The following is a 72,089-nucleotide window of genomic DNA, read 5'->3' on the forward strand; positions in this document are numbered from 1 at the left end:
CCAACAAACCAAACCAAACCTGATTCTAAGTTTCGGGTGAGAAGTCATGACCGTTTTACTAATCTCATGCCATAAGAGTAATTTGGTCTTTTTGTTATGTTGTGGGTATGACCTGACTTGGTCTAGGTAAGAATTGGGCTTAGTTTGTGTTCAACCGAGATTGATTGACTAGAACCAAATTTGGTTGTCTTAAGAGATTACACATCTGATATATATATATATATATATATATATATATATACTTGTATGCATACATTCAAATATGGTTTGATCCTACTTGGTCTGGGCTCACACCGAGACCAAGTGTGTTGGTTTCGAACCAACCCAACATAATTCTCTAACTTTCTCTCTTTCTTATCTAAACTAACTTGGTTTGGGTTCTGCCCAACCAGGTGGGTTCAGTTTATAACTACATTCTACATTCTCTAGATAAGCAAATTAGATCTAGACCCAATTTGGTACCAACTGGACTAGAACCAATCTCAGTCTAGTACAAATTAGACCAGACCCAATCATAGTCCCAACTGGTTCAAACTGGACCGGATGTAGTCTCAGTTTGGTATCAAATTGCACCAGATCTAGTTTAATTTGGTACCAAACTGGATCAAATCCAATTCAGTTTATGTTTGGTCCAAATTGGACCTAAGACAAAGGGTCAAGTCTCTATTTCATCAGATCCATCAAACTGGACTCAAACTCAGTTTTGTCTGGGTCTGGTTCATAACAAAAAACTGAGAGAGAGACTATGTTTATCTCATTTTCTCCTTTTTTTCTTTCTGAATAGACTTGGTTTGTGTCATAACTAGACTGAGTCGATAGGACCTCAGTCCAACCTCACTCGGTCTAGGTTCACACCCTAACTGATTCTGTTGGGTATATATCTAAGAACGATCGAGATAGTTGTTCCTTCTCCTCCCTTTTATCAGAGCCAACCACCATGGCTGAGACAGAGGGTGCCCACCCTCTGTCTCGTCCGTGGTCAACAACCAGGGTGGTTGTCGACGACTGAGACATAGGCACCACCCTTTGGCCCTTCTATCTGCAACCCAGTGGTTACCAGTGATTCTACCCAGAAACGTCAACAACCAGTGGTTGTCGGGTTTCTTTTTCTTTTTCTTATTCAACGGATACTGGCAACCAATGCTTGCCAGTTTCCTTCTTCTACTAAGGACGTCTGCAACTACTGGTTGACAATTTGTTCCCCTTCTCCCTAGTTCAACTAACACCAGCAACCCCATGGTTATAAATGTTTCTTTCTTTTCCCCCCTATTCGACTGACGTCAGCAACCCATGGTTGCCAGTGTCATTTTTCATTTTTTTCATATAGAAAAATAGGTGAAGGTAGAGGTTTACCTGTCAAATCGAATCCCTATTGGTGCTCCCTCTCTCGATCTCCTTCAAGCTCCCTCTCTTTCCCTCTAAAATCTTGGTGGAATTGAGGGAGCTTGTGGGGTTTCTTAAATAAAACCCACCTAAATAGTGGGTGTAATACCCAAAAATTTTCTACAGTATTAAACAAATAAATAATAAAAATAAAATATCCAGAATCCTGTCAATAAACTCTCTAGTGGGGGTCGATTCAGTCCCTAGAGAAAAAAATGTAATAGAAATGCCTAAGATTTATGCCAACCGTGTATGATGGATTTCTAAAAAAAAAAAAGGTTTTCGAATTCAATTGGCAGATATGTAATCAATTTTTTTGTAAAATAAGTAAGTGTGCTAAACTTAATTCTCTCATTCATGATATATGCTGTCAATATAGAAAAATTGCAATTATGCAATGCTTGTTGTGAAAAAAAAGATGTAAATGCATAAAATTAGGAAAAATATCGAAAACTTTTCTAAGGAAATAGTTTTCTGGAAGGCAAATTGATTTTTCAGTTAATGACCGTAGAAATGAAATTTGTCTATAAGAAAAAATGTATTGTTATGAGCTGAGATTTTTGAAATGGTGTATGACATGTTATTGAGAATTTATGAAAAAATCAATTTGAGTAGCCTATTTTTGCTCACCTGAATGCATATTTTCTGTTATTATGTATATCTGGTCTGACATTTGTCCGATAAATCATTTGTATCTCTCTCGTTCAAAGAAGTTTTATGAATAATTTACTGCATTGGAAAGCTAACAAAATTTCATACAATCTATAACATTTTGGGCTCTCTTTTTGAATTATGCACAAAATAGTGATAGTCATAACATAAAAGTATAAATGAACACTAAACCGGTCATATCTCTTTCATACGAAAAAACTTTTTATGAACGATTTATTGCATCGAAAAGCTGACAAATTTTTTTATACTCTTTCAAAAGTTTAGTTCTATCCACAGACTGTACATGGTTCTGTGATAGTCATAACAACAAGACAGTTTGGGGGGTCCAACAGATCCCTAACCGTCTAAGGACAAGGTTATCGATATATCCGATACTGCGCCGGTATTCCAATATAATTTTATTTTGAAAATAATGATATTGCATATGTAATTCTATACTGATTTTATGTAGGGATTGAGTGTCCAATTAAGGGCACAAAGTGAATAAGGTGCTTGTTGAACAAAATGACTTTTATTGCCAATTTCTATCGAACTGAATGAATTGTCCATGAAATATGATTGAATATGGATGCATCTATTTGTCTATAATTATTACCCATTGATAAATGAATGTTAAAGTAAAAAAAAAATGTATAAATGTGTAATGAGTCATGACTATTAAATTGCATTTGGAATATGTGTATTCATGATCCCGAAAGAGGCTTGAATCTTTAAATTAGATTCAAAGTATGAGTTCTTAATGAATTAAAAGGGTTGACCATATAACAATATATATTGATGCTTACAAGGAGAGGGTAAACAATACTTTTGACTTTGTGGATACTATTTTGTTTAGCATGGAAGATTGTTTTTTCCAAGCCACGAAGTAGGGGAAGCCGCCACATTAGACTACAACGTGGAGGGTAATAAACTTATGAGTAGAAGTCTGATGCATTGGGATGAAGGTGTTGGGAGCGCTCTCTCGATACGGTCATCCCTCACTTAAGATTGGTGAATGATGTCCGACCAGGCCCAAAGTCATAATTATATGAATATACTGCTTGCCCCAAGGCCCTAATCTAGGTATCTGCCTATGTTCGTACCCACATGGCTAATAAGTGAAATCTAAATTTACTTTGCATTTAGTTAGTCATAGCATACATTATTTAAAAAGAAAATCTAATTAAAGATAATAAAACCAGTCATGTATAAAGGGTTGATCATTCTGCAATGGTAAGTACATGCATTATTAATTGTTCACGCATATTTAAATATTCATGGATATATAACTGCTTATAATTGAAAAAAATATGCAAGTATGTATGATTGGTATTCGTGTAAAGCATTGCAATGTATGCATATTTAAAGTTATGATTGATATTTGCATATGTGAGTATAAGAATATTCTTTTATATGCATGTTTTAATTTACGTGTATCAAATGACCTTTCCTATCAGGCTTTCATGAGTCTGACCCATTTTATGGGTTTCAGGTGAAGTATGTTATGCAACTACGGAGCGAATATGAAATGCTTGGGCGATGTTGAGAGCAAGTCTTTTTCTTTCTTAGGCATAGTTTTAGAAAATAATTTTGCTATTCTGGATTGAAAAGACTCTGATGTAAGTTTTAAATTATTGAAATAGAATTAAATTTTATAAGTGAATGTTATTCACATTTTAATTTGGTTATGATAATTGATCATATTATAACTCGCCTAGAATATTTAACCCAAAGAAAAGTTTATTTCTGCTATTTTAAAAAGGAAAAAAAATCTCTTGAAATTTTGAGTTAAATTTTTGGGGTGTTACAATGGGAGTTCCTCTCCTATAAACATGGAGAGCAACTCCCCACTCTCCACTTCAATTTGAGATAAGGAATCATTCCTTAATATGAGGTATGGTTTTCTTGGTGTTTATCTTCAACTTTTTTTGTTCTTGACCTAATCGAGCTTGGTGGGATCAAGCCCACCTAGCTTGGCTAGGTGAAAGTTTTACAATTCTACCCCCTTAAAAGAATATTCATCACGAATCTTACCTGAAAACAAATGTAAAAACTGTGCACATATATTTGTCTTACGTATCTAAGTGACCTCATTTTGTTGTGATGTTTCCATCTGACAAAGACTAGTGGTATGACTTTGTTTCTCAACTTCTGTTCTTTTGTATCTAAAATCTTGATGGACTTCACTCATACTCAGGTCATCCTAGATTTTCAACACTGACTCAACTGTATCCAATATGTGCGTGGGGTCTCGCACATATTTTTATAACATGGAGACATAAAAAACATTATAGATTCTGGACATGGAAGATGGCAGAGCTCAATGGTAGGTTATCGAGCTAACCCTCTTAAGTATTTGAAAAGATTCAATATATCTTGGACTTAATTTTCTCTTACGACAAAAAAGTAATTACTCTCTTAAAGGAAGAAATCTTTAGAAATATATGGCTATCTAGCTCAAACTCTAATTCATGGCATCTCTGGTTTGTATAACTTTTCTATCAACTTTATGCAGCTAGGAGTCATTCGTGGATGAATTTGACTTGCTCTGCCATATGTTGCACCAACTCTGGTCCTATCAATTTTCTCTCTCCAACCTCATCCCAATACAACAATGTTTGACATTGACAACCGTACAATGCCTCAAAGGGTGCCATGCCTATGTTTGAGTGAAAGTTTTTGTGTAAGAAAACTCAATTAGAGGGAGAATGTCATTTCATGAATCACTATATTGTAAGATGCATGCTAGCAACATGTCTTCCAGTGTTAGAATAGTCCTCTCTAATTAACCATCTCTCGGAGGGTGGAATGTCATACTCATCTTTAGTTGCTTTCTTATGGCATCGTGAAAACTATGTTAGAATCAAGATGGAAACTTAGACTCCCTAATTGAAATAATCAAATTAGGTACTTCATAAAGTCTGACTATCTCCTTGATGAAGAGTCAAGTTAATTGATAAAAAGAGTGAGACATTTTGCAAGCTAAAAAGTGAGTTAACTTGGTCAACCGATCAACAATAACCCATACCAAATCTATCCAATCTTTAGTCTTTGGAAGTTTTGAGACAAAATCTATTATAATGTCTGCCAATTTTTACTTAGGTATGGGAAGTGACTGCAAAAGTCCTTTAGGTCGTTGGTGCTCAATCTTTACCTGTTGACATACTAGACACCTACTCACAAATTCTGCAATGTCTCTCTTCATACTGCTCCATCAAAATATATCATTTAGATCTTGATACATCTTGATACTACTGAGATGGATAGCATATCTCAAGTGGTGTGTCTTGTCTAACAATCGCCTCTTAAGTTGCTCATCTTTGGGAATGCATACCCTATCACAAAATATGATAAGACCTTGTTTGCTATGAAGTCTGACACTTCACCCTTCGAAACCTTTTCCAATTTTGAATCTAAGAGTTTCTTTTCTTTAATCTGATCCCACTGATCTGACCTTAAGGTAGTGTGTACGAACAATAATCGACTTAGTAAAACTAAGCTTCTGCTTTTTGACAGATAACTGAGAAAAATAAATCCCAATCTGTGAATGCCTCTGACTTTCTGCTAAGAGCGTCAGTGACTACATTCACTTTTCTGGGATGAAATTTCAATTTAAAGTCATAATCTTTCAAAAATTTAAGCCATTTTCATTGTCTTAAATTTAAATCATTTTGCGAGAATAGGTACTTTAGGCTCTGATGATTAGTAAATACTTTGAATTATTCATCATATAGATAGTGTCGTCATATCTTGAGGGCAAAAACTATAGCCACTAACTCCAAGTCATACGTTAGGTAATTCACTTCATGCGTCTTTAGTTGGCGAGAAGTATAAGCTATCACCTTGCCATACTACATCAGAACACAACACAATTATTTACGTGAAGCATCACTGTAAATGGTGAAACCACTTGTCCAGAAGGTGAGACAAGACCAAAACTAGAGCGCTGGTTAGATGATTTTTTATCTCCTCAAAGCTTCGCTCACACTTGTCATTCCACTTAAATTTCATGTCTTTTCAGATGAGTTTGGTCATCAAAACTGCCAACATTGAGAACCCTTCAACGAATCGCCAGTAATACCTATCCAATCCTAAGAAACCATATATCTATGTAGCATTCTTGGGTCTAGACCAATTGGTGACTACTTCAACCTTTGCAGGGTCTACCATAATTCTATCTTTGAATATAATATGATTGATGAATGATATATGTTCTAACTAAAATATACACTTTGAAAACTTGGTGTACAATTGATGTTCTCTAAGTGTCTGCAGGACTATCTTATGATGTTCCTCAAGTTACTTCCTCATGGTTGAATAAATAAGAATATCATTTACAAATACCATCATGAACTTGTACAAATATGGTCTGAATACTCTATTAATCAGATCCATGAACGTTGTTGGTGCATTAATCAACCCGAAGGGCATGACTAAAAAATCATAATGGTTATATCTCGAATGGAAAGTTGTCTTAGCCACACCCTCTTCTTTAATCTTAAGCAGGTGGTAACCTGAATACAAATCAAACTTCGAGAAACACTTTGTTTCTTGCAGTTGGTCAAACAGATCATCAACTTGAGGCAATGAATATTTATTCTTGATAGTCAATGCATTCAACTGCTGATAATCAATGCATATCCACAATAATCCATTATTCTTCTTGACAAATAGAATTAGAGCACCCCATAGAAATACTGACGGTCCTATAAAACTTCTCTAATAATTCTTGAAGTTGTTCCTTGAGTTTCCTAAGTTTCGCATGTCTCATCTGATAAGGGGCCATAGAAATGGGTGTTATTTTCAAGACAAGGTCAATCTAAAACTCAATTTCTCGATCAGGAGGGAGAGCTAACAGTTCTTCTAGAAATATATTTGCATACTTTCATACTATCTGTATATCTGCCATGGTGAGGTCGTCTTTTCCACCAGTTTTCATGTAAGTTAGAAATTCAATACATTATTCTCAAATGTATTTGTAGACTTTCAGACGATATGATTTTTGGTCAGGCTAGTTTTCTAATATACTGAAATGTGAAATTTGGTGTCTGAGGGTTTTAGAAACTAACACACTTTCTTCTACAATCTACAGTGGCATAATGGTTAAATAAGCAGTCCATGCTTAGAACCACATATATACCTCTGAATTCTAATTGCAAAAAAGTTTACAGGTAACTCATGTTCATCTACACATAATGTAGTTCTCATATGTGATGTTTATCAATAGTTGATTCTCCTATAGGTGTGTCTATCAGATATGGGATGTGTAACTATGAGGATGCAACTGATAACAATTTTACAAAAGATTGGGTGATGAAACTATTTGCGGCTCCAGAATCAATTGGTATGTATGCTTAAACTCTTGAAATACAAAGTGTATCTTCCACCACACCAGGATTGACAAGGGCTTCTTGGAGTGTGGTCGCATACACATGGCTAGGAATTGCTGGTTTCTACTTCAGGTTCGTTGTGTCCCTCTTGTCAAGTTGTTGACATTTACTGACATAGTTACCCATCTGCTGGCAGTAATATCACTTGACATTCTTTATCTCACATGATCCTTCGTGACTTCAAAGGCCACAAGTTTTGCATTAGTCATTAGGATGGGTTTGTTCTCGAGTCCTCTACCTCTTTGCCTGATGTCTACCTGAAGTCTTGACTAGTTGTTTGTTGTCTTACCTACCACTCTAACCTCCATAAGGCTTCTTGTGCCTCTGATGGTAACATTTGCCATACTCTGAGACTTTCTTTGAGAAGTCTCAAGTATATCATGGTTACTGGATTTAGGCTTTTCCGCCATCTTGGGCTTCTCTTTTATCCTCTGACATCAAAATTCATACTTTGATGCATGATCCACAAGTCAATTGTACTTCTTGATTTGCAATGGCCCTAATAACCTTAGAATTTTAGGTCTCAAATGCCTTTCATTGCATCTGCACTTCTCCTTCTCAACCACCACCAAAGACTTCGTGAAGTGGGAGAGATAGTTGAATCGAGCGGTGTATTGAGCCACAATCATGCTCCCTTGGCGCAACTTCTTTAATTCTTTCTCCTCCTTTATTTTCTTGCTCCTATAAAAAAATTGTCTATTGAACCACCTCAATAATGTGGACCAAGACAAGTGTCTGGTTCTAAGGTATCTCGAATGACCCTCCACAAATGTTCTATTATGTTGTTTCTCTTATTAGTCAATTAGTATGGATGATTTGACAATGGTCTAGATGGCATCATTTCATGTCGGGACACCTAGATTATTTGGATTGGTCTTTAGGTTCTAGGCCAAACATTTGGGCCTGGGTTTCAAAACAAGTGGTCTGTTTGGCTTCATTTGGAACATGACCAAGTTCATGACACTTTGAATAAGAAATGCTTCAACTCATGAATTTGGTCACGTTGATGCCTAGAAGTCCTCACTCACTACTTGCAAATAATCAATAACTAGTTAGTATGGGCATTGATTTGTTACTGCAATCATTTTACATTTTAAACTATCTTTTTTTTTTGTTTAGTGGGTGAGGTAAACCAAACATTAGATGAATTGTCTCAAATAATTAAAGTGCTCAGAAAAAATTCTACAGAATTACATGAAAAATGGTTAAAGGACGAAGTTAATAAATTGGTAGTTGCCTTTATTTATTTATTTATTTATGATGTTTATGACTTTTGCTATGTCATGATAAGCCTCTCTTTTTCTAAGGTCTCCATAATATGATCTTAATTTGCAGGCTTCAGTTGAATCCTACGAGACAGAAGAGCAAGCTAGAATGTTTGTGGAAAAGTCATTGGCATCTTTATCTGGAGAACTTGGAAAAGCACATCAAGAAATAACAAATGCCAACCAACATATAATTTATAAAAATTAGTTCAAATATTCCTATCAATGCATTGCTGATTTTTTCTTTTTCTTGTTCTGTCGAGCAGATCGTTGAACTTTGTGACATTAACAAAAAGGTGCAAGCAATTATACAGATATAGTTTTCAGCAGTACAACAATAGACTCTTTTCTTAGTTTTACATGTTTTAGTATTATATTTTTCATTATTGTTTATGATGATGCAAATCTATGAGGTTAGGTTTATGTTATTTTCGTTTCTCAACAGACCCAACAACAAAATTCTCAAGCCGTGCCTCCCATTCCTGCTAATGCTGGAGTACAAGGACAGACCTGTTCAAATTTAGAATAGACAACAGTCTACAGTGCAATTATTTGTTCCAGCATCAGCCACTTTGATGCCCTCACCAATCTAGCATTCACAAGGCATACTTCCAGTGCAGGCTGCTTAGCAGGTTCTGGCTAGCCTAAAATGCAAGTTATAGACAGTACTCATCAACAAATTTCTGCATTAAGGTCTTACTTATTTAGGTTTTCATTCAAGGATTTAGATTTCAAACCATTTCAACTTGTTGAAAAGATTGATGCAGCTGTGCAAACTTTTCCTGAGACACTAGAAACATTTGAAGACTCATCTGAGTTTGTATCTTAAGTATCTTGATCCACAATTCAAGGATCCCAAGTTATGAGTTATTACATTCATGAAGTTTGTATTTGTAGACTGTGACATTAATTATTATCAATGAAATCATTAATTTTTTTTCACACAATTATTTGTGAACTTCAGGATGTCATTGAATTAATTGTTAATTTTTGTCCACATTATTTGTGACACATAACAGGGCTGAAAAAAGGTATTATACACAGGCGCAACACTGTACCAGTAAAAATGACTTCACTGGCGCAGGCCTGTACCAGTGAAAATAGTTTCACTAGCACAATGTTGCGCCAGTAAAAAGGGAGTTCACTGGTGCAGATTTGCGCCAGTGAAAGTTGTTTCACTGGCGAACGTAATTTTTGCTAGTGACCGACAGGACTTTTTTTTGAGCACGTTTTGCGCCAGTAAAGGATTTCACTAGCATAATTGCTGCGCTAGTAAAACCCCCATTTTCTTGTAGTGTGTGGATGCCGATTACATATGATGATCCTAGAGATCTGTCTGACAAGAGAATAGAGGGTGATAGTTCTTCTCAATTACCATAAAGCGCTCTAGTCTAGCCAGACCACATGAACCGTTGAAGCTACGTCATATTGCATTTCAGCGCAGAAAAAATTATTAATGACACAAAATCAATGCACCCTTAAGGTTTTGAAGTTGAAAGAGGCCGAGAGTTTAATACTTGGGGTGTCTCCTTTGCTTTGCTGCAAGGCCACAAAGTCAAATGCTAAACCATTTTCGAAGAGTTGAGATTAATACTTGGAGTATGTCTCCTTTGCAGCAAGGCCAAAGCCAAATGTGAAACTATTTCGGGTGGGCAGCTAGCGGTGAGTCTTCATGGAGCTTTACATTGAATACAGCAATTCAATTCAGGGTCATTGTGACGCCCCTCCAATTGTTAACAGGATATCTAAACCATATGGGTGGTCTTCCTATGCTAAATCAAAAGAGAAAAAAAAAATCCATCCAGTTATAACATTAATGGCATAGAGGTTGGCCTTATGCTAGAAAAGTCTCCAAAGAATCATGACTGATTAACCTATATTTTTTCAACTACTGCTAGAAAAGGGCAAGTTTTGCATGAGTAAAACGAGAACAAGTTGGTTAGTTCCATCAGTTTCTCGCATCCAAGAATCATGACTGATTAACCCTTGTGGTGTTAACATATACAAATATTGGGATGGATAGATTTGGTCATCTTTTGCATGGCATCCAAAGTAATTTGCATAAACGTCTGTTTTTTTTTTGAGTCACCAAAGTGGATGATGGAAAGGTGAAAGGAACTCTCAGTACCGAAATCAGGCAATATGAATGGATTATGCTGCAATAATAGAGTTGGGTTCATGAGCACCAACAATAAAGAATTTATGCATTAGGGGACCTATGTTGCTTTTTCTTTGAGGGCTTTAGCTCTGGTCAATGGAACCTGGGACCAGATCTAAAACAATGCTTGGTATACTCTCTCTCTCTCTCAGACTATATACGACCTGGCACACTAGATACATTTTCTATAAATTTTAATCAATAAAAACTATTTTCATATTTCAATACATAGCACTCTATTTTTTGTAAAATATTATTCAAAATTATTTAAAAAATTAAAATAACATCGGTACAGATTAGTGTCCATGTCATACGTGTCCTGTCATGTCACTAAGGACATGTCACTAAGGACACGCCACCAAAATGGCCTATTTCTCACTCTCTCTATAAATGATAAAAATTAATTGGCTGTGATGATAATGGAGCACGCCTCTCTTGCTGCATATGATCACGTTTATCCTGAGTTTTCCTTTTAGCTTCGAGTATTATGTCATCATATTTGTATGGGCAAGCGGGGTCCTGTGTCAAGCTGAAGGCCCAGGATAGAATCCCTCTGAAACATGGGGCGCTGTTGTTTTGGTAGGGGTCCCCCTAACCCCAGCTTGCCTTTCTAAAAATATATATATTTGTATGGGCAAGATCTATCTTTAAGATCACGTCTACACCAGACTTCTTGATTGGGGGTTTATTGCAATTATGCACAACTAAGATCTCTCTCTCTCTCTCAGGCCACTTGAGATTTACCACAGCATTCCTTTGGGATTTTATATTAATTTGAAAACGAGAGAAAACCCCCACCACCCGGGGTCAACTGTCTTGAAGATACTTTTAACCATCCATTTTGCATCATACGAAGGTGGTGGGGTAGGGTGGGGCTCGAGCAAATAATGGTAGGCCCCTGGAGAGGAAAAAATAAAGTAAAGAACACTTTATGCTTTTCACAAGATAACTAGAACATGATGCAGATTCTGGATAAGACCAGTGTCGCAATTAAAAGTAAGATTTGTCAAGGAAACCGTGTCATCTACCCACGGTAGAGCAGTTGCAGATAATGCAAATGCCCACGGTAAAGCAAATGGAGATAACGTAAAAGACTTCACTCGTGGACTTCAACCAACAGAGCGGATAATCAGGAAACACAAAGGATCCTGATATGTATTGAAATCGGATCCCCTTTGTAACTGTCTTACGAGATTATCGTGGTTTGTATTATCATTTGTAACCACTTTCCGTAATCTCTAAATTATCCTGTATTGCATTATCACTTCAACGTCTATCAAGATGAAAGACTGTAACTATGTTAAATATAATTGAATCATCTCACAACTCACATAAGAGTTAGTGAGTTCGTGTGATATTACATTCAATGTCTATCTCTTAAATGGTATCAGAGCTTAAAACTCTTGCGAGTTCATCAATGACCTCCAATGTTCCATCAACTTATTGGAATGCCATTGCGAGCTTGGTTTCAATCAAATTAAACTAGGAGAACTATCTTTTGTGGATATCTCAACTAGAGTCCGTCATGCTCGGCCAAGACCTACTCAAATTCGTTGATGACTCTTTCCCTAAACCAGTCGAGTTCCTCGCTGCAGCCGATAGAGGAAAGCAAAAAATCAATCTAGATTTTCTATCCTAACGCAGATCTGACCAGCTCATTTTAAGTTGGATCAAAGCAACTGTTTTTGAAACCATACTTGTTCAAATTATAAGAACCAAGACCGCTCAAGAAGCTTGGATTTCTTTGAAAAAGTCTTATGGATCACAATCGTCATTAAGAATCATGATCTTGAAGAAAGATCTCTCGTTTATCAAGAAAGAAAACATGGATACGCTAACATAGACAGAATCAAATTTCTATCTGACTCTCTTGTTGTTGCAAATCACCCTTTAGAGGACGAAGATCTTGTTCAAATAGTTCTCAATGACCTCCCTATTGAGTATGAGAGTTTTGTGACATCTATAACAAGGGGAGCCTCATGTCATTCTTTTAAAAATCTTTACGATCTTCTCATAAATCAGGAGAAGTGAGTACTCATGCTACATCCCAAGTAATCTGAAACTCCAAAATCCATGCAGACCACATTCACTGCCTTAAGAGGCAGAGGTCGTGGCTGTGGATCCTATGGGGGTTGATAGAATCAAGGCAAAGGTCAAGGTAGAAATTCTTTAAGAGGCCAAAATCAAAATTCATCTAGTCAAAATCAGGGACCTCAAGGTCTTAAAAATAAACAAGGTCCAGTCATTTGTCAATATTGTGGAAAATGCGGGCTCATAGCAAAAAATTGTTGGGATATTCCCAAGGCATTCTCTGCCATGTCTCTGAGATAAAGCAATGAAGATTATTGGTACCCTGATATTGGTGCGACCAATCATCTAACTGTGGATGATCAATAGTTCGCAAATAAAGCAATATATCAGGGCAATGAGTCTATCATGATAGGTAACAGTAAGATTTTATATGCTTCTCACATAGGACTTAGTTTTATCCTCTAATGGTTCAAAGTTTGCTCTAAAAAATGTTCTTCATGTTCCTACTATTGCTAAAAATCTATTGTATATGGGTCAATTTATTGAAGACAATGATTGTGTTTTCAAATTCACTCCCTCTGAATTCCTTATCAAGGATCAACAGACAGATATGATTCGCCTCAAGGGTCAGAAAACCAGCGCAGGTCTCTACCCAATTAAAGGAAGTGATCCTCAGATAACGACAACCTATGTAGGATGTAAAGAGACCTTTGATTGGTGGCATCAACAACTTGATCATGCCAATAAGAAATATGTTTCTTTTCTTAATTCTAGTAATGCTATTTCCTTTAGTAGAGACAAGAAAAATAAAAATTTATGAAAACTGCTTGGTTAGAAAGACCCATAAGCTGCCTTTTGAGCACTCTTTAACATGCAACTCTCACCCTAGGGTCCAACCCCTATAATTTCTCGAGAAGGTTTTCATTTTTATCAATTAATAGTGGATAATTTTTCCTGATTTTCTTGGTTATTTCTTATGAAAAATAAGTTACAAGTGTCTGATTTCTTTAAACATTTCAAGAATGTGGTTGAAAACCAAATTGGTTTTGTTATAAAAAAATTTCAATCGAATGAATTCACGTCTTCAGTTTGAGAAGTATCTTCAACACCATAGAAATTTTCATCATCTATCCCATCCTTACACACCTGAGCATAACAAGCTTGTTGAGTGCAAACATAGGCATGTCATGAAGACATGCTTAAGCATGTTGAGTGGTGCTACCTTACCCTATGATTTTTAGGTTGATGCTTTTTACACGACCATTTATGTGATTAATTGCCTGCCTACATTGGTGCTTGCTCATAAATCTCCTTATGAACTAATCTTCAAACACCTACCTGACTATCAATATATGTGTGTTGGTGCCCTACGCTACCCGTTGGTCACACCCTACAACTCCAAATTTCAACCATAAACTAAAGCCTATATTTTTCTTGGTTATGCATCTCGACATAAGAGTTATGTTTGTTTCCACCCTTGCACCAATCAAACCTACCTATCCCATCATGTTTATTTTGATGAAACCTTTTCATCCAAAATGAGTTCTACAATGCCTTCCTCCCAGCCCGAGCTCTCACAGTGGGGGCTCTCGATGCCCGTTGTGCTGGTTCCACCTTTGTCTCCTCCGGATGGCAGAGGACTTGGTTCATCCTTGGTATCATCACATCCCAAATCCTCTGCATCTACCTTGCTACGTAGTCCACCACATACCCTATACAACTCTGGTGTCAAGTCTCCTTCCCATCTTGAACCAGTGTCTGTCTCGTCTGCTAGTGAACCATCTTTTCCTATTGAGTCAATTCTTCCTAGTGACCCTCTCTCACTTGCCAAGCCAAGCTTTCCTGCCCCTATTTGCCCTCCTTGTCTCGCCAATCATGTTAATATTATGGTCACCAAGTCCATGACAGGTTCTCTTAAGCCCAAAGCTTACACCACTTCACTCTATTTCATCCCCTTATCCTGTTTTAATAACACCATACTTGATTCTCAACCCACCTTGTTTAAACAAGTGTCCCAAAGTCCCAAACGGAGATTAGCCATGGAGGATGAGTACAAAGCTCTCATGCAGAATCAAACGTGGTATCTTATTTCACCTTAAGCCCATTTCAATGTTGTTGGATCCAAGTGGGTTTATTGGATCAAACATCATGTTGACAGCTTCATTGCCCAGTACAAAGCTCGGCTTGTAGCCAAAGGCTTCCACTATGAGGAGGGAATTAATTTTTTGAGACATTCAGCCCGGTTATTAAACCTACATCCATTCGAGTGGTTTGCTCTCTTGCTTTCTCATTTCAATGGCCCATTCACCAACTTGATTTTAACAATACCTTTTTTAATGAGTTTCTTGATGAGGATGTATATATGTGTCAACTACAATGTTTTGAGAATGTCAACTTTTCTACTCATGTGTGTAAGCTTGATCAAGCACTTTATGGCCTCAAGCAGACACCTCATGCTTGGTATCAGTGTTTGAGCACCTATTTGGTCTCCATCGGCTTCATCATCTCTCAATCCAATGCTTTATTGTTCATTTTTCAATGTCATAGGATTATTGTTTATTTATTGGTTTATGTTGATGATATCATCATTATAAGCAATTATGTGTTGGCAATTAAACAACTTGTCACTCATCTTTGATCAACCTTCTGTATCAAATATCTTGGTCGTCTTAACTACTTTCTTGGCATCAAGGTTCTCTACTCCACTGTCAATGTTTATCTTTCCCAACGGTTGTACATTCGCAACCTTCTTCAAAAAGCATCCATGGCTGACGCCAAGCCTGTCTCCACTCCAATGAGTTTTAGTTCCAAACTTACTAAGGATGGCTCTCCACTCTTTTCTAATGCTACCCTCTACCGCAACATCATTAGTGGTTTACAGTGTCCCATTCTTGTCCTGGTGTTGTATTTGTAGTCAACAAGGTCTGCCAATACATGCACTAGCCCACTGTTGCTCACTAGTCCACAATGAAACTGTCATGCATTACCTCAAGGATAGGTTACAACATGGTCTCCTGCTTAAGCGGTCTATCTCATTGCAACTTAGTGCCTAGTCTGATAACCGGGCTAGGACACAGACCCAATTCAGTTGGTACATGACCCAGTTTCATTTTTTGAAGTTGAGCCAATTTTGTTGGAGGATGATTCAGCTACGTTGTACATTGAGTCAGTTCGGTTGAGTGACGCTGAACTGGTTCAGCCTATCATGCCCGATGTCGATCTGGTTTTGCTGGAGGGACCTCGTGGGGACGTTGCACTTTGTTCCCCCCACTCGATTGGATGACGCTGATGTTGTTGATCTCACTGCTCTGGAATCTGCTCGGTTGGGAGCCGTGTGGGTTGTGGGCCGGGCATAGAATTGACTAGGCTTGCGGTTAACGACCATGGCTGCACTGTGGATCAACAATAGCACACCTTGTCAGAGGTAGATGATTTCAGGGGTGGTTTCAATGATGACTACATGCTCAAGGTAATCCTCGATGCCATCAAACTGAAATTGGCACCCTTCTCATGTTAATTAATTTTAGCAAACCTATAGAAAACGAGACGGAGGGTTCAGTCAAGGTTGGGGTCTTCCAGTTCCTAAGACTGCCATCTTTTTCATGGACGGGGAAGCTTATATCAAGAAGATTATGATGTGGAATGCCGTGACTGTGTGGGCAACAAAAACAACAGTTCATTTCAAGTTCCATTACTTGAGTAAAGCCACATGTAATTTGCATTCAAGAAACAAAAATGTCAGTTCCTGATCGGCCCTTTATACACGAACTGTGTAAAAGTTGTTCCTATGCTGTTTTCCCATCAATGGGGGTGATCTGAAGGTATCTTGATGGCTTGGAAGGAAGGTTTGGATGGTTTTGTGGTTCATCTTAGGGTTTTTTTGCATTTCTGTACTTTTTTCTAAGGGGAGAGGTGTCAAACCATTTCCTCTCACTATAGTCTATGGACCATGCATGAGTGTATTAAAAAATATCTTTTAGGCTGAATTGCATAAAATTTGAGATGATTTGTGGCCAACCTTGATGAAGACTTGGTGTATTGGTGATGATTTCAATTTCATCCTCTGTCTAGAGGACTCCAGTTGAGCACAATTGTTTACAAGGAGCATACATCACTTCACCGCTTTTCTGGATGCCACACAATTATCAGACCTACCAATGCAATGGTCACGATTTACGTGGTTAAACAAGCGTGTGCCACCGATGATGATGAAGCTTGATAGGTTCTTGGTCTCTACAAACATGCTGCAAAGACTCCATAACATGATGGCTACGGTGGACCCGATCTCCATGTCGGACCACTCTGTGATTTGGTTGTCATGGGCTGAAGGGGGTGGACGTAGGAATCGAGTATTCCATGTTGAGCTTTGGTGGTTTAGAGAGTCAGGATTCTCGGATCTCTTATGTGAGTGTGGAATTTGGCTCCTAAGGTGGCTGGTTGGGCTACCCAAAGAATGAATGCTAATCTAAGACACATGAGAGGCAAGGTTATTGAATGGAGGCAGTCAAAATGCATTGCTAAGCTCAAGGATTTTGATGAGTGAGTAGCTCGGTTAAAATCCCTACAACAATATGAGGAAGAAATTATGGATGTAGTGGAGGCATCTAATATGAAATTAGAATGTCAAAATCTTGTCAATTTTTTTGAGAAATGGAGGATATGTGAATGCACATGATGGAAGCAAAGGGCGAAGCCTCATTGGCTCAAATCGGAGGAGACAAATTTTCACTTATTTCACATTTGTGCATTCACTTGACACAATATCTCATCCTTGGTCATTAATGGGATAAGAAAGTATGGCTCCTACATTTTGTCTAGCATTACCAATTTTTTTAAGGTAAGGTTTTCTTATTTGGTGGGTACAGAATATGTTATTTCTCATATGGCATTTAGATTTCTTAATGAGTAGGTTATGTGGGCCATCACTAGCGCTTTCACTCTTGAGGAGATCAAGAAAGCTAATTGGTCTCTTCCTAATGGAAAGACCCTAGACATTGATGGGTTCCCTATTGAGCTCTATAAACATACTTGGGAATATGTCAAAGAGGACCTTCTCCAAATGATGGTAGATGTTTACTATCATGAGAAGATCCCAGGGGTCATGGGTAACTCAATGCTAGTTCTTATCCCTAAAGACCCTCAAGCCGAGAATATTGGTAGATTCAGACCTATTTCTTTGGACACTCTCTTCAAAATCATTTCTAAATTCTTGGCTTCAAGAATCAAGGGATTCATTAGGCACCTTTTCTCTGGATAACGAAGTGCCTTCATCCTCGGCCGATAACTCTACGAAGTGTGCATTATTGCCCATGAGACGGTCCACTACATCAAGCTTGTAGGTATAAAATCTTTCGTATTGAAAATTGATCTTAAGAAAACTTTCAATTCTCTCAATTGGAGATTTTTGTTGTGTTGTATGAGAAGGATGGGATTTGGTGAGAAGTGGAGCATTGGATCGAAGCGTTGTTTTCTGCAACCTCGATTACAGTGTCTATTAATGGGAAGAATGGCTTTTTTTTTAAGCCTTGAAGGGGGTTGCGACAAGGGGGTCCCCTATCGCCTCTTCTCTTTATCATGGCTATGGAGGTGCTTTCGGTGATGATTGCTACCACAGAGGGGGAGGGTGTATTTCGCGGGTGCAAGGTGTCAGATTCGGTTTCAATCTCCTACCTTCTTTTTGCGGATGACTAGTTGATTTTTAGGGAGGCTTTAGAGGTTAACATGTGGGCACCATGGGTGGTGCTAAGATATTTTTCTAGGATCTCGGGTCTTCTTATGAATGAGGGTAAAATCCAAATTATGGTGATCAAAGACCCCTTTAGCGAAACTCAACAGTTAGCCTATAAATTTTTTAATTATGAGGTGGGATCTATACCAATGAGATATTTGGCCTAACACTTTATTTGGGGGTTTCTAGAGAGTCATATTGGAGCGAGGTAGAGGATAAAATCACAAAAAAAATCAATCTTGTGCTTCCAGCTTGCTCTCTAGGACGGGTAGAATAAATCACGTTTGTTTCAATATCTCTTCTTAGGTGCTACACTTCCTACAAATTTTTAAGATCCCCATTAAGGTTGAAAAGTGCATCAATTCTTTTTTTCAAAAATTTATTTGGCATGGGTCCTTAGAGGAAAAGTCTAAAGCTCTCATCAATTGGTTGTTCATCTTGCAACCTTTAGATGTTGGCAGTTTGAGAATTCATAATTTGGGAAGATTTAATGATGTCCCCTTGACTAAATGGTTATAGAGAATTTGTAGGGAGATGATGCTCTTATAGCTTAATCTGCTCGGAGGAATATGACTTGAAAGGATGGTCTCGGGGATGGTTCGAAAACCATAAATAGAAGAATGGATCTGAGATTTGGAAAGGATGGGTCAAGGTGTTTGACCAATTTAACAAAGCTATCGAGTTTAGTGTGGAAAATGACAATGGTACTTTGTTTTGGCAAGATGTTTGGTGTGGGGAGACCAAACTACATGACCTATTTCCAGCCGTATATAACATTCCTAGAGTTAAATTTGGTAAAAATGAGCGATTTTTGGTCAAGTAGGGAGGAAGGATGGGACATTCTTTTGCGTAGGGACCCTTTAGACTTGGTATTTCAGCAATGGACTGCTCTTTTGGGTTTGTTGTCGGGACACTCTATCACTACTAGAGGACATGACTTCACCGCATCCTCTTATGTACTATTTTCTTGGCTTTCAGTCGCCCTCTTGGCTCCCAAAGCACACCTTGTGGAGTGCTGGCCTCCCGCTTAGAGGGTCTTTAATGGGTTGGAGGATTCTCTACGATGTTTTGAATGCCAAAATTAGGCTCAAGAACCGTGGGTTTCACCTAGCTATCGACGCTCACTTTGCTATAGTGAGGAGGAGTCTTCATTCCACCTTTTTTAGAATTGCACTTTCATTCTCTCCGAGCTTGGCACGATCAGCCGTTGGAAATTTGTTTGGAGAGTTTGGTTCTTGTCTGCTTGGCTGCTAATATGGCTTGAGTGAAATCAATGAATCTTCCGTGGAAAGTCTTGCGATCTTGAGGGGATTTTCAATCAACTACGTTGGGAGGTTAAGGAAAGGGCGCATCGTATATAAATGGCCGGGCTGCCCCACTGATTGGATTGGGATCTGCAAGACAGCTACATGAGATGCTGGCTTTGTTTGTTTTCAGCATTGCGCAGAGTTCACATGGGATTCTGAGGATTGGAGCTCAATGGTTATGGCCTGGTGACCTATGTACGCTGCTGGGCGCTTTCTTGTCTTTGGACGGACAACGTTATTGAGCTTCGGTTTTGGGCAGACATAATTGATTTTGTACTACTATTGTTTTTTACTGTATCTGTTGTTTCTTTTTTCCTGTATCTCTGTTTCTCTTTGACAGCATCATTTGCTGTGTATCTGTATTAGCTATTTATTTATAATGATATCTTCCTTTCTTTCAAAAACAAAAAATTCTCTCACGCAGTTTCGTGTCCTCTTTTATAGAGGTGTCTTCATTGCCAGCAACAAGTTTTAAGCCCCTCAACTTATTGTTGAAGAGGCATTTTGACCAAGCACTTTGTTTTTCCATTGCACTGAATTCTCCATCAGTGCTGGTGTTTATTTTTTCTCCTTTTCCGTGCAATCTTGCGTGATTGTTTCCACAGTCACGATTGCTTGCATTCATTTTGCTTGGGCGCTTCCCTCAAGAAACAAAAAAAATAATTTTGCTTAGTCGCAACCTATGCAAATCCCAAACAAAATTTGTATATAGAGACAAACTCATGCATATTCATATCAGGATGAGGTCCAACCCCCAAGAAAAGGTTATTGCCATTAAAAGAGGCAATCATTTGGCAAAAATTAATCAAATCAAGCTCATCAGCGATAAAACCCCATTGTAACAAATAGTTTCAAACATACGTGTTTTAACTTTTTACACAAACTTATACATTGAGAAACAACACAACACACAAATAAACGGCATCAATAATTGATGTTTCATGCACACATGGCTTATTCTTCATATCATGGCTTTCTCTTGTTGAAATCGCATAACTTCATAAATAGCTTCTTCTATCTAAAATAATTTGTAACATGCCTTATGAAATCCCCCAACTTGTCCGCTACATTAGTCCCATATATATATATACACACCTGATTTATTTATTCTTCAATTTCTGCAAAAAAAAAAATGCATCACAATTAATTTTGTTCTATCAAGCCGTGCACGCTAGGAATTTCATGCCATATGCAAATAAAAAACTAAACTGCTTTAGAATCAGCCTCCAAGATATTATTTTGATGCTTGTAAAGGAGTAACCATCTTCTGAAGCAGTGAATCTACAAATGAATTAGCATTCACAAATGTTCTTTTCATGGTGGGCCCCAGAGGATTTAGTGATATGGTGATTAGTGGTAGAGATTTAGAGAATACTTACACAGTGAAATGGCAGATCAATTGATCTGCTCTTCTTAAAATGACAGTGAAGCACATCCAAGGAACCTTGGACGGAGAACCGCTCAAAGCTCTGTACCATTCATCCTCAAGATGAGTGAGACCCATCACATACCCAGCTAAATACCCAATACAAGGACTTACGACACAAGTTTCGGCGATGTTGTTCACTGTTTAGATGAGTTGCATCAAAGGCTGAAACATGGACAATCACAATTACTTTAACATATTAAAAGTATTGTGTAGACGATGATGTTGTTCCTCTTGAGGATAAATAGTGATGAGAGTGACACTGGACAGCCTTGGACATGATCTGCTTTCCCTTAAAGTCACCCTTTGCAATTTAGAGTTCCTCCAGATTTGTCCTTTAAAACCATGCTTCTTAAACTGACTAACTTCATAACATGCAATTGTTACTGATCTGCTGTTGCATTACTATCTGAATTAAGGCTTATAAGATGGTGTGGCATTAGGCCAAAAGGTGCAGGTCAACTTCTTTCAGTCCTTGCCTAGCATACATCTTCACCAGCTCTTTTCAATAAATAAATATATATATATATATATATATATATATATATATATATATATATATATATATATATATATATATATATATATGTGGAAACCTACTAGAGAGAAATCATACTAACCCCACCCACTGAGAATTTTTTGGTGATTTTTTGACATTCTGACATTAGAGATGTGTTCAACATTATTGATTTACTAGAAATTGACACTTGGATCATGCATTTTGGATAGAAAAGATGGTATTTGAAGCCTCAAAGATTTATGAAAATTGTAGACAGTTGATTTTTGAACATTAGAAAAACCTATCCATGCATTGAAATCAAATGATCCAAGTGTCAATTTCTAGTAAATCAATCATGCTGAACACACCTATAAGGTCAGAATTTCAAAGAAACGCCAAAAAATAACTGACACAAGCAATCAGGTACCATATGGTAGGCAGTCAGGTAGCTTTCCACTACCCTATATATATATATATATATATATATATATATATATATATATATATATATATATATATATATATATGTGTGTGTGTGTGTGTGTGTGTGTATTGGGGGGGGGGGAACTGGAATATGTAAACTAGAAAAATATATAAACTAGTATGAACCAAGATTTTCATAGGTTTTTTGCAAATCTAAACCTGAAGAAGTATTGAGCATGACCCATTTGCTTGGAATAGACTATTTGATCACCGTAATCGGATCAAGAAATATGATTTTGTATGATTGAATTTTTAAGAAAATTTTGAGCCACTGTTTTTCAAGCCTTAAAAGATCCTTCTTATACATCGTAATCGGATGATCTAAGAGCATGTTTCCACACGCCTATGTGAATGCGAAAAAAAAACAGGATTTTCTTTATTTGTTTTTCATTAAGAGGGTGAGACGATTTTTTTGGTATTTGGATTAGCGATATATTTTGTACGAACTGCATTTTTTTTAAAACAGTTCAGCTGGTGTGTATTGGTTTGGTCACACAGAAAATGTGAAACACATGATCATTTTTAACATAAACTGTTCTTGAATCAGGCTTATAAAAAAATTAAAAAAAATCCACATATGGTGCAATTCTTGACTGGCGGCTAAAAATCTGAGTTCTTGTAAATTCAGATTTGAATTCTAATGTTTAATTTCAATAAGCAATTTAAGTCAATGTATTTTATGAATAAATAAATAAATATATACAATAATATATATATTTAATGATATATGCAATTCATAAACTACATAGTGACCTGCAATTAAAATTTGGATTTTTTTGTGAAAAAAAAATGATACCTGTGTTGTCGTGTCAAGATTTAAAATGTGATTTAAGGTATATGTTTTCAAAAAGGGATATGATGAAATCGGTAATTTAACCTCTATATAACGTGTTAATCAAGTAGGCTAATTCAATCATCTGATTACAATGTATAAGAAGGATCTTTTAAGGCTTGAAAATCAAAGGCTCAAAATTTTGAAAATATTCAAGCATATAAAATCATATTTCTTGATCCGATTAAGATGATCCAATAGTTGATTCCAAACAATCGGATCATGTCAAATGCATCTGCAGGGTTAGATTTGCAAAAAAACCCTATAAAAATCTCACTTCATACTAGTTAATTTACATATTTCAGTATATATATATATATATATATATATATATATATATATATATATATATATATATATATATATATATATATATATATATATATATAGAGAGAGAGAGAGAGAGAGAGAGAGAGAGAGAGAGAGAGAGAGAGAGAGATGAATCGGTTTCTCTTAATGTCCATGCGTGGACATTGCTGATTTTTACTGTTCAATGTCATGTTTTGTAAATCAGTCTGCAGAGGTGTGTTTAGCATGATTCATTTGCTGTGATCAGCTATTGTATTGAATTCTTCTGATAAAAGGATATGACTTTATGAGCGTAAAAACTTATGAAATTTTTTGGGGTCATTGATTCTAAAGCTGATTCCAGTTAAGTAAACCACATAGATCACATCTATAAGGTCAGATTAGAAAAAAATGAAAAATTGGAAATCAAAACCATCCACAGCTATCCAGTAAGAGGAACCAATCACAATATATATAGTAGGTGGTAGCTGCCTACAACGGTTTTGGCCCTACCGCCATCCTACCAGGATTTTGAAGGGATTTTTCATGTTTTTTTAAATCTGATAATACAGATGTCTTCAAGATGCTTGGTTTTCTGAGAATCAACTCTTGGATCGCTGATTCTGATACTCATGTAGGTTTTTATAAAATTATGCTAAATATTTAATGCTTAAAAATTATATTTTTTTATCGAAAAACATGATTTAAGTGTTGTTTCCTAGCAAATTGACCATGTCAAACACGTGCAAGGTCAGATTTACAAAACAAACCTGAAAACACCCATTCAATCATGGTAGGCCAGAAAAGTGGTAGGCAGCTACGACTTTTCCTATATATATAGTGGGTAGGGTTGGTAAGATTTCTATCTGATTGGTCTCTCTCTCTCTCTCTCTCTATATATATATATATATATATATATATATATATATAATCGTCAGCTTGCCATTGGCAGGCAAATAGGCACTACAGCAACTATTATGCTTCAACATAAATAAACACCCCTCCAGGTTCCTATTTATTCACAATAAAATTTGGTCAAAACCGTGCATAATTAAGCTTCTTCACTTCTTTTTCTAAAGGATTTGAAGGATAGAGGATGCATGCTTCGAGACTTCAGGAAGAAACCTGGGCATTAGAAGCGACCAAAGCGATCCTTCTTCTTTGGCGGCCCTGACACTCCCTGCTTAAGTTGGCTAAAAGTGACGTTTTGATGCAAATAATAATACCATTTCTTGATATCCCAACGTCGTCCAGGAAGTGATTTCACCGATATAGAAGTAGATTAACCCATTGGAATTAAGCCACAATGGGCTTATGTAAATATGAAACTAAATATGCAAAATTCTACATTGGTCACCCAATTCAGTCAATTTAACCTAGAAAGGTGCAGCCTTTTGAATGAAAAAATAAGAAGAAAAGAGAAAGAAGCAGCAAGAATAAGCAAAAAATGCACAAACTTAGGAAGAAAAAAAATCATGTCGTTGAGACCCCAAGGGTGATATAACAAGAAACCACACGTTAAAGATTAAGAACAAAAAGACGGTTTGGAAAAACTACAAACCTTTGGAAGAACCAAGGAGCACTGCCCAAGGTAAAATGAAACTGTAAGTAATAAGAACTAGTATGAGAGAGCAAGAGACATCAAATACCTATAGTAGAAATCTTTGAAGATGAAGATTCAGCTTTAGCCTGACAACATTGGAAGAATTGTTGGAGTGTTTGTTTTGTTGCATCATCTCCCCCATGTCAGTTTATCCCACCAATCCCTCTCGCCAACAACTTTCCTCAGATCAAGAAGCGGTTTTCCGTCTTTAAATGGAGGGAGGATCTCTAGCTTTGTACATTTTTCGACAACAATTTCCTCTAAATAAGGTGAGTTGATGACCGCCGACCTGTTGCAGATTCTCTCCAGCAATGGCAGCTCTTTGAGTTTCAATACTTTTAACTTGGGAAGATCTATCGCGACACTACTTTCCTTGGCACTGTAAAATATCTCTTGTATTTTGTCACAAGAACTAAGTTCCAATACTTCCAAGAGTTCAAATTGTTTGTCCTCCACAAGAGCTAAAGGGACGTGGTGTAGCTTTGGACATGTTTCAATAAAAATTTCCTCCAAACAAGGCGAGTTGAAGAATGCCTCTCCCTTGCATGTTCTCTCCAATGAGTTCAGATTCATGAGCTTTAATTTTTTTAACATGGGAAGATTTATGGTTGGTTCTTTTTCATTGGCATTAAGAAATATTTCTTTTATTGCATCACGGGAAATAAGCTCCAACCGTGCCAAGTGTTCAAATTTGTTCTCAACCCCAAGAGCTAAAGTGAGGCTGAGCAGCTTTGGGCATTCACTGACATGAATTACATTTACAGAAGGCAAAGTCCGACTCGAGGCTTCTTTAAAAAAAATTTCCATCGCAGGTAGCTTTTCCTGTAAGAAAACGACTTTGAATACATTAGGTTCAATAATGAACCAATATAGATGCACATGAAGTGCGGATATACCCACCAAAGGGAAAAACACAAGCACATAATGTGCTCATAAACCCACGAAAGAGGCAAAAATGCCTATAAGGCATAAGTTAATATTATTGAAGAGAAGAAGGGTGTAACACCCATTACAATGGAGCAAAAGCTCCTCCAAGAAGTAGTAAATACAAAGGGGAAAGCCCCTATTTATGCACAAAGAAGAGAAGAAAAGGAGAGGCCAAAAGGGACTCCCCATAGAGACATTGGGAGCCCCCAACAGTCACATTTGTGACCGTTGGAGGCCCCAACGAATCTATGTGGGGCCCCCATTTGCATGAAATAAAAAAAAAATATAAAATATAAACTAATTCTAAAAAAATAAATAGTTGTTTTCTAAAAACAACTATATAGCAAATGCAAAAAGACAGAAATACCCCTACCGGGTATTGCACACATATATGTATATATTTATATATATATACATATATGTGTACGAGTACACATATTTTAACACCCCCCCTCAAACTTTGCGGGAAAAAAAAAACGAAAGTTTGGAAAAAGAAAGTCTTGAAAAGAAGTCCAATTCTTCAAAAGTCTTCAAGGGACAACTCCATCTTCATGACATCTCCATTGATCGAATCCATGATGTATCTAAGATACCACATCTTAGCGATCCTGTAGAGAAAAAAAAACAAACCAAGATAAGACTCAAAGTATACAAGAAAAATAAAATATTCTAACCCAAAAATTGCAACAATAATATATTGACAAGCAAGAGTGGTTTTAAACAAGATAGTAACAACTTTTCAAATCATTAGATAAGAGGCAACATTCCTTAAGGATGATGGTAAATCATGATTTTCTAAGATGAAATATGTCTATTAAGAGACATTTAAAACAAAATCCAAAAAAAAAAAATATCTAAATGAAAGATCATAATAGGATAATTAAAAGAAAAAAGAAACTACTTAATCATTTCAATACTATGTGAAAAAGTCTTCAAGAAAAACAATGTATAATGTCTTCAAAGAGACAATGCATATGAAGTGAACCAACTTCCACAAATCGTTTTGCACAAAGGCCCAATAAGTACTCAAAGGAATTTATCAATACTTGAAAGGAAGAAGTGTGGGCACAAAAGAACACGGATACAAATGTCCAAAGGCATGACGAATATGAACTTCAATAAGAGGGGCTTTATAAAAGCATATTTAACACGCATAGATCAAGAATAGAGTTTTTCACATCTTTAAGGAGAAAATCTATGTCAAACAAATGTCATATATAAGAAGCATGATTTGACTAAGTATATTAAAACATTCACCCAAGATTCAAGAATAAATGTTATTTGAGTAGAGAACCTTACATATTTAGGATACTCAAATGATTGCAATTCCAAAAACTCATTTTGCATATCAAATACAAGGTGGTCAAAACCATAAGCACTTAGTATGTAGATTAAATGCCAAAAAAATCAATTTGATTTTAAAATATGCATATTAATGATATTATTCACTTGTATCTTTAAAAGACAAAATATGAATGAAATTTCACAAATTTCAACAATAGTTCATCCACTACAAGAAACTACCTCATTAGTCCTCCAAAACCCACAAATCAAGTGTATAAGCTACTAGATCAAGAACATAAATATAATGCCATTAAAGGCCAAAGACACACACAAAGGTGTGTAAAAGAACCTCTTGTTTATATGTAATAATACTTGAAATGAGTGCATCAACGACAAGAACAAGAGAATACACGCCAACATGGAGCAAAAGCATTTCTTGTCTGCGTAAAAACACACTTAATATCAAGTATGTTCAACTACTAGAACAAGAGTATCAAGCCAATCATAGGCTAAAACACAATACATCTCTTGTCTATATAAAATGGCACTTAAAATGAGTGAAAGAAGCCAACCATGGGCATACATCTTAGCGACTAGAACAAGGGCACAAATGCCAACATGGACTAAAATCACACATTATGATGTGAATCAACGTGCCTTGTCTACATATAATAACACTCAAGACAAGTGTGTTCAGCTACTAGACCAAGAGAACAAAGCCAACAAAGGGCTACCAACACATAAAGGTGTAATAAAATTCTTGTCTACATATGATGACACTTAGATAAGAGCTATAAAAGGAGAAGACTTTTGAGGCAATAAGACTTATAATGACAAACATATAACAAATAAAACATTGATTTTAATATACCTTAAAATATTTAAGGTTCAAACAATCATATATCTATCACAAGTTCACATAATAAAGAGCATCCATAAAAAAAATTGCCAAAAATGAGTGACACACTCATAATTAGAGATCACATAACAAGTCATTTTAGGGTCAAACTACAAGTTGACAACCTAAAAAGACATAACACTAGGTGCCCATAACTCACCTCAACAAACATCTCTTAATATAAGAATAACAAGGCCAAAAAGAGATTGATGCATCATATAAAAAATAAATGTCATAAAAAGACAAAGAACACATAAGGAAATCATTTTCCAAATACGTGATTTTACAAAGCGGGCCGATTTGAAAAAATCAAATCAAAGGTCCAATATAATCAATCACAACAATAATTTTGCATAAACACGAATTATGCTTAATCATGATCAAATCTTTAAAAAGAAGTCATTTATATCAAAAGGCTTATTTATGCCACAAACACAACATAGAATATTAAGCAATGTCATGTGCAAGAACCAATTTGGAATAATCTAAGAATCAAATCAAGCCTTTAACTATGATAGATATAAAGTGCAATTATATGCACATCAAATGATAATAGATGCATTTTTACGCAATACAAGATGTCGAATGACAATAATCTTAAAATAAGCAAATAACAAATTTAGGACAACATATAACAAGATATTGCGGAAGCACTTACAACGATAAAAGAAACAATCTCACAAGTCCACTAAGGGACAAAACAAACACAAGCCCTAAAAAAGACAATATAAACAACTCCTATTGAAAAAAGAGAGAGAGCTCCCAAGCATTCATAAAGATGGTAATATTTAAAAAATCTCATAAAAACCAATATTGTCATTTAAAAAGAAGCTTATAACAATCATGAAATCTTCTCAAAGAGTATATATTCATAAGAAGATTCAAAAGGATCAAAAGGCCTTTCAAAGAGAGATCCAACACAAAAACAAATCCCCAAAAGAGGGTACATACGAAAGGAAGAGGGAAAACTTCATTAAAAACATATGACTTAATAGATTATAACTAATTCCTAATGTAATAAGTATGCAACAAACATTAATGAAGACCATAAATTTTATAATAAAACACATTCTTGAAATTGAATTGAAGAATGTAAAGAAAATAACCATATTTCATGAGATTATTTTTAAAACTTAATTCAACAGGTATTATAAAATGCCTTCTTAATCAAATATTGCTTATATGAAAAGAACTCATTAGGTAGGAAAATAAAAAAATAATAAAGAATTTTTCATAGTTAATATATGTCAATCACACGATATTATGAAAAGCCTCATATAGGACATTTTAGTGGATAAACACATACCTTTAATATGAACCAACAATTATGATGAGAGTATGTTCTTACAACCAAAATTAGGTATAAATTCAAAAATTCCAATGGTCATAATTTTTTATCGACCCATTAGACTATGTTTTGAGCAATCACATATTTAATTATTCGAAAAACAAATTCACCGGTTTTTAGAATTTACCAATAAAAGACATACGAAAAAGAATAATATACGAAAAAAGTTCAATGAAATGTTAAGAACCCAAACTCATAATGACAAAGAGAACACATGCAAAACATATCTAATTCTTCATAATGCACAATACTTAAAGAAATATAATGCATACCGAATAATTTTAAGAAACAAAAGAGAGAAATGAAGACTTCACCATTTTTCTTTAAAATTTCTTGAATAGCACGCTTCCCGATGCAACAAAGAGCAACTTGATCCCAACCTTGCTCTGATATCATGTAAGGAAACAACTTTGAATACATTAGGTTCAATAATGAACCAATACACATGCACATGAAGTGCGGATATACCCACCAAAGGGAAAAACACAAGCACATAATATGCTAACACATAAACCCACGAAAGGAGCAAAAATGCCTATAAGGCATAAGTTAATATTACTGAAGAGAAAAAGGGTGTAACACCCTTTACAATGGAGCAAAAGCTCCTCCAAGAAGTAGTAATACAAAGGGGAAAGCCCCTATTTATGCACAAAGAAGAGAGGAAAATGAGAGGCCAAAAGGGGCTCCCCATAGAGACGTTGGGAGCCCCCAACGATCACATTTATGACCGTTGGAGGCCATAACGAATCTATGTGGGGCCCCTCACTTGCATGAAATAAAAAACAAAAAAAAATATAAAATATAAACTAATTCTAAAAAAATAAATAGTTGTTTTCTAAAAACAACTATATAGCAAATGCAAAAAGATAGAAATACCCCTATCGGGTATTGCACACATATATGTATATATTTATATATATATATATACATATATGTGTACAAGTACACATATTTTAACATTTCCATCAATAAGGTTTCTAGCTCAGGGAGGCAGAGCGCCATGGCTTTCGTTTGATCTTGCTTCACAAATATGTGCTTCATTTCCTTACAGTCAACAATCTCCAAAAGTTTCAAACATTGAAGTCATTTCCCTCCATCAGAACCCATGGGGACGTTGGTTAGCTTTGGGCACTTTTCGAGCATAATCTTCTCTATACAAGGCAGGGTTGGAGCTGGCAAGCCCCCACCGTAGAAGTCTGTTAATGCCGGCAACCCTCTGAGTTCTAATTCCTTTAGCTGAGGGGTGAGGTTCGTTGTGGCATCAACGCCACAACCATCCTTCTTCGTTTTAAATATCACCTCCATCACCTCGTAATTAAAAATAATCAAACTTTCCAAAAAGCAATGCGGTTTTGCTTCAACATCAAGATCATCATCTACATGTAGTCTTCGCAATGGTGGGCAGTGGCCTACGCAAATATATTGTATGCAAGGAAAGAATAAAGACAATGTCAACATGGCCTTCAAATGGAGAAGATTTAGGATCCTTAGCTCGGGGAAGAAGAAGTGTTCGTCGCCCGCTCGTCCTGCAACGCCTTTGTCCCGACCGTTGCCCTTGAGTTTAGGTGCATGTCGCGGTTTTTCAAATGTTTTTGGACCGAAGAAGCCTTTCAACTTGGGACATTTTTCAACATGTAGGAATCGGAGATTGCGCAGTGTAATGACGGATGGTGGAAGATACTCCATACCGTTGAGTTTGGCAAGCTTTAGAACACGTAAGGCAGGCATGTGACCGTAAAAACTGAGGAATGGCATTAGCTGAATCACTATTCGAAAGGAACATTATTGAGACATTGGGACCTTCAGGATTTTGGGGAAGACTTTGTGCATTGAAGTGTGCCAATGAGATCCTTTCGGCTCTCCTCCAGTCCTCTTCGTCACGATTTAGTATATGGCTGGGAACCTTCACAATGTCTCTATCCTTTGCGATCTTCAAGGCCAACTCAACCACCAGATCATGTACACATATATAACTACCAAGATCTCCATAGTGCTCTTCATGCACAAGGCATGCATCTTTTAGGTCCTCCATCGTCGTGCTTCCTTCTTCAACCATGCTTAGGCTACAGTGGCCACAAACTTTACCAAGAATCATTCCCATCGCCCACCACTGATGCAATACACTATATTTGCTCGTCATGAGAGTTTTGTCAAGTAACGAGAAATACAGGAAGCACTCTTTTAACTCATCATTTGGCAAGTTCTCATAACTTAGTCGCAACCTCCCTAAGACCTTTTCTTCCATATATGGGATCATATATGTTGCCTCCTGCAGTTCTCTTAAGGCATGCTTCCACACTGCAATGTCCTACCTGTCGTCCTTCATTGCTCTTGCCACTGTGATAATTGTTAGTGGTAGTCCCCCACACTCCTCCACAACCCTTTTTGCAATGGGTTGAATGTGTGGTGATGAGGCAACCTTCTCGGCTTTCTCGCAAAATAGTTTCCATGCTTCCTCGAAATTAAGAGACTCCAACGTGATCGTCCCATCGGTGTCCATGTTGTTGCAAACTTGCTTTATCCGAGTTAGTAGGATTTTGCTTCGATTTATCTTATTTGGGCCCGAAACTCCCAACTGTGACAAATCCATGGCTTCCCACATTTCATCTAGAATTAATAGAAATCTTACACTCTGCAATCTTGACAATAAGTACTTTGAAGCAGCTTCTCTACCATAGTGCATCTCTGACCAGTGAGTCAACTCCTTTTTGTTTGAGATCTGCTCCACAATGATGTTGACTAATGTGCTAACTTAGGTAGTTGGAAAGTGAGGTTAATGAGTTAGTTGGCAAGTGACTAGTCTAGAATTATCTCTGAGTATTCCAATGAACCTAGAATGTTGTGACTAGTCTAGAATTATCTCTGAGTATTCCAATGAACCTAAAATATTATACTCAGCTATAAATTAGTTTGAGATGAATGAATCAAGAATTAATCTTGACTCCAATCAATTCTTCTCATTTCTTGGCCAAACACCCAACAAAATTGGTATCAGAGCCCGATTCCACAGCCTTGCTCATCCCCTAAAACCAAAAAATTTGAGTAATTTTTTATCTACACAAGATGACCAATCATACTAGTGATGGTCCTTCAATTCCTATATTCTCCGATGAGCACTATGACCATTGGTTTGTAAAAATGAGAACAAATTTCATATCACAAGACTTGTGAAAATATGTAGAGAATGACTATAAAGAACCAAAAGGTAAAGAAGGTCTCACCAATCAAGAGCAAAAAGACCTCAAGGAGAATAGGAAAAAGGATGCAAGAGCTCTTTCATATATCCAGCAAGGTGTGACTCTGAATATCTTCTCAAGAATCATGATAGCCGAAAAAACCAAGGAAGCATAGGAGATTCTACAAAAGGAGTTCTAAGGGAACATCAAGGTAAAGAATGTCACCCTTCAAACTCTTAGAAGAGAGATTGAAAATTTAAAGATGAGTGATGTTGAAAATATTCAAGATTACTACACAAAGATCACCAAAATTGTAAATGAAATGAAAACCTTTGGTGAAGAAATTAATGAAAGCAGAATTGTAGAGAAGATTCTTGTTAGTTTACCCCCAAAATTTGATTCAATGGTGTTCATAATTGAAGAGACAAAATATATCTCGTCAATGAGTGTTAAAGAGTTGTTGGGATCCTTGAAGGCTCATGAGAGAAGGATGGCTAGACATGCTGAAAAATCCATTGAAAGTGCTTTCCAATCAAATCTGAATTTTAACCCCAAGACTAATGAAAGAGAGACCTCTACATGCTATCAAAGAGGAGGAGACTAACAAAGAGGTGGAAGATATGGCCGTGGAAGAGGTAGAGGTAGAAATTCAAGAGGAAGAAACAACTTTCAAAGAATCTCTAATGCAGAAAATTTGCAGCATTGCAGCCATTGTGGCAAGAGCAATCATCTTGAGAAAGATTGTTGGCACAAAGGCAAACCAAAGTACTATTATTGCAAGAGAATTGGCCATTTGGAGAAAGATTGCAGGTTCAAGACCAACCAACAAGCACAATTTTTAGAAGAAAAACAAGGAGAAGGAAGTTTGTTCTATGCCTGTCATATGGCCACCGAAATCAAGAATGATGTGTGGTACCTTGATAGCAGTTGTAGCAATCACATGACAAGAGATAAAACCATTTTTGTGGACTTGGATGAATCTGTAAAAACAAAAGTGAAGATGGGAAATGGAGTCATAGCTCAAGCACAAGGAGTGCGAACCATTAGAGTCCAATCCAAGCAAGGTACAAAGTTCATTCATGATGTTTTATTTGTTCCTGATTTGGACCAAAATTTATTGAGTCTTGGGCAGCTTTTTGAGCATAAATATGCACTTAACTTTGATGATTATGAGTGTTGTATCTATGACAAAAAGGATGTTTGATAGCTTGTAATGAAAATCAAAATGCAAACCAATCGAAGTTTTCCAATCAACTTTAAATATATTGGAACTCAAGCATTGAAAGCACGTCATTGAAGATTCATGGTTGTGGCACAAGAGGTATGGCCATTTGAATTTTCACAGCCTCAAAGTACTTCAACAAAATGAGATAGTGTATGGCTTACCAAGGATTGATGAGAAACATGAAGTGAGTGAAGGTTGTGCAGTTGGAAAACAACACCGGCAACAATTTCCTAAAGGAGTTGCATGGAGAGCCAAGGAAATTTTGGGGCTAGTGCACACTGATGTTTGTGGACCTATGAGAACCACTTCTCATGGAGGTAACAAGTATTTCAGCGTTTTCATTAATGATTTTTCAAGAATGACTTGGGTTTATTTCATGAAAGAAAAATTTGAAGTGTTTTCAATTTTCAAGAATTTCAAAAGCCTTGTTAAAAAGCAAAGTGGCCACTACATTAAGACGTTAAGAAGTGATCGTGGCAAGGAGTATACTTCAAACAAATTACAAGAATTTTGTGAAGATGAAGGCATGGAAAGGCAGCTGATCGTTGGCTACACACCACAACAAAACGGAGTTTCCGAAAGAAAGAATCAAACGGTGATGGAGATGGCGAAATCTATGTTGCATGATAAAGGTTTGCCAAAAGAGTTTTGGGTCGAAGCTGTTTATACAGTTGTATATTTGCTCAACCGAAGTCCCACAAAGGCCGTGTGGAATCAAACTCCAATTGAAGCATGGAGTGGAAGGAAGTCTTCGGTGAAACACTTGAAAGTTTTTGGAAGCATTTGCTATGCTCAAATTACAAAAGAAAAGAGGTATAAGCTTGATGAAGTAAGTGAAAAATGTATTTTTGTTGGTTATAGTTCCAAGTCTAAAGGTTATAGATTGTTTAATTTGAAGACTAACAAAATCATTATTAGTCGAGATGTTTTGTTTAATGAAAATGTTGCTTGGAATTGGGATGAGAAAAAGATTGAAAAGCAGGATGTTTGGCATCATGATGAAGAAGAAAATTCAGCAAATGAAAACAGAAGTGATGATCATTCAACTCCAACAACCGGCCCAACTTCATCTCCAAGTTCAAGCTCAACTCCAAAGAAAATGAGGAGTTTGAGTGATGTCTATGCAAGATGCAACTTTTGCATTCTTGAACCAGAAAATTTTGAAAAAGCATACGAAGAAAAGGATAGAAGAAAGGCAATAAAAGAGGAGATAAATGCAATTGAGAAGAACAAGACTTGAAAGCTAGTTGAGAAGACTCAAGACAAGGAAATCATTGGTGTTAAGTAGATTTACAAAGTCAAGCTGAATCCGGATGGCTCAATTCAAAAGAAAAAGGCAAGACTTGTTGCTAAGGGTTATTCACAACAACCCGGAATTGACTACAATGAAACTTTTGCAATGGTAGCAAGATTTGACACAATTAGAGCCCTCATTGCCATAGCAGCCCAAAAAGGTTGAAATCTCTACCAACTTGATGTCAAATCTGCATTTTTGAATGGAGAATTGAAGGAGGAGGTGTATGTTCAACAACCTCAAGGCTTTGTCAAAGAAGGAGAAGAAGGCAAAGTGTATAAGTTAAGAAAAGCATTGTATGGGTTGAAGCAAGCTCCAAGGGCTTGGTATAGCCAAATTGATTCTTACTTCATGGAGCAAGGATTCAAGAAGAGCAAGAGTGAACCAACCTTGTATGTGAAGACTCAAGGTAACTCAAACATTCTCATTGTTGCTTTATATGTTGATGATTTACTTTATACTGGTAACAATGAGAAGTTGATTGCTGATTTTAAGAAAGACACGATGAAAAGCTATGAAATGAATGACATGGGACTGTTACATCATTTTCTTGGCATGGAGATTTATTAATATAATGATGGAGTTTTTATTTGGCAAAAGAAATATGATGAAAATGATCGTGTAAAGTTTGGCATGGCTGATTGCAAGCCTATGGCTACACCACTTGTTGTAAGTGAAAAACTTGTTAAAGAAGATGGAGAAAAGAAAGTTTATTCTAGTTTGTATAGAAGTTTGGTGAGAAATTTTCTTTATCTCACAGCTACAAGGCCGGATATTATGTTTGCTTCAAGCTTATTATCAAGGTTTATGCACAATCCTAGTCAAATACATCTTGAAGCAGCCAAGAGAGTGTTAAGATACATCAAAGGGACACTCAACTATGACATCAAATTCAGCAAAGGAGTTCCTATAAACTTGCATGGTTATTGTGATAGTGATTGGGGTGGATGTCATGATGATATGAAGAGCACCTCAAGCTATTGTTTTTCACTTGGTTCGGGAGTGTTTTCTTGGGCATCAAAGAAGCAACAAAGTGTGGCACAATCATCCGCTGAAGTTGAATATGTCTCAACAAGTTTGGCAACATCACAAGTCATTTGGCTTATGAGAATTTTTGAAGACATTAGTGAGAAGCAAAAGCAAGTTACAGTGATGTTATGTGACAACAAATCAGCCATTGACATTGTCAAAAATCCAGTTTATCATAATAGGACTCGCCACATTGCCATCAAGCACCATTTCATTTGAGATGCAATTGAAGGTGAAGTTGAGCTGAAATTTTGCATGAGTGAAGATCAAGTTGCAGACATCTTTACCAAGGCACTTTCAAAAGACAAGTTCAACTATTTTCGAGAGATGCTTGGAGTTCAAGAGCAACACATTGAGGGGGGAATATGTTGACTAATATGCTAACTTAGGTAATTGGAAAGTGATGTTAATGAGTTAGTTGGCAAGTGACTAGTCTAGAATTATCTGAGTGTTCCAATGAACCTAGAATGTTGTGACTAGTCTACAATTATCTCTGAGTATTTCAATGAACCTAGAATGTTGTGACTAGTCTACAATTATCTCTGAGTGTTCCAATGAATATAGAATGTTGTGACTAGTCTAGAATTATCTCTGAGTATTCCAATGAACCTAGAATGTTGTACTCAACTATAAATTAGTTTGAGATGAATGAATCAAGAATTAATCTTGACTCCAATCAATTCTTCTCATTTCTTGGCCGAACACCCAACAGTTTGAGATCTGCTCCACAATGCTTTGTGACAGCTTTTTCAAGTCGAGTGGTTTGCTTGATGCGTCCAAAAAAATGGCATACTCGAATCCCTTCTTTTCTTTGATCATGGCAACAGGCCTATGTTTGCTTTTCTTGTGCCTCTTTACCTCTTCTTTGCGGCCGACCTCGTTGAGTATGTGCTTTACTATTGCGGTCTTCCCAACTCCCCCCATTCCCCAAACTCCAATCGTCCCGACCTCATCATTTTCAAGCAACTTCAATATTGTTTTTTTTACATTTTCAACTGACTCGCCTTTGATCTTCTGAACCTGCATCTGGCTTGGAGGGGGTGGCGGTGGAAGCGGGGGGAGAGTCAGCCCTCCCTCAAACTTTCCCTTGTTCTTCACCTCACGGACCTCCTCAATCATGACATGAACACGTTTACCAACACTGTGATAAAGCAAGCAGTTAGGGAAGCAACCCATGCAGTGAGCCTTGCCCTTAGCTTTTTTTTCGAAGCGATGCATTTTTTCTTCCTTTTCACCCACCCTTTTAAACCAGTCTTCAACCTCCTCCTTGGGGTCACCTCCATTTACAGCCCTCTCTATTTCTTCCATCATGTCATTTTTTTTCCAAGACCAGCCCGTTCATCTCCCGCTCGAGTAGTCGCTTGTTCTTACGATAATCTATCATGTGCCATACCTCTTTTCTTAGGAGGCCCAATAATGTGGGGAGCACATTCTGTTAGGAAAACCACGAGCAAGAAACAACCAAAAGGAAACAAAGAACAAGAACAATCTAACGAAACACAAGAGGAACACAAATTTACGTGGAAAAACCTCTCCTCAAATCCGAGAGAGAGTAAAAAAACCATGGCCGCTCAGAGAGAAATCTCATTACTCTTATCAGACAGTTACAAGCTCGGGAAAGAAAAACGAGAATATAAACAAGGCAAGGGCGACAACCCTAACCCTAACCAAATCGGGTCGGATCCACTGAAAACCGGGTCCCAAACATAAGCCCCAGAAAAAATTTCTTCTGGGGGAGCCGCACCGGGGGGAGCCCCCGGACCCCCCTTCCTGCAGGGGCAAAAACAGTGAATCAGGCTCCACAACTCATCACATTCCCCATGGCGAATAACATGGTCGTCTCTATCGCCATTTTTTTCTTTTTGTAAGAGAAAGAAGCGAACATCAAGGGTGGGCAAACAAAGAGGGAAAAGTGCGCTAGACAAGACGTTGGCAGTGTCAGCCCTTACGTAGAATTCATACTTCTCTTCAGCTGATCTGCAATCTACTCATTAGAAAGCAAGAACGAGAGTGAAGCTCATCAGAAGCAGCAGAGAGTCGAACACTAATTTTATATAGTAGGAAAGAAATGAAGGTGGCATCACAATAACAAGAACACAAGTGATACTGCCAACATACTGTTCCGTGGCTCCAGAGTACTAAGGAATGAGAATCATAAATGGAACAGTTCCATATATATACTTACGAAGTTATGTCTTCTGTCTTGGTGGAAAATAGGGATTGGAGTAAGATCGGATATGATCAGGAAGATGTGTCTCAAAGTGTTGGTTCAGTCCAAGAAAAGGAAGGAAAAAATAAAAAGAACAAGGTGTGCTTCCTTCTTTAGGACGTAAATGAGATTGATTAGTTGAACTGGTGTGGTGCAAAGTGTGAGCTGAAGGTGTGATTCCTTCCTCTTCAGGACGAACAAAGCTCTCGTTTTCCTCAACTAGAAGTCTTTTTCATACAGATGAACTCACTCTCTCTCTCTCTCTCTTGGTAACAGAATCGTCTACTTATAGCCTATTTATCGCGATAAATAGGCTTTTGGTGTGGAACTTATATATTTCCTAAAAAATCGCCTAAAAATAGGTAGCGTGATATATCATGATAAGTTTTTAGCTAATACCATGGTATTTTACCTTTTTATTCCTTTTTTTATTCAAATTTCAATTTGTGGATTAAGCAAGAAGCCGATTTTTTTAGGGATTCAGTTTGAGAAGTCCACCAATCCTCAAATTGCTTGGCATTTTCTACCTTGTTTTTATAGAAAATATTTTGTTTCCATTTTCCCTCTGTTACCTTGCTTTTATTTATTTATTTAGTTTTACCTTTCAATTTGTAGGCTGGTTGTGCTTGACTGCATGGAGAAGTCCACGCCTTCAGCCTTCTTCAACTTCTCACCAAAAGTTACCCAAGATTTCAATCTCCTTAATAGCTGCCAAGCAATTTGACAATCCAGATCTATGGACGGATTAAGAGCATTCCATGCAACATGTTTTCTTTTTCTTTTTTTCATGGATGTGTTTTTCCTTGGTCTATATTATATATGATTTCAATCTCCATAATCTAGTAGAAAACACTGTTTTTTCACGTTTTTCCTTTCCTTTTGTAGATCTATATTATAAATGCGATCTACGTAGATTGTTATATAAAAAGTAGGGTTTAGATCATGTGTTTGCAACATGTAAGTTGGTTTTTAAAAGGCTTCAAAACTCAAAGACCAAAATTTTATAACTCAAAAACTCATACTTTTATGTTGTATAAATATGATCGAAGCTATGTTCCTTAGCAGAAAAGCCTTGTTGAACACATCTGTAAGGCCAAATTGAGTAGATAGAACCTGAACCTATGATTTTCCAACCAAATTGTAGATATACGCACAATAGAAGGTAACATTATATATATATATATATATATATATATATATATATATATATATATATATATATATATATATATATATAATTGACCTAAAAGGTCACTTTGGAGTCAACTCTATCTCATGTTATTTATCTAACCTATTACCTGATTTATAAGTGATCACCTTTTCTGATTTTCACATTGAATGATTACATTTTGTTATCTGCCTCTAATACTTTCCTTTTCATGGAATTTAGGCATTAATTAAGGAAATCCAATGTTCTTTTTGCAAATAAAGTAATTTTTTATGAAAGTTTGGTAATTTTGTTTGACAAATTGAAGTTCAATTGTATCGGAGTAGATGTGTATTTATAATATTATCAAAAGACTTGGAGAAGAATTAGAATATTAAATATCAAAAGCATGAATAATTTAAGATGATTTGTTCAAATGGTGATATATAGGTTGTTTATTTTGTAACTTTTTTTATTGATATTTAAATAATGTACCACATGCTTATTCAACCATGGACAAAATTACTTGTTTGAAATATATGCATAGTAAATAAATGTAAAAAGTATGAAGCTATCACCATTTTAGTTTCCCAATGGTGATAAATAAGGTGTCTATTCATACATTTTTTCTTAATTTTTATATAATGTGTAGCACATGCTTATTCAATCATCCGTTGTTTACTTGATGAAAAATACACTAACAAAATTAATAGTTATTGAGACATGAATTGAGCTAAAAGGAGAGCATGTCAAGCATAACCATAATACAATCATGTGGCCGTAGAAAACTAGAAGACAATGTGACAGGAAGAGTACACTTTGATTGCAGGGAGCTTACTAAGCATGTTTGCTATCCAATTAGATTTTTTCCTAATTAATTTTGAGTATAGATAACTATCTAACTACTTACCAATTTATAGATAAACACTTAACTTCTCATACTTTTCACATTTGAATGCCTGTGTTGTTTTTTTAATTCACTTCAAACACCTACTGTTGTCATAGAATTACTGTTTGCTTTTAATTAAGAAAAATTGATGCCCTTTTGCAAACAAGCTGAGGAGGAAAAATGAGTGAGAGCTCCCCTGTCATCCTCTCCTCAAGAAAGAGATCATGACCAGCTGATTGCTGATACGTCATTGTCAGAGTGGGTTATTCTTCAGCAGGAAGGATTGGAGAAGGTTGCCCATGCCATGGAGGGGGTGTTTTCATATTTTGATCCAACTAAAATTTGTAAAAGACCTTCAATTAATCGATCATAGGCCCAAGTGGTAGGGTGTTCACCAGTTCCTAATCCTGATGTTATTCCACCTCTGTTAAAAGATGAAGGTCATATAATCATTAACATACCTATAAGTTTTTTTAGATCAAGTTTCAGTTCTCAGTTGTTTGTAAGTGTGGACAAAAAGGCTATGAAACATCAGTTCTTTGTGCAAGAATTGATTGAGGTAGAATTTTAAATCTCCACCTATTTTTTTTCATTACCAAAAAGCGAGTTTGTAGTTACTTTTATGTTTTAACAAAGGGTCTTTGGATTATGGCCGGTCGAACCTTATTAATGGAACCCTAGAATGGCTTAGGAATACCACAATTTCATGGCCTTGATTCAATTCCAGTTTGGGTCAGAATACATGATCTTCTTCCTACAGTTTGGTGCAAGGTGTTCTAGCGCATTGCAGAAGCTATGAAGGCTAAACTAGTTACTATTATAACAGATCTGATTTCGGAGGCAACTGGCAGTTTGCTTGAGTTTTGGTTCTGATACCAATTGATGCATAAATCAAAAATAAGTTTTCGGTTTTGATTGAAGATTAGTTTTCTGTTGATCTTCAGATTGAACTTGAAGGGTTAACTTCACAATGTTCCTTCTGAGAACCATACTGTTAGGTCTTGTCCAAGAAAAATGTTCAAGTCTAATAATGGTACGAGGCCTACTGCAGTGTGGCGTGTATATCATATGAAAAGGAAAACAACTTATCGATGGACTCCAAATAAACCATGGCAAGATCAAGGAGGTTCTTTTGGACAGATGCACATGAACAACAACTCTTCCTTCAATTCAAAAGATCTATGTCAAGAAGGTGATGCCGATCAGGTCCATGATGCATTGTTTTTTAATGGTAAGTCCTAAAAGAATTCCACTTAATGTTGTTAATGGGCTTAATGCATTCAGAATTAGTTCTGATATTAATTCAATGGATTCAATTTTAGGATTGTTTATGACTTCATCTCAAAATGGTTCTAATGTGCATATGATGTCTGAACCTGAAATTTCTAATATTTTTGTTTGGAGATCAATCATATCAATTCATGTGATCGTTTTTCAGAAGGTGAGGTCCATAAAGGAAAAGATAATTTGGAGAATATTACATCTACTAAGGTTACTACTAGCATTTTTAATTCTCCTAATGATACGCCTAGGCATAAAAGTGGTGCTGGAAAGATATTAGATGGAGAACAATTTAGTGGAAAAGTTGAGTAGGAAACAACTGAGCCAATCCCCATCCAAGAACGATGATATGTGGATATGTCAAATGAGGAAGGTCTTCCTTTGAAACCAAATGTGGAACCACTGGAAGCTATTAATTTTACCAAATCTTTTAATGAGCAACAACTTCTTAATAGGAAAGAGATGGTTAAGCAGGTTTCTATTGAAGGTGGGAATCCACGTTGCTTAGAAGTTCATCCTTAGGAAGACTCCAACTCCTTCCATCTTCGTCTCATGATAAGCTCAATAAGGAGAGCATGGAAAAGCTTCTTAAAAAGGGTTTCCTATCACCCATGGTAAATCTTGTAGTGGGTCTTGGATCTTAAAAAGTTGTGGGTTCTAGCTCTGGCAGATAGTATAATTTTTCTTTTGCTTTGGGTTTTCATCCATGTTTGAATAGTTCTATGGATTAGCTTTCTTATTTTTAGAAGATCGATGTAATTTGACTATTTCGAAGATCGAAGATCCTAGTTTGCCTATAAATAGTAAATGCTCAAGAATGCTTAAATATTTTGTTCAGCTAAATGAAATTCAACTATATAGGACCAGGGGCGGAGATACATACTGGCCACGGTGGGCAAGTGACCACCCTGACCTAGAAATCCCCAACTCTCTCTCTCTCTCTGTGTGTGTGTGTGTGTGTGTGTGTGTTCACCTTAACTTGGATTACTGGCTCTGCCCCTATATAGGACCAGTGGTGCTTGTATAGCAAAACCAAAAGACCTGAGCAATTAAATGTAACAAGCATGAAAATTAAGTATAAAAATTAGGGTGTTATTTCTAAATGGTGATAATTAGGGTATTTATAAAAAAATGTATTGACTTCTATAAGATGATAGCACATGCTCATTTAACCATATATGTAATTAATTATTTGAAATGGGATGAATTTCAATTAAACATAATATGTATGATGCGTGGGTGTTATTTCTAAATGGTGGTAAGTAGGCTGTCTATATTGCCAAATAGTGATAACTACGGCGTCTATTTCTAAATATATGATTGATTTTTATATAATGCACAACATATAGCTATTCAACCATACATAGAATTTTTCGTTTGAAAACACAATGTACACATAGTCATACAATTAAGAGTTGTACTAAAGGGCATAACTGGCTTTTGAAGTAATTCGAACGACCCATACACATAGTCAAACTTTTGGTTGTTAATTTTAAGTAATTTAATAAAAAATCACGTCATGTCTCCATTAATGAAATGAGAGAAACATAACTTTATGTCATTAGTAGGTATTTGAAATGCAACAAAAAATGGTAGAGCATAGAATGTCATAGCCAAAAGGTCAAGTATGTTTTGTAAATTTATGGGAAGTTCAATAACTTTTTGTAACATACTAATAGAAAATGTTGAATTCGTCTATGAAACTTCTTTATCTATAATGTGGACATTATGCGACATTTAATATTGAAATTAGTCATGGTGAACAATAGCCAAATGATCAAGAATATAAAAAAACAAAGAAAAATAATAATGACATAAAGGCAGACTACTTTTCAATTTAAAGCTGATCAAAATATACATTGTATACATTGAGCTATTTTTACATACCTTATGTGAATCTATCCCAAAAAATGATTAAAAGTATCAACCTCCATGATCAATAATGGCAACACCATGAGAGCTCAAAGAAACACAAAAAGGTCCAAGTCCTTTTCTTTCCTCTCACAGTGCCAAAGGATAATCAGAAAAAGAATTATTTATCTTAGAACTAAACAAAAGAATAATCATGATTTGAAAGTGTAATGGCTCTAAGTGAAGAAGAAAAATACTAGACAAGGCTTTAAGGGAATTTGTCCATCACATTTGTAGTTGAACAAATACAATGCTATGTTGCAGGACTTCATATGTATATGTAATGTATATGTAGTTTCAAGTTGAAAGCATAATATCAAGTTACAAGTAAAGCAAGGTATTTATTCTACATGTAATGCTTTAAGTGAACGATGAGAAAAAGCAATAGAATAGATCCAAGGTATTACTTGTTTCAAACATGGATGATCAAATACTTTTCTTTGGTTGGTAGTTTAGTTTTATTCGTGCATGTTTTTGCACTTAGTTGAAGTTCTATGGCTAAAAGAATTGAAAAAAGACTTAATAGGCTGCTTGATAATTCATATGAAGTAGTAGAAGGAGATTATAATAGTTTCACGGGGAGTGGTAATTCAGTTCTAGACTAAAGAAGGCGTGGGGGCTGGAACCTATGCAAGATGAATAAGACTTATAAAGTGATGCTAGATGCTTTACCAATTGGGGTTTAGAGACCCATGCAAGATGAATAAGACTCATAAATGTTCATCATACTCACGAAAGTAACATAACTCTTTGATTTTAATCCATATAATTTTTCTTTAAAAAAAAACAAGACTCTGGTTGTAGATGCTTTACCGTATAGGGGTTGGGGACATATGGAAGATGAAGAATGCTCATAAAATGGTGGTAGATGCTTTACCATTATAATCATTGATTGGTGAGACTAGAGGTCTTTTATCTCAATGGGAGAACAAATTAAGTTGGAAGATAGGTCCTAGAATTAGGAAGGGTTCCTTAAATGTTTAGGTAAATCTTGTAAGATAATGAAAGTAAAATTGGGTGATAACTTTAGCTTATCTAGGGGATTATTTTTTCAAAGAATGATATGAACTCTTTGCAAAATAGAATGCATAACCCAATGCTCTATCTCGTACAATACACAAAAAATAAAAACAAAATTTGAATGAAATGCTTCAGATACTCTGGACAATCCACTTGTCACACTTGAATCATCATAACCTTTCTGATTTTTTTTATAAACTATTCTGGTCTTACCTTTGAGAATTCAAGCCCAATAACCTGCAAACTGAACCCTAGTTTTGTTGGGTTTTGGCTCAAAACTATCTATGCTCCTACTCATTATCATACAATTACCTAAGTGGGTGTTCATTCTTTTTTACAAGTTTAGTCCAACATCAAAGTCTATGAGAACTTATATTGACCTTATATAGTGGGGTGTTGTCCTATGAACAAGGCCCTTTCCAGGCAATCAATTAGAACTTTGGACTTTGATTTTAGATCAGCCTTAGCCTCAGAAGGGTCATTTTATGCCAGGATTATGTCATTTTTGTCTATTGACCGCATTCCTCAGCTAGCCGTTTGGGCCATTAAGGTTGACTGTTTGGCCAACTGTCCTTTATGGATCCCTTGAATGCCTTTTATGGATCTTTATTGATAGCTATTGGGCTGGGACCAGTATAAACCCAACCTTCTCCCATTCTCATCATCTACAGTTCATCTGTCATCTCTTCTCTCCTCTCTCTCCCATTAGCTAGCTTGCTCTCCCACCTCTCACGAACTTGTCCTCTCTCTCCTGCCCTCTTGAGGTCCCTAGCTTACTATAGTTCTCACTTTCCTTAGTGCTTTCTCTAGTGAACTTAGACCTTGACTTAGTCAAAGCTTTGTCAAAGTCAATGCTAGGGTCCCTACTTAAGCTGAACCTAGGGTCTCTACCCAAGCTGAGACCAAGGTTTAGCCTATAGTAGATCATAAGGTCAACTTAATCTAATCAAAAGGTTTTTCAAGGTGGTTCATGTTGAGTTACTCCATCTAACCCAATGCAAGGTGTGGTTCAATCTTTATGAGAAGGAGAAGGCTTGGTTGTATCCCAACAGCAAAGTTGCATGAACACCCATTGCACAAATGACTTAATTCTAAGTGAGACAACTATTGTGTGAAAGATAACACGTATAACATGTGCCTTCGAGTACACCTTGTTCATTCTCAATTGCCTTACCCATCGAGTGATAAAATTCTAACAAATGTGAATATTAAAAACCAAATTCTGCTCAAGTTGTTCTAATTCGATGGCACAAATTTCAAAAGATGGCAACACATGGTTCTCATTTTTCATACAATTGAAAATGTGGTGTACGTATTCACAGAGATAATTGTATGATGATTTAGAATATGATGTCGCTCACATATGCTTTATAGTGCATAGATCCAACTAAAAACAAAATTTGCATCGCATTTACCCATGAACTCTAGAAGACCCACATTAATGCATAAGCTTTATATGATTTAGACCTGTTGAAAATGTTCTTTGCTTGTATTGGGGTCTAGTAGTAATCAAACTTATTGAAAATGTGTTTTGCTTGTATTGGGGTCTAGCAGTAATCAAGCTTGGTACTTGTGGGTCATGGATAGGTCCATAAGCAAAGTATGTTCTTTGCTTGTATTAGGGTCTAGTAGTAATCAAGCTTGGTACTTGTGGGTCATGGATAGGTCCATAAGCAAAGTATGGGTTATGAGAAGGTCCATCAAGAAGACGTGAGTCAAAGGAGACAAGCCTAGGTGCGATATAGGGCTGGTATAAGGTGGATTATGGATTGAGATCAAAACTTTGGATTTGGTTCTGACTCATAGGGTTAACGGAGAGGTTTGGATCAAATTGGGTTGATTTTGAGATTGGGATTAAATTGTTGAGATTGATAGTTTAAGTAGGTGCATTGGTTGGGCTTGGTCTGGTTTGCATGGTTTAGAGTCGGTCCATGGTCCAAAAAAAGGCATTATATGACTGCAAGGTAGAAGGGAACCAATGTAAAATAGTAAAACCGGTTTTTTATTCAGGTTCAGAGGAAGCAAAAGGGATGGGTTGTGTATGTTCGCCCCCGATGATTCACTGAATCCCACGTCTGTGTTCGGGGGATCGAATGAGCACCACGTATTCATGCACATGGGGCTCGTATTCCCGTGTATGTTGACATAACTTTGCATCGGACTCTGGTGCTGTTGCAAAGACTGAATCACCCTTACTTGCTTTTCCTGCCCTGAAATGACGGTTCGAGGAAATGACAAAAATATCCTCCATTCAAAAGTTGTGAAACGACGGGTCGATAAAAAGACAAAAAAGTCCTCCATCCAGAAAGTTTGATGTTAACCATTTAAAGTGGAGACGTTCCCTATTCATTAAACCCCTACGCCATCTGCTGTAACAGTTGCTCCCATTATCAACCAAAACTTTGCCTTCGTCTCCAGTCTAGCTTTCCGCCTTGTTTTTTATCCTGTTGTACAACACACTGTCGCCTTCTCGTGCCTGCCTTGCATTACAAAACATTTCAGTGTCTTCTCTTCATTTTTGCTGTCGTTAGGCATCATGGTAGAAAGCAAAGATTCACAAACATTCCTTCCAGTGCCATTAAGGCAGCGTGAGTAGCTTTTCATCTCATCATGCGATCGATGAAGAAGGCATGTCGTCTTATGTGCCATTAAGGCATTGTCTGGTTATTGCAGGTAGATCTTGTTCTTACGAAGGTTGGAAACTTATCGATATTTGTAAGACGCTGGGACCTATTGACAAGAATGCTTGTTTGCAGATGCTAGGAAGGGCCTCTACCCCATCAGGTATCCTACATTCATTCATCGTATGCATTGTATCTCAAACCGCTGTATTAGTAACAGACTCCCGTTTTTGTGAGATACATTTTTGTTAGTTAATATCGATTTGTTTGCTATTATGCTCAAGTTCTTCCTTATCGATTTGTAATTTATTGTGCGATATATTTATCAACCTTTTAGATAGTATGGTTTTGTATCGTCGATTTGTAAGTTATTATGCTGAACTGCCGCATCGATTTTCAATATCTTACAAATCGCTATGCATACATATCGTTTGTGTAAGATATTATATTTCATGTAATATGTATTTGTAAGATATTTGTACACAGACTTTGAAAACATGTGGATGCAGAAACACATCGTTACACGAATGGCGGGGCGATTTTCGCATGCATATCGCTGCTCTCTCAGCGACTTCTATTGAACTCGCTTTAGAGCCTCGTGGATATTATGAGATCGTTATCGTCAACACACATGTACGACATGTGTATTTTATTGGCATGGTAAGCGATAAGTCGATGCTCAGTATAAGCAAACATCAAACTGCACTTGATTTGATACTGTCATGCATTAAATCGTTGCTTTGACTTGCTTAACCCTAGTGGTATCCGTTGTTATATGCATCCTAATTAAATTGTAGTAAAGCTATGCCGCTTGCTAACCCAAATTGATATATTGCTTACAAAACATTCCACTGTCTTATTTTATTTGACGTTGTTGTTAGGCATTATCGAAGAAAGCAATGATGCACAAACATTCCAACCAGTGCCATTAAGGCAGCGTGAGTAGCTTTTCATCTCATCATGCGATCGATGAAGAAAACATGTCATCTTATGTGCCATTAAGGCATTGTCTGGTTATTGCAGGTAGATCTTGTTTTTACGAAGGTTGGAAACTTATCGATATTTGTAAGACGCTGGGACCTATTGACAAGAATGCTTGTTTGCAGATGCTAGGAAGGGCCTCTACCCCATCAGGTATCCTACATTCATTCATCGTATGCATTGTATCTCAAACCGCTGTATTAGTAACAGACTCCCGTTTTGTTAGTTAATTTCGATTTGTTTGCTATTTTGCTGCAAAGCACAAATTGATATATTGCTTAAAACATTGTTGAGCTTATCATCAGGTTGTAATAAAGACGATGTAGTTGAATCCATCGAAAGATCTAGAGAATTGAATATCTATACTTATGACGCAACTGAAGTATTGAACATCTGCACTAACAACGCACATGAAAAGAATGGTGCAGGCATTAGACTCACTCTTGACTTGAATGTTCCAGCGGAAGAAATGCAATTCAATGATGAGTTAGACTACCATGACAGTGCACATAATAAAAGTGTAGGCCCCGGGAATGTACACGGAAGTACACTTGACTTGAATGTTCCAGGAGAAGAAATGCAATTCAATAATGAGGTAGATTTTGATGACAGTGCACATAATAAAAGTGTAGGCCCCGGGAATGTACACGGAAGTACACTTGACTTGAATGTTTCAGGAGAAGAAATGCAATTCAATAATGAGGTAGATTTTGATGACAGTGCACATAATAAAAGTGTAGGCCCCGGGAATGTACATGGAAGTACACTTGACTTGAATGTTCCAGGAGAAGAAATGCAATTCAATAATGAGGTAGATTTTGATGACAGTGCACATAATAAAAGTGTAGGCCCCGGGAATGTACACGGAAGTACACTTGACTTGAATGTTTCAGGAGAAGAAATGCAATTCAATAATGAGGTAGATTTTGATGACAGTGCACATAATAAAAGTGTAGGCCCCGGGAATGTACACGGAAGTACACTTGACTTGAATGTTTCAGGAGAAGAAATGCAATTCAATAATGAGGTAGATTTTCATACAGTAGGAACTGGGAATGTACATGGAATTACACGTGACTATGTTCCTGTAGAAGGAATTCAGTTTAATAACGAGGAAGATGCATATAAATTTTACAATGATTATGCCTTAAAAGTTGGCTTCAGTGTGAGAAGGTTTTCTTGGTCAAAAAATGCACAGGGTGTCTTGGTTAGAAAGACATATGTCTGTTCCAAGCAAGGTTGGAAGAAATCAATGGGAAATCCAACAAGGAGCATGCCAGAATCAAGATGTGGATGTCAGGCGAGATTGGTTTTGAGAAGACATCTGAATGGGAAATTTGTCGTGCGTACTTTAATCAGTGATCATAATCATGATTTATCTGCATCATTTATGACTGCTATGCTAAGGTCACATCGTAAAGTAACTGTAGCGCATGCTGCAATGGTTGAAATAGCCGATAGCGCCGGCATTGCACCAAGGAAGACATACAATTTATTTACCCGCATAGATGGTGGTCGCGAAAATGTGCCATTCACTCCTTTGGATCTAAGAAACCACTTGAGAAGGAAGAGGACAGATAACATGAAGAACGGAGAAATATGTTGTTTGGTTTGCTACTTACAGAATAAATCAAGCAATGAACATGGTTTCTTTAGTGCAATGCAAGTGGACGAAGATGGATATGCTGTGAATATGTTTTGGGCAGATTCAAAGTCTAGAGTAGATTATGAATGCTTCAATGATGTGCTTGTGTTTCATACTACAGTAAAGATTAATACTGAACAGTGGCCATTTGCGCAGTTTGTGGGAGTGAACCATCACGCACAGAGTTGTATATTAGGCGGTGCTTTTGTGTATGACCAGACCAAGGAAAACTTTGAGTGGTTGTTCAGAGTATTTACACAGGCAATGAACGGGAAGCATCCTAAAACTGTACTTACAGATGGTGATCACGCAATTGCGGCTGCAGTGCTTCATGTGTGGCCAGATGCACATCATCGCCTATGTTTGTGGCATATCTTTCAAAATGCAGCAAAGAACATATGACACATATTTAATCAGAATACAGGGTTTGACAAAACGTTTACAAGGTGTGTACTTCATAGCGTAGACGAGGTCACTTTTAAGTCGGATTGAGACAAAATGATTAAGACATACGACCTTACTGACTGTCTGTGGTTACAAAATTTATATGCAGAAAAAGAGAAGTGGGCATTGGCATATGGAAGACAATACTTTTGTGCAGGTATGATAAGCACACAAAGAGCCGAATCTATGCATGCCACCCTGAAGAAAACCCTATATTCATGTTTAACAATGTTTCATTTCATGGAACAATATGAATTATTTGTAGAGGGTCTAAGACAAAATGAGCTTGAACAAGACGTAAAATGCTTCAATACACGACCTCAAACTTTTGGCATGGAAATATTGATGCGACCTGCAGCTCTGTATACACTAACTATATTTGAATGGATCAAGAAAGAGGTGTTGCATGTCATGAATTGCAAAATAGAAGGACTCGTGCAAACCGAGAATATGCACAAATACCATATTTTTTGTCAGGGCGAAAAGCATCAGGAAAGGCAAGAAGCACATGTCACGTACAATGTTGACAACGGAAGGGTAGAATGTTCGTGCAAAATGTATGAATTCAAAGGCATTCTATGTTGTCATGCATTAAAGGCACTCAATCAAGAGAAGATACAAAAAATACCTGAGTCTTACGTAATGCGAAGATGGACCAGACGCGTGAAGATTGAAATGCTCGTTATGGACAATGCGAGTAAATCTGGTGTTGACGAGAAGTGCCACATAGCCTCTCGTTACCAACAACTGTGTAGGTCATTCATGCATGTTGCTGATTTGGCATCGAGAAGTGAAGAAGGCTATGCATGTGTGAGAAAAGCTGCAACGGAGTTACTTGAAAACGTGGAGTTAATTCACATTAAGTCCGTTGCAGCGAATGAATACCAGACGAAGATAATGGGATCGAAAAGCGTAGGTCAAAATCATGTTTCGCTTGACACTCCTGAGAAGTTGCACCGAAGCGTAAACATTATCTTCAACAAGTCAGTAGTGAACGTTGTTGATTATGATGGACATATTCATGAAGCGAAGGGTATCAAAAGAAAACCTGCCTCTGATCGCAGTCGTCGGAGGGCAAAGGGTGCATTAGAATTGGTTGGCAAGAAGAGGATTAAGAAACAACCTACCTGTAATAAAAAACAACAAGGCCCTTGCAATGAACAGGTATGTAAAACATTATATTGCTTCCCATTGCGATAAGCTTGTCAAATAGCTAACTCGTGTAATGTCCATCATGCAGCAATACCATACCGAAGTACCACCAAACGTTGAAACCTACATTCCTCCCGACCTGAGTTCCGGCAACGATCGCTACAGTTTTACAAGTCTTTTGGTATGTAATCAATGTTGCGAGGAGGTATGCATTTCTTGTGAAACTTAATTCAGTGTCTAATATTTTCTCTTTCATGACAGGCTCTGATGCGATCGACAGATAGGTATGGGACACAGGAGTCTCGTGTGGGCCATTAATTTAGTTGTTATGCCTCTTTACATGCCCTGATCTCCATAATGCCGGATTTGTTTTTGCGTTTATAGTCATTTGTCACTGACGACTTGCGGTCCGTGGTTGGATTTTCTTAAATCGATAGATAGCAATTTTTGGCTTCTGCATGAAGTCGATCGATGACATCACTGTATGGCGATTTGTGATTATCGTTGATTAGCGATATGTGGCATCGCAACGAAGGGATTTGAGTGTATTGTTCGAATGTCGATCAAAGCGGGATGACAAAGGTTGTTCAAGTAAGCTTTTTTCGGCCAATGAGCAAGGTTGCGTTCCATTTTATGATCTAAGTATGCTATCACCTGCGCGGTTGAAAGCCTACTTGGATCATAAAATGAAGCGCAACCTTGGTCAATGCCCCAAAAAAGCTTACTTGAACAACCATTGTCATCGCGCTTAGATCGACAGTTGAACAATACCCTCAAATCGCTATGCTGCGATCCCACATATCGCTAATCTTCGATAACCACAAATCGCCATACAGTGATGTCATTGATCGACTTCATGCAGAAGCAAAATATCGCTATCTATCGATTTAAGGAAATCCAACCACGGACCGCAAGTCGTCAATGACAAATGACTACAACAACAACAACAACAACAACTACGCCTTCATCCCAAAACAATTGGGGTCAGCGATATGAACCAAAAAAGAAATTCATTTTGGGTCTTCCACATGAATCCTTTTCCTCCAATCATTTCTATCCAACGCCATGTCCTCGGTGAGGTTCAAAGCATTCATATCCTTTCCTATCATCTCCATCCAAGTCTTCCTAGGCCTACCCCGACCTCTTTTAACTAATATATTTTCCCATTTCTCCAACCTTCTAACTGGAGCATCATTAGGCCTTCGCCGAATATGTCCAAACCACCGTAAACGATTCTCTCGCATCTTATTTTCAATGGGTGCAACACCTACCTTCTTACGTATCTCTTCGTTCCGAATCTTATCTTTTATTGTATTTCCACACATTCAGCTACACTCATTTTTTGAATATGATGTCTCTTGGCAGCCCAACATTCCGTACCATATAGTAAAGCGGGTCTAATAGTCGTCCTATAAAACTTTCCCTTCAACCGCAATGGCATTCTACGATCGCACAGCACTCCAGTAGCACTTTTCCATTTCATCCACCCAACCTTTATCCTATGATTTACATCTCCATCAATTTCTCCATACTTTTGAATGATGGATCCCAAATATTTGAAATAATCATTCACCGGTATATCTTGCTCACCAAGCTTCACTACACTCCCATCACTACTTCGTTGCTTACTAAACCGACATTCCATATATTCAGTCTTACTCTTACTCAACTTAAAACCTCTAGCTTCCAATGTCTGTCTCCATAATTCTAACTTAGCATTAACCCCAGCTCTAGACTCATCAATCAAAACAATATCATCAGCAAACAACATACACCACGGTACATTTTCTTGAATTGATCTCGTAAGCTCATCCATCACTATCGCAAATAGGAAAGGGCTTAAAGCAGATCCTTGATGTAACCCAACCGTTATCGGAAAATTGGTTGTCACCCCTCCACAAGTGCGGACATTGGTTACTACTCCTTCATACATATCTTTAATTATACTAATGTACTTGAGAGAAACACCTTTCTTCATCATTGTCCACCAGAGAACGTCCCTAGGTACTCTATCGTATGCCTTCTCTAAATCAATAAAAACCATATGCAAATCTTTGTTCCTCTCTCTATATCTTTCAATAAGTTGTCTAAGAAGATGTATAGCTTCCATAGTTGATCTTTCAGGCATAAAACCAAATTGATTCTCCGATACCATGACAACCTTCCTCAACCTATAATGACAAATGACTATAAACGCAAAAACAAATCCGGCATTGTGGAGATCGGGGCATGCAAAGAGGCATAACAACTAAATTAATGGCCCACACGAGACTCCTGTGACACCTCCAATTGCCTTTTGAAATCATTATTGTTATCCTGTGAAATGTTGTATCCATATATTATAAATAAAAGGCTAGTCAATGTGTCTTTTTTCTTCCTCACTTCATTTCTTAAGATATGTGGTTCAACCCGTGGTTTTTTTTTTAGATCCGTGGGGTTATTATGGACAAACATTCACTATCAATTTATACTAGTATCGTTTAACACCACAAATCGGCGTTGACTAACACCCTTTACAAAGGCCGAGTATTGCTGCACAAATCGCTATTCAACGATAACCACAAATCGCCATGCAGCGAATATGAAGTGGAATTACTCAGTTAAAACGGATAACAATAAATGTTTGATTTGTCGTACAGTATTCATTGATCATGTTGGTTGAACAGTACATCTTTTAGGTCATAAATAGTCGCACGAGTACTAGAAGCTAGGTTTGTCTTCTACTTCGTGAACCAGCAACAATCAAACAGACAGTTCCTTCATACATACAAACCTATACAGACGAAGATAGCTACACGATCAACAATGGCGAATCATGGGTATATTGTCTACACATCGTCTACATTTTCATCAAAATCCGTTTGTTTCATGCCGTTTTTCGCGATTTGTGTTTTGTGTACTGTATAATGTAATTTCATATCGTTCGTTGCAATGTCCGCATTCATTTCAGTCGAACATCCACCGACGAAGTTGGGCGAAAACTTAGTCAATCACTCCTGGAGGACATCAACAGAATGCAGAGTGAATTCGCACAATACAACATGATCAGTAATTTTGTTAGTATGAAACTAGTAGCAGTTGTCTATATACGTAAGCCATGTGTACGTCCGTTAACAACAACATATTTGCTGCAAACAGACTATATCTGATTTCATCAGTTATATTAAAAGCAGCGCACCAAGCCAGACTGTATGCGTCATAAGCCCGTATTTCATGGTATATCGATTTTATTTTATGTTGTTTTCCGTTATTGATTTATTCCAATTGATTCGTATGTTATCGTTATTGTTAGCAATGTTTGGGTTTGCAGACTATCTTACGCCGTTTGCCATACTCTAGTGGATTTCAAGACGGCATACCTTATTGGGTTAACGGTAATCACTGCAGAGACCCTTTGTCAAGTGAAAAGGTAAGCAAACAAACCTACAGTGCAATATTACAGCATAACAAGTGCTAACATCAATTTTTTGATCTATTTGCAGATATTGATTCCTACACTATGGCAATCTGAAAAGCATTGGGTCTTATACGTGATGGATTTACGCGAAAAACAACTATGGTGTTACAATTCATTGGAAGTTCACAGTGGTTTACGGCTAGACATTTCCCATCTCGTAAGTTTCAATATCTATGTGAGGAACAAGTCGTGTACTGGGGTCATGAATTTACTGTCGGTCGCATTATTCTCAGATCGGTTTCCTCAAAGCCATTTTGGGAGTCGATGCTAGCGAGTGGATCTATCATACGACATACAATGCTCTTTTACTAGATAATGGCGTTGATTGCGGGGTATTTGTAATGAAGTATATTGAAGCAATATACAATGGTGCAGAACCCTTATTCGACGCTATATGCCATTTCTTCGCCTCTGTTATTGGGGATTAAGTGCATGTCTATTGCTTCTACCTTACAATCTGTTTTTGCAGGTTGATATACCCGGTTTCCGCGAAGAACTCTGCAAAAAATTGATGTCCTTTCTAATTGCGGAGGAGAAAGTGAAGGAGGCCTCGCGAGCATCTAAAAGGCTTGCAATTGATAAAAGATGTGCGCTCAACCGGCGTGGTTGACAGTCGCTGAGTGAGACTGCGATGTATTTTAATGAACAAAGACTTCTAATGTTTAAAATGATAATATTCAACATCGCTATGAAATGTTGTATGCTTAAACATCGCTTTATTGCTGGCATATGAAAAAACTGCTACCACCATGAAAACTTGTCGGTGTGAATATTATCGATTTGTCGGTTCCTTAATCGCGAAGCAAAGTGGAAGTGTGTGTTGTGTCAATCAAATATTAATGAAACGTCCTATCACCCTCCGTCAGTTTTCAAGTATATACGTCAGTTTCATTAAAACAAAAGCAAATCTTCAGTAAAAATGCACTCCGCATTAATAAAATTGAACAATGTGGGGACTATTCCAAATATTAATCAATGCGATTGGACCGAATTTTTCAATCTAAAATAAATCCAAAAGTACGTCCACACGCGTTCCAAGAAATTGCCTTAGGCGTACCTTACCGTAGGTTCAGCAATACAGCGATTTCTGAGAACAAACACCAAAACCAGTCAAAATGGACTCTGCATTAATGAAATTGAACAATGTGGGGGCTATTCCAAATATTAATCAATGAGATTGGACCGAATTTTTTGATCTCAAATAAATCCAAAAGTACGTCCACACGCGTCCCAAAAAATCGCCTTAGGCGTACTACCTTAACGTAGGTTCAGCAATACAGCGATTTTTAGAAATATCTATCTCCGTACAGTATTTTTCATTACTGAAGAACAACTTCTACCAGCATTGGTTATGCGCATACGACACAAAACTATTTCTGATTAAGATTTACATTTCGTAGAACACCCGTCATCGGAACGAGATGAACACCCATCACCTGAACGACGTCTGTGCTGAGACCTCCTCGCTAGGGAGAGGAAGACGACGTGGTGGAGCTTCTGCTGGACATCCTCAGCGCGACTGCACCGACTGGGTTGCTGCCGAGGAGGAGGGCGAGAACGGTGATGGCGGAGCTCCTTAGGTTGTACAGACAGAACAATCGATATGTTTCACTTCACATATTTTGTCTGCCGTTCTTTTTAAACTCAATCAATTGTTCGCATATTTCGTCGCGTATTTCCGGCATAATATCCTGCAACAAAACATGTAATGTGAAACGAATATATAACAGGAATAAACAATAACATCAGATACAAATCTCATACAGCGTGGAAAGTAACATCTATTCCATTGTATATTGCTTCAATATGCTTCATTACGAATATGCCACAATCGACCCCATTACTTTGTAAAGGAGCATCGTCAGCACAGAGCAACATCCACTCGGCAATGTCCACACCCACAGCCTCGTTAAGGAAATCCCGCCTGTGATAAAGGGATAATATATTACACTCTGGTTCACCTCGAATAGCTACGATTCACCTATGGCCACAATCTTACCAAATGCATAGCGTCGCGTTCTACGCCACTATGGCAGTCCAATGATTTGTAGCACCATAGTTGTTTTTCCAGAAAATTCATCTCGTATAGGACCCAATGGTCGGGATTTTGCCAGAGTGTAGGAAGTAAAATCTGCGAATCGAAAAAATAATTTCTCATTCCAGAGACATATCGTGATGGGGATGTTACGACTAAACCTTGGAGAATAGGTTTGTTCACTTACCTTTCTGAATTTCGAAATGTCTAGGCACTCATCACCGCTGTTCCAACAAGGTTCTACATCTTTGAATTCAATGCTGTATGGCTTTCGCCGGACGTACATCTGTTGCACGAAATAGTAAGATTTAACCATCAAAAAACTTCAGTACGTAATAAAAACAAAGAAAACAACAACAGAATAGCCATACCATGAAATAAGGGTTGATGATGCGTACTGTATTGCTCGTTGGCTTGCTCTGGATGTAATGGACAAAATCACACATTGTCTGGTTGCACAAATTAATGAACTTCAAAACATACAAACTGGAACGACCTAGAAATTGATAGTGGTTAAATACTTACAAAATTACTGATAGTGTTCTCAACTGCAAATTCTTCTTGCATCTGCTCGATGTCATCTACGCACTCGTCAGGGCGTTGCCGCCCAACCTTGCCTGTGAATGTTGAACTGTGTGCACCATGAGCGTGGTATTCAGGATTCGACATTGAAATTATTGTCTACAGTAAACAACAATAGTCCAAATATGACATGAAAAGGCAAATGTTGACTAAACCGCTCAGGCGTTTCAAAAAATATACGTCTTAAGCGCTAATGCTGGTACTGTGGATGCGGTTGTGTTCTTCTTCGGCACCGTGTCTGGCCGTTTTGCTCCCATCGTCCTCTCCGTTACCGCTGTGCCTGGTCGTTTTGCTCCCATCGTCCTCTCCGTTGGCGTCGTGCCTGGTCGTTTTGCTCCCACCGTCCTCTTTGTTGCCCTCGTGCCCGGTCGTAGTGCTCCCATCATCTTTGGCGCCGTGCCGGGTCGTATTGGCCCCATAGTCGTCTTCTTGGACGCCATGGCTGGTCGTACTGCTCCGATTGTTCCCTTCTTCGGCTCCATGCCTGGACGGAGATATCGATGGCACCTTTGCAACGCAGATACGAAAACGCTGTCTTCAGTCAAATACAAAGGTAAAGTCCTTTAACATCCCGCCCTTTTACGAAAACAGCCCGCTAATTAAATGTGTTTTAAATAAATAAAAATACGTTGTTTCGCATGCCGCCCTTTTTTCGATACCCGCCGCCAAATTAAATGCTTGCTTTTGAAGTATTTAAAAATACCGATCTCCACAAACCGCCCTTTTTTCGATACAAATAATTAATAATACGTCGTCTAACATGCCAGACATTTTCGAAAAACAGCCCGTTAATTAAATGATTGCGTTTTAAATAAATAAAAATACGTCTGCCGCCCTATTTTCGATAGCCGCCGCCAAATTAAATGATTGCTTTCGAAAAATTTAAAAATACGTCTTTCCACAAACAACCCTTTTTTCGATAGAAATAATTAAAAATACGTCATCTCACATGTCGGACTTTTTCGAAAACACCACCAAAATTTAATTATTAACTTTTAAATAATAAAAACCCCGTTGTTTGTCGGTCGCATTATAACAAGCTTTTGGGTATGAATAATCTTTCACGATTATTCTATTGATTATCGTATATGGATACATCGATATATTCACGCAACGACAAACCCTTTTTTTATCGCTATTGACTGTATAGCGATGGATACAGCGATTGCTAAACAGAAATGATATATCTTAGCGATGCTAGAGAGGTTAGGCAATGCCACGATTTTTTAACAAACATCTATTTTCGATTGAAGTTTATTTATTTCAGAGATCCACAGACGAAAAGATGTAATAAAAAAGAATTAAACAATAAAAGAATGTCACGTTACTACAACTCATTATACAATTACAACAAAAACCTAGCGTGATAAAAATGAAAAACTATGATTTATTCTGAGACACTTGACGAATCAGATGAAATATCATAGAATTGTCTCTCACTTTTTATTTGTGCACTGTCTATCCTGCGTGACATCTTTGTTGCGAGACCTTTATTAAGAAAACTGGTCATCATCTCTACCACTGAGTTCAATTGAATCCCCATAGTGCTTACTTCTGCCCTTAATTTCTTATTCTCCCTCTCCACAACTTTGAACCTTGCGGCAGAGACAATGTTCTCTTTTAGTGCAAGTGTTCGCTCTTCCTCACGATTTGTTACTGAGGGACCAGTCGTAGTAACCGGAGAGAGACGACGTTTTGGTTGTAGAGGCTGGGCTGCAACATGAGAAGGGGCAGTTGGGAGGCATGGGTTCACAATTTTTTCAATCTTCCGATTTCGCCGCATTGGTTCCCAATACCTTTCAAAATAGAAGGGATCAAATTGTCGTCCTTCATGTGGTTTCGAAATAGAAGGGATCAAACCACCTGAGTTCCAATTTAATAATTCGTCCCTGTAGCGATCGGGCCAATTAACATTCCTGCCACCACCACTATTCATCTTCCTTCTCACTTCCAAAGGCTTATTTGGGATAGACTGCCCCAAGCCAGATTGTAGAAGAACTCGACTACCTTGCTGCAACTCGGCTTCAAAATTGCAGAATAGCCACAAATCGCGGTAAGCCAATCTAGCAGCCACCGCAACGTCTTTATCATCGTCCTCCCCATCTCCATAAGGTCTCCACAAAACCTGTACATTGGTAATTCTTTTTAATAAAGAATGACAAATATATTAACATTTATTTACGCATGATATGGCAACAACGATATGTACTACGGAAGACAATCCTACAGCGATAGATACTTAAGAATGCTGAACATTACAACAATTTATAATACTCAATGGTAAATGCTGTCGCGATTGTAAACAATTTTAGAACGTTTACCTCGTTTAGTTGCAGCCCATCTAAAATGAACTTAGCATTATAAACTGCGACATTTATTCTAGCCCAACGACCGATCTTTGGAAAACCACAAATCGGAGGGCCACAACAAGGACGCAATGGGATAATATGTTCCAACACCCAGGCCTAACAAAAACAATATTATTAGTAACACCACAACCTGCAATGAGATTGTTCTATAATTACTAAGTATGTAATCAACAAATACCTGAACAAATGGCCAAAATCCACCAACTGTTTTCGTACCGTTACTCGCACGGTGGAGTTGACTGTACAAGTGTGCGAGCATAGCGGCACCCCAGGCATAGTTGTCTACTTCGTCTAAGTCTGCCAGGTACTGCAGCCACATGGAACTTTTTCTCGAACCAGAACAATCGGAAATTAATGTAAGACGTGCAACTCTTGGTCAACTATTTCAAATGCACAAGTAGCGGAGTGGCCTTCCCATTTATTACTAAAAAATGAGACCTTCATTGATGTGAAATTTATTCCACCAGAAATACATTGACTCCATTCGTCCATCGACATTCCTAACAGGGCCGTGCATTTCTCCCTTGCCTTATAGTTTGAATGTCGTAACAGGACAGCACTGCCATCGCACTTAAGGCCAGTGATCCTCGCCACATCTTCTAGAGTCATGGTGATCTCAAAAGAATCAAACTGGAATGTGTTCGTCTTATTATTCCATTTATTTACCAGGTGGGTCATGGTATTCCAGCAAGTTTCAAAATATTGCTGGTCCAAAAGGCCACCGAAGTGCATATTTCGTAATCGGTCCTTCTGATATGCACTCAGCTGACCATACCACAACAGAACTACAGGCCATTGACACCGACCTCTGAGCTTTTTACCTACTGCTCTACTTCTCCTGTGAACTCCCTGTAACACAAAATAACATATTATTCCTACCAATTATAATTTAGTTTCATTTGTACTTATAAATACTATTCTACTAACCGCTATAAATAATATTGGTTGCAGACAGACTATCACAGTAATCACTATACAAATTAATACCTAACACAGTAATCGCTATACCAAAATCGCTAAACATGTTATTAAATCTTCACAGACAGAACGAATGTATTTACCTTGGCCGCTATTTTCTGTTGTTTTCCATCCAACCTGGGACTTTCTGGTGGGTCCACTTCCTCCAATTGCATTTCAATCTCCATCTTTACCGGCTCCACCATCGCATGCCTTTCTCTCGCCTTCCTTTTCTCACCCTCCTTCTCCATCCTTTCTCTATCATTCATTTTCTCATCCTCCTTCTCCTTCCTTTCTCTCTCCCTTTTCTCCGCCTCCTTCTTCTGCTTCCTTTCTCTCTCCCTATTCTCCTCCTCCTTCTTCTCCTTCCTTTCTCTCTCCCTTTTCTCCTCTTCCTTCCTCTGCTTCCTTTCTCTCTCCATTTTCTCCTCCTGCATCCTTTCTCTCTCCTTTTTCGCCTCCTCCTCCTTCTCCTTCCTTTTTCTCTGCTTTTTCTCCTCATCCTTCTGCTTCATTTCTCTCTCCCTTTTCGCCTCTTCCTTCTGCTTCTTCCTTAACCTTTCCTGCAATTCCTCCTCCTGCTTCTTCTTTTCCCTTTCCTTTTCTTCCTCCTCCTTCTCCTTCCGTCGCCTTTCTTTCTCTTCCAGTTCTTGTTTCCTTCTTTCCTGAAATTCTTCCTCCTGCTTCTTCCTTTCTCTTTCCTTTTCTTCTTCCTCCTCCTTCTCCTTCCGTTGCCTTTCCTTCTTTTCCTCATTCTCCTTCTCCTGCCTTTCAATTTCCTTAGCTTCCTCAAACTCCTTCTCCCTCATTCGCCTTTCCTTTTCTTCCTCATACTGAGGAATATTCTGTTCCTTCTTTTCCTCCTCCTTATTCATTTGCCTTCGCCTCTCCTCCTCCTTCTTCAGTAGCCATGCCTTCTTAAACATTGCACTGCACTCCAAGCCTCTCCTCTTACATTCTGCCGCAGTTTCATCCATTAAATATCTAACATAACTTTGAAACTCCTCCTCATTCTTCTTCCTCTTTTCCCTCAACAGTGCCTCAATCCTCAGCCTTCTTTTCAAATTCTCAGCAATATTTTTTGCCTTTGCCTTCTCTTCGTCATCCTTGTTCTGCATCTTTCGTTCTTCAGAGTTCTTCCTTTGGTCTGCAGCCTCGATATCTGATGGATAATCCTCCGCATAATATGATTCCAAGGCTTTTTCCCTGTCTTTATCGTTCTCAATCTTAAGTATATTTTGGTATCTTTCAAAAACCTTAGATAGATGGGACTGGCGGATCACTTCTCTAATAGACAACCCATAGAACGACGAGGTATCTCTAATCTGATGAGGCGCAGACATTGCTAACCTGCACAACACATTACACGATCATCATGATTAGAAATCGTCGGAATATTTGGGTTCATAAGAAACAAATCGTTGTATAAGAAGCAATCTTCAGATTGAAGAAACACATCGTTACACGAAACTCAATGAAACAATGAGAATTTGGATATTCCAACTGTAGAGTAAGCAGTGGTAAGACGAAAACAGATGCTCTGGAACAAAGGGAAAGGATGCTCCGACGACTCTAGATGAAAGCAAAGAATCTCCGGTAGAGTGCTTAGAGCGAGAATGAATTGTTTCGAACTATTTGAATCCTACAACATAACGCTTGCTACATACGCAAACTCTGCGGAACGTTCGTTGGCGCGATAACGATGGAGGGCAGTTTTGTCCTTTTCACGAACCGACGATTCAATTTTCTAGAAGGAGGGCATTTATGTCCGTTCGAGAAAGATGAAGCGAATGGCGGTAAAGGGTACTTAAGTTTTTGTTGCGGCACCAAATTACGATGCAGTATGATGCGGACTGTCATCGGGAACCATGCCGGACTCGATCGTATACGTGGCGCTATTTGGAAGCCCCGAACATGAGATCTCAGTACCGGCCCTGTTCGGGGGGGGGGGGGGGACATATAACCTGCTTTGGTTATGCACCCCAATGGTGGAGTATGGGGGAATGGTGGGTGGGGTTAGGCTTTAAACCCTCCCTCCCTCACCCACCCACCCACCCATCATGGGTGTTCACCAAAGGAGCCACCCGCCTCTGTCCAAGGCCGTTATCAGTTAGGGATGGCCAACATCAACTGGCCCTTTGCATCCCAGCTGGGGGCCAGGGAAGCAGTTGGTGGTGGGGCTGTCTGCACAAAGGAATAAAAGGGGGCAGAAATGGGAGGAATTAGATAAGACGAAGGGAGAGAAGGGGGGCTATAGGGCCATAAGGGATTTGGAGAGCGTGGGAGGTTGAATGGGTAGGAGAAAGATAAAGGTGGTGGCGATGGCCTGCTCTGAAGGATGAGAGGTGGTCATTAACTCTAGGTCATGGTGATAGTTACTACAAATCTTAGGGTGGATGAGAGGGTGAAATATTAGGGCCCTTACGTGAAATCTTAGGGTTAGAGTTAGATTTGTTTCATTTTTTCAAATTTCGATCTCTCGTTTTCCTCGGTAATTCCTGAATATATCTATTTATCTCTCATTTCTGGATTTCAGGAATCTAATGGAACCTCCTTCTGTGGATGCGATCGAGTGGGCTCGGTGGCACGTTTTCTGGGTGGATGAGAGGGTGGTTCCAAAGGATCATCCTGGTAGCAACTACAAACTTGCTTATGATGCTTTCCTCTCCAAAGTATGCTCTCATGATTTCCCTCTAGAACCGGTCTGAGGGAAAAGATGGTGACTTTGGGGCCTCTGACTCCCGGGCAGGTAAGGAATTCCGATGATCCTTGTCTTTCTCGTTGATTCTAGTGCTAAATTGTGACTGCTTTGTCGAGAATTCATGGCTCTCTTGTGGAATTCTTTCTTCTCTTTCGTTTCTTTCAAGTTAGTGATTTTTTCTAGTTTTTTTGCTTTTTTCCACAGCTGTTTGGGTTTTTTCTTTTATAGAAATATTCGGTTTCATGAAGTGGAGGTGTTCTGGTTATGGTTCTTGAGGTTAGATTTCGGTGATTTTTTTTTTTATTTAGAGTGCAGAGATTTGTCTCGGAAGTGTGGTTCAGGTGACGTTTTGAAGGAAGACGATTTTTAAAAGAAAAAATAAGAGCTTATCAACAGTGTCTAAAAGCATGCTTATTCATGCTCAAAATGCTATGCAAAAAGCCCCCAGTTTTGTCAAAACCTGAAAACTTTCAAAAGAGCATTAAAACACCCATTCATGATGTGGATCCTAATGTTTTGTTGCTACAGGGTGAAGAAGTAAAAACAGCAGTTGGCTTCGATTCTTCTGCTGATGATATTGGACAGGCCCTTCAGTTTTTGGAGTTCAGTGCTGCATCTGGAAAAGTGAGTTTGGCCATCTTTAGGTTACTGTATATGTCTCGTGTGTGCTTCAAAATGCTATAAGCTTCACTAACTTGTTTTTAACATGGCTGTCATAATGGATGCTGACTTGTTGCTTACTTAGTACATTGTATCATTTCTGGTGTAATTTCTTTGGTACATCTCTTAAGTTCATTGCCGATATTTATGTGTCCTTCTGGCTGTGTTTTGACCTAAACATGGTTCTTTGCTTGCTAGATGTTAAACCACAGGAATATATATATACAAAATAAAGTTTTTTTCAGTTGTAAGCTCCGTAAGTTTTGATTAGTTGGTTGTAAACTCCTTAAGTTTTGATTTTGATTAAACTGCTGACGTGTTTGACTTAGTATTGGTTTCTTCTTGTTCGTCTTGAGATCCAAGATATGGACGATTTACTTGCATTTAGTTTGATAAACATTCAGTTTTTGTTTGAGATCTTCCCTTTTAGAAGAAGTTGGTTCAGGCTATATATTCTCAATCATTTTTTTTAGGCAAACGTTCCAGTGGTGTCCAGACAAATCATCTATATTTGGAAGCTCTGTTGAGGATGGTTATGTTAATATATGAGATGTTGAAAAGGTTAGGACACTTCACCTAATCTAATTTTGATTACTCTATGTCCAAATCTATCATGTACTAGAGAATTAGCATTAGCTTCATGTATCAAATAAATATATGTTCATCATGAGATATAGGTTAATTTGAATTGGATAGTGTGCACCTTTTTCCTATTTTAAGACTATTTTTTTTAAAATTTTATTTTTTCTTTTTCAATGAAGACTATTTTTCCTATTTTAAGATTATTAGGCCCGCTTTACTATATGGTACGGAATGTTAGGCTGCCAAGAGACATCATATTCAAAAAATGAGTGTAGCTGAGATGCGTATGCTTAGATGGATGTGTGGAAATACAATAAAAGATAAGATTCAGAACGAGGAGATACGTAAGAAGGTAGGCGTTGCACCTATTGAAAATAAGATGAGAGAGAATCATTTACGGTGGTTTGGACATATTCGACGAAGGTCTAATGATGCTCCAGTTAGAAGGATGGAGAAATGGGAAAATATATTAGTTAAAAGAGGTCGGGGTAGGCCTAGGAAGACTTGGATGGAGATGATAGGAAAGGATATGAATGCTTTGAACCTCACTGAGGACATTGCATTGGATAAAAATGATTGGAGGAGAAGGATTCATGTGGAAGACCCAGAATGATTTTCTTTGTTGGTTCATATCGCCGACCCCAATTGTTGTTGTTGGTGGTGGTAGTAGTAGTAGTAGTAGGCCCCTCCGGATTTGTTTTTCAAGCATGTTGAGCATAGGTACTACTGCTACAATATCTCTATTCTTCCACTTTCTAGTTTCAGGCATATTGCCTGCACTTTGTGTTTTCTCTTTCTTAATTCATCAAAGGAAGAAGATGTGGCCTTAGACTTCATGCATTTTCAGGCTTCTAGTTTTAATTGACCTTTAGGCTTTGACAGCATTGATCTACTTGCTAGATCAGTAACTATCTTTTAGGGTTTTTTTTTTCAAATTTGTTAGAATTAAACCATAAGCTGTTTATGTGAAGGTAGTTCCTCTACTCTTGTTATTGTAAATCAAGATGGACACTTGCAGTCAATTATTTTTATGTTATGTGTTTGTGTTTTTTTATGTATTATATTTTTTACATATGTTTTGTTTCTTCAGCTATGTTTTGTTGTAGTGGGGCCTAGAACAAACATGGCAACATCTGTTAATTTTTTGTTTTTTTGCAGGTTTATAACCTATAATTGCGAGATCTCAGTCTTGCTGTTATGGGCAAGATTCCTGTCTCACCGTTATAGCCTATAACGACAAGTCAATTTAGTCTCTTATAGCCTATAACGACAAGATAGGGATCTTGCCGTTAAAGATCATCATACCGTTATTGGTGTTCTTAGTTTTGGCAAGATTCATCTTTGGTGTTGGTTCACCCTTTAGGGGCAAGCTATAAATGTTGTCGTTATTATTTAACGACGGCCATTTTTTTTGTGACTTGTCGATGAGAATTCTCATCATTATTAGGCCTATAGTAGCGACAAATAGGACAATAGCGGTGAGATATATCACCACTATTGACCTTAATCCTTATAGTGAGTTAAAGGTGACAGTAGGGTGAGAATAAAGGTGATACAGGTTTTCAAAAGAAAAATATACAAGGTTGGTGATATTGGATCCAGATAACGGATCTAGTGTGGCCATAATGGTCTCACACTAGAATCCAAGGGGCCACATAATGGTGGGCTCATAACTCATAAGAAAACCACACAATGGTGATATTGAAAATGCATTAAATATATTAAAATATATTAAATTCAAGATATATACTGCTACACTAAGGGAGGTTAAATTTCATCCCTACGCAAACGCTCTGACAGTGAGATGTAGTACGAGTGATCCCCCTTGACGCAGACCATTTACAAGATCCCTCTTTGCATACACCCTGATCCTAAATTTTCTACATTGGTACTAGAGTGCAGGGGGTGCACACAGTGCAGAGAGGGGTACCTCTTCCCTCAGCCATGCTCGTCGCCAGAGGGAGAGGCTGCATGCAAAGATCGGATTCTCCACCAGACAAGGACCGACCCCAGGGGGACCTTGTTGCTGACATTAGAGATTGCAAGGGAGGTGGATAAAGCCCCTCTGTCGGTCTGCCAGACAACTGTTGTGAATCAATGGAGCCATTGGAGAACCAACAAAAAAAGGGGTGGTGGACATCGGCACACGGGAAACCCTTGTCAGGAAAAGCCTGCTCCGACCCTCACAGGAAAAACCCTTTTTCTTAAAGAAAAGAAAAAACAAGGGGAAACCTTACCATGCCCATCGTGCTTGTCGAACGGTCGTGCCTAGGCGGCTGTAGAGAGGAGCATCAATCGTGTGCTTTCGTCGGACGACCGTGCTCGATGATTCTTGCCGTCGGAGAGGAGCCCTCCATCAATGGTTGTGCAAAGTGAGGACAACAACAGTTGTGGTACTCAGGTGAGTCAGTTGTGGCGTTCAGGTGAGAGGCAACAACACAGGGGCCATATTTGACATCTTTTGATGACCGTTGTGTGGAGGTTGGGTTGAGAAAACCTCGTCTCTCCTTGCCACCGATCGTCCAAGGCAGCCTATTGTCGGCGTCCACCGATCGATGGTGCACAGTGCCCTACCAGAGTTGCTGCCGAAAGAGAAGCGGCGATGAAGAGAGATGGCCAGAGGTGTGAAGAAGAAGAAAGAAAAGGGAAGATGAGGGAGGAAAGAAAAAAATAAATCAAAAAAGGAGAGAGAAAATAAAAATAGAAAAAAAAGGGAGAAGGATCGAGAACCCCTTACCACTTTATGAAATTAAATTACCTAATTACCCATATGATTTTTGGTAATTTCACTTTATTAATATTGATTGCCATTATTACCCCTCTTCTTTTTAGTAATTTCTCTTTGTTGATGTTCAATTACTTAATTGCCCTTACTCCTTTTTTAAATTCCTCTCTGTTAAGCTTTAATTCAAAATTTCTCTTATCCTTTTTGTTAATTTCTCTTTGTTGAGTAAGATTCCAATATTATCCTGTTTTTTTTTTTGTCAATTTCTTTTGTGCCTTATGTTTTTCAAACATGGGCCATGTTTTTTGTTAAATTTTAGGCCTGTTCTCTAAAAAATATCTTGCAATATGTGTTTTTTTCAAAGCAGACTCCAAATCTTTTTGAAATTTTAGAAACCCCCCTAAACTTTTCTGTTTAACTCAATAAGTTTTGAAAATTATGTTTTAGTGTTCTATTTTTTTTTTTGCCCAGAACAATCACCTAACTTTGCAAATTTTACAGAAAAGTTGTTTGATTTGCTGAAAACCTTTCACCGCTTTATTTTAACAAAAATTGGTTTGGATCTAGTTATGATCCAAATTGAGGCTTCTTAAGGAAGGTAAGTTTAGATTCAGAATTAGCATGATGTGATCTATAATTTATTTATTAGTATAATTGATCTATATGTGTGTGTGTTTTGTATGGTACGACTTTGGATCCTCTGATTGTTATTAAGTCTAGATTTGATCCAGTTTTATAATGGATCTAGTTAGTATCATGCTAGATACATTTTGGATCTAAGTGTGGATAATTCTTTGCTTTTGTGGTGTGGATTCTTTTTTTGTCTTAATTTATATGGTTCCGATATGACCTAGCATTAATCCAGTTTTTATGATGAATTAAGTTTAATTGGATCTGCTTATATTGGATCAACAAAATTGATATGGAAGCAAGTTGGAACAAGTAATATTTAATAGACCTGGTTGCATCGCCATTGGAATCATAAACCAACCAAATTGGTTTGGATATGGCTGAACCTATTAAACATGCTTACACAATTATTATACTTGAATATGTTATCTTATGAGTTTTGAGGTTATTTAAATGTTGAGCACATAACTCACCTTGGATCAAGTATGTAGATCCAATTTTGAAACTGTTTTATGACTCAAAACTCATGGTGTGGAATCCGTAAAGGATACAAGTGAATTGGATCCATATGAGATATGAGAATGTTTTATATGATTGCATATTACTTTATTTCATGTGCTTATGGATAACCCTTATTTGGTTTTATTATGGACCTATTATGGTTCCAAATTAGTATAATAGCATTCAAGTTTATTTAACTTGGCTATGTGAAAGTATGTATGGTTTCATACATGCTTTGGACAATTCCTTTGTAATATCCAATATTTTTTTGTGTTTTTTTAAATTTGTGTAATTTTTTGGATAATGAAATTTTGAGGCATTATTCATGAATTTTGAGTTTATGGTTGCATTTGTACCTAATTTTCAAAAAGAACAATCTTTATTTCAACGAAAACAAAGTTGCTTTTAGTTTAGAGCGAGCCCAATAAGTTTCAGAGGTATTTTGGTCATTTCGAGAGAGTTTTGAGAGTATTTTGAACCCGAGAGACATTGTCAACCATTTATGTGTTGGCTGGATTAGTCAACCACATGAGGGTCATAGTTGACCCATTTGCTGGTTGATTGATAGCATGGTTGTTATTTTAGAGGTTGACCAAGGTTAGAATAGGGTTCTTTTAGCCATGATTGCCTTTTGGGGGATTTTTGTCTTTTTGAAGACTGAGCAACTGCCAACCTCAGTAGGTCAGACCTACCAGGGTTAGGAAGACTCGACCACTTTGGTTGAGCCATTTGAGGACTTGGTTAGGGCAAGTAGCCTTGGGACCTAGTTAGCCTAATGGAAGGCTAACTAGGGGCCATTCTAGTTGAGATTCAAATTAGATCTCAAAGGATTCAATCCAAAACCTGACCTAAACCCAATTTTTTTTAGAGACCCAATGCCCCTCTCTCAACTCTTTCCACGAGTTGGTCTTCTCCTTCTCTCTTTTCTCTCTTCATCTCCCACTCCATTATTGTTTATTTTTCTTCCATTATAGTTGTGCTGAAGTGAATCTTCTTCTTCTCCCACCCATCTTCTTCATAGAGCTGTGAAGATTGTGCAACTGTGAAGGAACTGGAATTTAGGTGGAGTGTTGTTGTGCGTTGAAGCTCCAAGGATGGACCAACCAAAGTAGGCCGACCCTCCCCTTATATCTTCCATTTCCTTCTTCTTCACTTCCCGCTTTTCCTCTTCCTATTTTTGTTTTTCCTGATTTTGGGTGTCCTCAAGGTAGATGACATGTTGCAGCACCTTGGTGGATGTGAGGGACGAGTGTCATTAGTTTTTTGCTAGGATTCTTTACCTGTTGGATTTTAGCGGGCAAAGGTAAAAGCTCGATCCCATCTCGTGATAGTGGCATGTTGATCATGCATAATTCTTATGCATAAATTCATATATTTTCATGCATAAATATATGTGATAATTGATTAAAAATGCTTCTTTGCGAAGTTTTTCACATTTTTATCAAAATTAAAATTTAAGCAAATTTGAGCATTGTTGGAGTAATTAGGAGAGAATAATTAAGTTTTTAGAAATTGCTTTTTAAAAGATTCTTTTTGAAAATATTAAAAATTTATTAGATTCTTTTTGAATTAATTTCTTAAAACTTAATTACACACTATAAATAGAATCTTTTGAGGACCAGAGAAAATATTTTTTTGTGTGTAGCTTGTGCCCCCTTCTCTCTCTCCTCTCTGCCTCCCTTTCTTCCTTTCTTTCCCTTGTTCGATCGACCAGTTGCCTACCTTCGTCTTCTTGTTTCTTATACTTTTCACTCATTCTTCTAAACCTCGTCGTCATCAATTCTGCACATCCTCTCTGTCGGAGAGAGAGCAGAGTTCGTTCGGTTGCACAGGTAAAAACCAATTTCTTCTTCGTCCCCTTTCTCAATAGTTTAGTTTCATAACATGCATTATAGTTAGATTTTCATTATTTTCATGGCATATTGCATGATTTAATTTCAGCATATCATATATCCATTGTTTATCATTTTAGAAAAGAAGAAAAGAAAAAAACAATAGAAAATAATAAAATAATTATTTTTCTTAGATTGCGTGTAAGTAGATAATCGTAGGTTTAGTTTGATTTCTGATTTTGACTCACGTTATTTGCTATTTTTTTAATTAGTTTAATTTTAGGAATTAGTTTAATTAGAAATAACTTAGAATAATCACATTAATTGAATAACGTGTTTTTAGTCTCTGTATTTTTCTTATTATTTTAATCTTATTAAGTTCAATAAAGCTAACATTTTTTTTAGTTATTAACAAATTAATTAATTGTTTACTTCTTAGTTAGTGTGCTTTAATATGCTAATTTAGTTTAATTGATTGATTCTTGTGAATTTTCTGAATTATAGAATAGTTAGATGGTTTGTTAGATTAAGTAGAGTAAATCGTTTAATTGTTTTTTTTTTTCCAGCAAAATAGATTAGAATTAATTCTTGTTTTCAGCAATTAGTTCTGTTTATTTAAATTTTTAGAATTTATATTTCCAGCATTTAGATTTTAATTTAGTTATTAGTTATTCATTATCATTTTGTTCTAGATAGAATAAGATCAACCGATTTAGGTAGATTTAATTTTTTGCAATTAACTAGTTGAATTAGTTTCATGTTAAATCTGAGTTTTCTATAGAAATTAGATTAATTTAAGTTCAGTTTATGTCAGTTGATTAATTAGAATTAATTAGTTAATTTAATTTGATTTAAGTACAATTAGCTCATTTTCTTTATTACATTAAATTATCGATTTTTGTAGATAGTTAATTTGTTGATTGCTTTGTTAATTAGTTAATTCAATTCCTTTTTAGAATTCAGTTAGTATAGCATTTAAGATAAATTAATTTAGTTTGTATTAATTATAGTTCACATTTTCTTTTAATCAATTAATTAGCTTAGTTTCTTTCCTGTTATTTGTTTTTAGTTAATTTCATAGTTTGTTTCTTATTAAGTAGTTAATTAGCTATGTTAATTTATCCTCTAGCTAGTTTGATTCATAGTTATTTCATGTTAGTTATAGAATTAGTTATGTTATTTTGTCTTTTAGTGTAATGTATTTCATAGTTGTTTAGTATTTTTATGATTTTCTTAAAACTAAATTGTGATTTTCTTTTAGTTTTCTCTTGTTTTTTTGTGTTTTGGCTGTTTATTTTTATAGAAGAACATTCAGATGTGCAGTCAGCCCCAAAATGAGCCCCCAAAGGGCCCTCTAAGATCTCAAAAAGGTCTCCTCAAAATGTCCTTCAAACCCCTCAAAGGCCCTCAGGGAGCCCTCAAAACACCAACAACAACAAAAAAGGAAAATAAAGAAGGGACAAGAAGCTCAAGTATATAAAAATGTTTTTCCTCTTTATTTTAGATTAGGATTTTTATTGTTTTTTATTAATT

Source organism: Nuphar pumila, chromosome 11 (genome assembly GCF_984573655.1).
Source record: "Nuphar pumila chromosome 11, dmNupPumi1.hap1.1, whole genome shotgun sequence".
Lineage (NCBI taxonomy): Eukaryota > Viridiplantae > Streptophyta > Magnoliopsida > Nymphaeales > Nymphaeaceae > Nuphar > Nuphar pumila.